Source organism: Dermacentor albipictus, chromosome 3 (genome assembly GCF_038994185.2).
Source record: "Dermacentor albipictus isolate Rhodes 1998 colony chromosome 3, USDA_Dalb.pri_finalv2, whole genome shotgun sequence".
In the NCBI taxonomy this organism is placed as follows: Eukaryota; Metazoa; Arthropoda; class Arachnida; order Ixodida; family Ixodidae; genus Dermacentor; species Dermacentor albipictus.
The window spans coordinates 159,334,393-159,405,244 of NC_091823.1; the positions used below are offsets into that span (position 1 = coordinate 159,334,393).

The 70,852-nt window shown below is 46.3% G+C and overlaps 2 protein-coding genes across 2 annotated transcripts; both read right to left on the minus strand.

Moving 5' to 3' along the window:
• Positions 1–509: 509 nt before the first annotated feature.
• Positions 510–8,391, minus strand: LOC135908695 (prolyl 4-hydroxylase subunit alpha-2-like). The gene is made up of 2 exons (XM_065440553.1): positions 7,350–8,391; positions 510–1,044 (listed from the first exon to the last, which is right to left on the minus strand). The coding sequence occupies exons 1-2, from the start codon at positions 8,355–8,357 to the stop codon at positions 550–552; spliced, it is 1,503 nt and encodes a 500-aa protein (XP_065296625.1). The 5' UTR covers positions 8,358–8,391; the 3' UTR covers positions 510–549.
• A 35,140-nt stretch (positions 8,392–43,531) lies between these two features.
• Positions 43,532–47,596, minus strand: LOC135908696 (prolyl 4-hydroxylase subunit alpha-2-like). The gene is made up of 2 exons (XM_065440554.1): positions 46,562–47,596; positions 43,532–44,065 (listed from the first exon to the last, which is right to left on the minus strand). The coding sequence occupies exons 1-2, from the start codon at positions 47,567–47,569 to the stop codon at positions 43,571–43,573; spliced, it is 1,503 nt and encodes a 500-aa protein (XP_065296626.1). The 5' UTR covers positions 47,570–47,596; the 3' UTR covers positions 43,532–43,570.
• Positions 47,597–70,852: the final 23,256 nt, after the last annotated feature.

The window sequence follows — 70,852 nt, forward strand, 5'->3', positions numbered from 1 at the left end:
GCGGCGATGGGCCGCTCGAGCGTAAATCGGCCCTTCACTTTTATTGCGGTCGCGCGCAACGTTTCGTAGGGGTAATCTGAGGTGGACAGGGAATTCGTTCACTGATGCGGCCACCCATGACGTCAGCGTTCTGACAGCGAGCGTCCGCATTAATCGAGTGTGATGCGTTCACATTTCCATGTGCTCAGCGCTTGTAAATTTAGTAAGCAAATGTTTGCAGCAGTTTATACAGCTGATAAAACTACTAACCTTATGCGTATAGCTCTCTAATAATTAACTATCTGAATCAATGTTTCGCCATTCAGGAAACCGAGTCACTTTCTTCTCTCCCTTACCGCCTACACAGTGTGTTGCATCAAGCAAAGAGCGGATCTGCTCGGCTCATTTCTCTCTTTAAGAAAATGATTTGGCACTCTATTCAATTCGGCGAGGCGGGGCCTTTCACGTACGTTGAAATCGTAATTTCGAAAAGGATGAAATGTGTATAAATTGATCGAGTCAGACCCAAAGCGAGGTTCTCGATTTTCTTAGGCGCACGTGGCCATGGCGTCAGCCGGGCGTGTTGTAGTGCACGACGAGGTTGTTTCGCTCGTGAATCCACTTGGTCACGATCCACTTGGAGCCCGACAGGACGGGACAGCCAACGTGCGTCGTGAGCTCGTCAGCCCTCCTTTTCTGGTGCCAGAAAGAAAGCTCAGCGGGGAACTCGCTCCCATCATACGGTTCCACGTCGTACCAGAAGAGGGCGTCGCCGACGCGTGGTTTCACCGCGACGCCCAGCTTGACGAACGCTGTTGCACCTCCCGCGGCGACGTCTGTGAGGTACATGAGCATGGTGGCCAGTCGGTTGCCGTTCTTACTGTCCACGTGGTCGGCCACCTTGTCGAACCTGTGGGCGTCCATGTGGGGCGTGTAGTGTCCGCCGAGGCCGTAGTTTGCCACCTGATACGCCTCGGCCGTTTCCAGCGACACACCAGTACTGACCTCAATGCGCCGAGAGAGGTGCTGCAGAAAGTTGTGCTCGGAGTCCCAGAGCCAGGACACCTGCAGGTGTGTAAAATAATGAGGAAGAATGAAATAAAGTTCCAGTTATTAGGGTATTATCATTTTTTTGTTTTGTATTTGTTAACTTGTTCTCAATAAGCCTGTGCGCCAAAGCACGTATAGGGTCTGTTAAAGCATAATTCGTGTTCCTAGCATATAACATTTAGTTAAATTACTCGTAGTTTCGAGGCCGTGTATATATCTTTTGGCCTGAAATATAGGATTTTCTCGTTTCTTGTTTAGCCAGGGCACAAGTAAGAGGTTGGATTCCGGTTTCATGACAACGGTTATTCATCTCTATTTGTTTGATCTGTTGTACAAATGATGTAGATGAATGTTTACGTTGTTATTGATGTTTTAAATATCGCACTAGTAATTTGGAATGTAACTGTAGCTTTCGATATTTGTTCCTTGTCTCAGAGCAGAAACTGATATAAAACGAGCCATGCTGGCGAGGCTTAAAAAGAATTGCGGCCGAACCCACTTCACCATGACTGTAAACGTTAATACGATTAACATTCAAGCAATGTAGCCACACTTGGCATTGCTGAAGGCGCCTTTATTTGCAATCTGTGGAGGTCAGTCTGTGAGTACCATTGCTGCGGCTGTGGGACACACACTGCCCGGGATCCGCCCACTCTGCTAAGATACTGGCTCGCCAGGGTTGTCCGTCACCGTGACGGCATCATCACGACCGCATGATGGCAGGGCAGCGACGACGATGGAACCATGAAGGCGGTATGACGACAATGGGATGAAGGACGATTCTAAAATGAGGGACGATGGTACAACGACGATAGCGGGACGACGACCGCATGAGCACGATTGGACGAAGACGGCTGTGTGACGGTAATGTCGAGAGGACTACGGGGTGGTGGCGACGGTGAGAGAATATACAGATCGGAAAGCTGGAAGGATGGAACATTCCGCGACGGCATAACAAAGACGATATGACAACGAGTGTACGAAGAGGAGGGAATGACGCCAATAGCACGATAAAGGCGACGTAATCCCATGGCGACAGTATGAATGCGAAAAAGAACGGCGCCGATGAAACGACGAATGCAGTATGACGGCCACGGCATGGCGACAGTGCGGTGACGACCATGACCCGACAATGAATTAGGAACAGCGCCAACTAAGACGATGGCGAGAGGGAGAACGACACAGAACAAGCGCCATCCTGTATGCACCATCTAGCCCAAATAAATGTTGTCCTGGGCCTGACAATGGCAGCACGATCACGATTGAATGACGGCTGCATAATTACGGCGACGTTCTGACGCGGGATGGCACAAGCTAGTAGAAAACTTGGACCATTATGTCGGCGCATGAGACTGCAGGGAAATAGCTACTAAAATTGTGTAAAATAGGCAAAGAATAAGATAAGAAAGGTAACTAAGGGAAGTGATTTGTTGTTCACTACAACGATATAATCCAATAGATAATGAAGCAAAGGAAAGCATTTGTTGCCTTTAGTTCATGTGTAGAAATTATAAACTTAAGGGAATTGAAAGTCGACGATGGAACAGTTTGCCGCTGGTGGTAGAACAACCTAATGAGGATCCGACCTTCATCGGCGGCAGGTTGTTGCTTGGTTCTCATTGATTTTCCTTTGGCTTGTCAATTCCACGAATAACTTAGGTAATTTCCCTTATGTTTTCCTTGGTATCATTATCTGTTGGCTTCACATGGTTGTGGCTAAAGCTTGATACAGAATGCTGTTCACATTAAAATTTAAAGCTGCGTTAACCATCGATGATTAACTTTGAGATCACTTCTTTGTCACGTGTTTGGCCATGTCTGAACCCATTTGTTCTGAAACCTTTAGCTCCATCTATTGCTTGTGGGACAGACGACTTACAAAGAAAAGTTATAGGATTTCAAAGATAATCAAGTTAAGAAAATGGAACTTCAATTTTGTATCACTTATTGCCACATGACAAACTTGGACTGCAGACACTCTTATATTCCTTCTTTGTTTTCCTCATGCACGATGCGAAGTAGAGGCTGGTGATGTTCAAGCTTCCTTTCTTCCCAGCATCTCCTCCTCCTTCGTTTTTATCTGGTTTGCTTTCTGATGACGTCAGTGCCTATTCACACCCTTTGGCTACATGTTTCAAATTCTACACTATCCTGTTCGCACTCCTTCATTTATAGGTGCGAGGCAACGAGATTTTGTCCAGAAGGTATACCCGAAGAAATGCTAGTGAATTTCATGCTATGAATTCTAAGAAAAGAAAATACAACGGATGATAGTTGGGATCTATGTATAGCGAAGCTTTGTGAGAGCGCACAAAGAATCGATATGCGAGTAGACGCACGCACGCCACACACGCGCACGCAAGCACGCGCTAACACAAATTTCACCGAGCCTTTTATTCAGCGGCGCTGTTGACAAGCGGACGCCTTGAACGCATCGTGGTTTCAGTGGCAGCATGCGCATTCATACGTAGCGTAATTGCAATCCTTTTTATCTGCAATAAGGGTTTACTTCCTCATTACGTACAGCTGCGGATGCGCGAAGGCGAAGCGTTCAGCTTCATTTTCTCTTCATTTCTCCGCACGACCGGCGCCATCGCTGGCGCGAATGCTTACGATGGATGGAAGATGTTATGAGGGTCCCCTTTGGAACGGGGCTGTCGGTTGCGCCACCAAGCTCTTGCTATTATACTGCCTAATGTCCTACCTAGGTTAAAAAAGAAAGAAAAAACCGCACAATGAATTCCCATCACCACATTTTCTGACCCCCTAGTATGAAGGTTTTTTGCCTTTTCCCTACTTTTCTTCCACCAATTCTCCAATCGTCCCTTACTAATCTCTATTGTGGACATGTTTACTTTCCCCCTGCTCTCGCTAAACCCAAGAAAGTCCATAGGGGGCTAAATAAACCGCTGGGAAGATATCTTCACATTCTATTAAAACATGCTCCATCGTTTCCCTAGATTTACCGCAGCAAGCACATGCTTCTTCTTCCTTCTTATATCTCGCTTTCTAGGTGCGTGTTCTGAGGCATCCTGATCTCGCTTCGAAAAATAATGAGCTTCCTTTCGAGTGATCATCAATTGTTTCTTTCGTGATTTCGTTTTCTTCTTCTTAAGTAGTTACTCCTGGCAGGTTTCTTTTCCATTGCCGCCACTCACGAGATTATTTCAGCCTCTCCGACTTTGCGGTTGACGTCATTTGTTGCTGTGTTGCTCACCTAGAGGCGGCATACTTGCTGGTAAGCTTCCTAGTTCTTTTCCCTCACTGTGAAGCAATGTCTTTTTCTGTATAGATACCTCAGCACCCAACCAGCCCATTTACTTTCTTGCAGATTCCCCAATCGTTCTTGATAATCGATTTTAATGTGAGCTTCCCTCACTTTAAAACCTGTCCAGCCCATATGATCCTGCACAGCTTCCTTTGTAGTCTTCCCGTGAGCGCCCAATGCGACGCGTCCCACTGACTTTTGGTTTCCATCGAGTCCTGATTGTACCCCTGATTTCAAGCAAACAACCACATTTCCAAAAGTAAGTCCTGGAGTCATTACACCTTTCCACATACCCCGGATCACCTCGCACCTATTGTATCCCAATTGCGTTCCGCGCTTCGTTTCTCTTCCTCTTAACTGTTATTGTTTTTTCCTGCGTTTACATATATCTATTGCGTTTGTTTATCCATATACCAAGATATTTATATTCTTTTACTCGTGGTATTTCTTGGCCCTGTATTGCCACTGTCTGTTCGCTGTTTTCCTTGAATAACCTAACTGATTTTCTAACGCCAAATTTCAAACCTTAATTCTCGCCTTCCAGTCCATTGATATTAGCCAGAAGTTGCAAATCACATTGCTTGTTAGCTAGCAACACAATGCCGTCCGGATAAAATAAACCTGGAAGCCGCTGCTCTAGTACTGTACTCTCCTGTTTGTATGAGTGATTAAACCAGATATTACTTCCTTCTGGCGCTATCTCCATCCTCACCACGTACATCATAAACAGCAGTGGGGATAAAGGGCACCCATGCCTCAATGCCTTGTTGATATGAACTTTCTCCTCGCTCCTCATCCCTTCCTGTTCAACGCAAACGGTATTCTCTAGGTAAAGCTCTTTCAAGCTGTAGGTAATCGTCGCCTAAATAATCCTTCCCCTTCTAGAATATCGCACAACATGTTGCGGTCTACGTTGTCATACGCTCCTGTAATGTCGAGAAAGGAAGCATATAACGGCCTGCCTTCTACTCTTGATATTTCAGTACGCTGAGTAAGAACAAATCGGTTATCATCCAAGCGCCTACCTGTTGTGAGGCCATTCTGAAGTTCTCCCAAAACGCCATTATTCTCTGCCCATGCTTGCAGCTTTATTTCGATTGCCGGCATGGTTAACTTGTATATTACCCATGTAATGGTGAACGGTCTATACGAGTGAATTCTATCTTTCTACCCCTTAACTTTATTAATTACATTAATTATGCTTTGTCGCCAACTGTCCGGTATTCTCCTGCCTTTTTCCAGTGCTTTCACCAGAGCTTCCTTACTTTTTGGTCCCAGTTCATTATTCAGCCTAACGAAACTTCGTCTAGCCCTGTGGCTGTGCGCTTAGGGATTTTCTCTTCCACTTTCTTCCAGTTGAAGTTTGTCAGCACCAGCTCCTTTTCCATCTGGTTGTCTTTCAAGCTCTTTTTTCTTCAAATAAAACCTCGTCATTGCATTGGAAAGATTCGGCTGTTACTTTTTAGATGTAATTTATTGCCGCTTCCCCTTCCAGTTTGTTTCCATCTTCGTCTAGGATATGCTGCTGTATTGTTGTTGACTTCTTGCCTAATAATTTTATGTGGTTCAAAAATATTCTAGGTGCGGCCTTCTTCCTCTCACGCATTTCTGAGCACTAACGTTCACTTTCGCCTTTTATCTTTGCTTGCACCAGTATTTGAACTATAGACATTTTGTCCCGGTATATTTCCCATTTACCGGTTACTGCATCTTGCGGCAACTGCACTTTCTTTGCCTGCCTGTGCTGTCGGGATGCTTTATGTCGTTCGGTGATCGCTTCTCGTATCTCACTGTTCCACCAGCTTTTCGGTTTCTTTCTTTCTTTTCCAACGAACACATTGGTTCTCTTTCCGTGGTCCTGTCGTTATTACACGTAGAATCTCATTATATTCCCACTCTTCATTTGGCCATTAGCCAAGTTCTTCCTCGACTCTTCACGACTATATTTGTTATTTGGTCAGCGTTCAAATTTGGACTGGCCATTTTGCACTCCTTGCTCTCTTTCTCAACTAGTTAAGCCATTTTCAAAATGATGCGTTTATGGTCACTCCTTATGCTGCTTATGCTGCCCTTCCTCGTCAATGACCATTTCTCTAAACTCATCATGAATTCATTCTGTCATCAGACAGTAATCAATGGCCGATTGCCGGTTTCTCACTTCCCACGTGATCTGCCCTTCACACTTAGGCCGTGTATTCACGATAACGAGGTTATGTTGCTCACAGAGTTCCAGCATTGCCTTCTTCTTGTTTTCTATATAGCCACCTAGATCCTCTATGTGGGCATTCATGTCACCTAATAGGATAATTTCGGCATCATTCCAGAAACCCTTAATATCAGCGTTTATTCATTCCACTAACTCTTGATTCTTCTCTGTGTAATTATTTGCTGTCCGCAAATGCGTTACGCGCAGCCAAGTTTTCTTCCCACTCATTGTACCTGATAACGAAAGATGCTCTTGACATTTTGAATTTACTCTTTTTTCCATTTGGCTCCCTGATGGATGAGCATTCCGACTCCCCCGCCGTATATTTCCGACTTAGTTCTGTTGCGCCCTTCCTAAACATTATTCTCCATCACTGGCTACCCTTCGGAGTCTCTAAGGTGCGTTTCTGTAACAGCATACAGCCCTATTTGTTCTCTGTTTAACTGCTCCTCAATCTGTGCCCGCTTTTCTTTTCTTGCGCCACCCTGCATATTGATGTAGCCTATTTCATGGCGAGCTCGCTTTCTTCTTTTCCTCCTTTTTGTTATTGACGCCGATGCTTTTCTGAGGTTCTCTTAGGGAACCTTCTTCATTGATACCTACTCTGCCCTCCTGAGTGCCCGTGGGCCTCCTTAAAAATATGAATGCTTGGAGGTGAGCGCCATCTGGCGCTGCTGCAAGGAATCCAGCGGAGAGCGCCACACTCGCGCTCTGGCGTAATTGTGTAGCCTATTCGGCGACTGAACAGGTGCGCAGCTCCCACGGCCAGGAAACTCGACGAGGTTCGCGAAGACAAGCTTCGCTTTAAACCACGGCCATATGGTCGCAAAATCAATGCGCTCTTACCTTGCCGATCCGTTTCCAGCTTGGCATTCCCTTAACGTCCTTCGGGGAATAAATTCCTGCACGCTTGAATCCCTTCTGAGCCGCTGATCGGATGAAGTGCACTTCCGATGGGGAGAGGAAGTCGCTGATGACCACCACTCGTGGCTTGAGCGACAGCACCTCTAACTTGAGCGGCTGAAGAATCAAGCGTGGGTCTCCAAAGTTCGTGGACATCTTGCACACGAGTCTGCTTCCAGACGGCCTCAAGAATCCTTGTTGGACACAGACATTCTTGTACTCGTTGATATCCGACTCCGGCGAGGAAGGGTAGCTTCTGCCCGCCTTTGTATAAGTAGACTCTGCCCATCGCTGCAACCGAGGCCAGCGCTCGTCGTTTGCCTGTAACCAACCGAGGCCCAATCGAAGGATCCGGAAAGAACCTCTCGTTGGGGACGACGACGTCTCTGAAAGCGCTGCTCGAACCCAGGCGGAGGTGTTTCCATACTCTGCTTCAATCGAACAGCCCCTGGCCACGCAAGTGAAGTCTTCGGGTGAAGCAGCTGGCAGCAGGCGGGACTTCATGGTTGCCATCTTAGTCGCGGGGATTTCGTACAGGTGCTGCAACTTACAGATTCCAATAGCGGCTCCTGCGACATCACTGTCCGTCGGCCACCACTCCCTGAAGGAAGGCGAAAGGAAAGCGGTGGGAAGGCTTCTTGGAGACGGATGCGCGGCCCTCAGGTTCGCGTACGAGTTCAAACTGGTGAGCTCGCTCAGGAAGAGGAACGTTCCCAAGGCGCCCTGACCGGTTCGCAGCGACTTGGCGTTCCTCAATGTTTCGTAGCGGCTTATGGCAGCGGCCAGCTTACGCTCTTGCAACAGGATGTAGAAGTGGCCGTCTTCGAGAGCGACGTGTTCGGTGCCCACGGACTTCTGCATGTCTTCCGTTGCCGTGAACAGGTCGGAGGCGCACGAGGCGACGTGGAACGTGAACGCGATGGAAACGAGGCTTCGAAACGCAGGCGGCATTCTTGTGTATTTGTTTGCCGCCCTGTCACCGGCTCATACCCACTATGCGGGATTGGCCAAGATGCGCGTGGAATTAGAAGTTGATTGGTGATTCCACGAAAACAACTGAGACAGTTGGGAAACAATCAAAATAAGTGAAAATAACTACTAACTATAAGTTTATTGACGAAAACTTTTTGAAAACATTATGAACTCTTTAGCGGCTCAGAAAGCATCCTTATGACATTGCCTAAAATAGGTGGCTCTGAGAGGGAGAATTTCAGTAATTGAAAAAATTCATTCAAAATTTTTCAAATGGTGTTTTTAAAATCCCTTTCCTTCCATGTGTAAATGTTCTGCGCAATAAGTAAAGAAAACGATCGATTCTGTCATCTTTACCTTAGAACGGACACGGTGGGGAGGGAGAAAAGCCATGCTTTGTGCTGATACAACATTAAGGTAGGCATACGACAACGTCAGCGAGTGAATGTTACCTTAGTTTCATGAGTTCGAAACAAGTTTCTGCGTCAAGGTAATAGTAGGTGTCGACACTCAGCAAAATTTGCCATGGCTGGGAATACAATGTCATTTCATGATAGCTTATGACCTGAATCTAACTGTACTAATTATGTTGACACTGAAATTACCAACAGAATTGGGCCACTGACGCCCGCTCTTGCCAGGCTATCTGCCATTTTAATTGATAAATAATACTTTATGCCTTGGCACCCAGAGAAGCCTTGTAATGTTTATTGGGCAGGCGCAAGACAATGGAATGCATGCATCATGTGAGATACTATGAGGGCAGTGAGTGGTGAACGTAAAGATAACGAATCTGTTACTTTGATGACTAGTGAAGGTGGTGAACTATGTTTTCTGAGCGCTAATACCACCAGGATCTTTAAAGGAGAAAGGTCAATCCAGAGCAGGGAAGAAAATGCCAATATCCCAATTTTTCTCACATTTTTATGCATCTGTAGCAAAGATAGTATCTATAGCAAGATCCGTTAAATGATTCTGTAGGAACCTATTCAAGATGCTGTAGGAAATATGTTTAGTGTTACGTGGATAGATATCATGAAAAATTGTGGCGCACTGCTAGTAATTAATATGTCACTGATGCGTACATTTAAAGGTTCAACTAAGTTTTGTACGAAGACTACCTGTGCAGTACAAAATCTCTGCCAAAAAATAAAAAAAATGTTTCGTTTTCTTTTCCTTTTATGGTGGCGCATGCCCACTGAAGTTGATTGACCAAGATTCGGATGGTATTTGAAAATCACGGTCATGACAAAGTTAGCAAAAAATTTGCAGGAAGAAATGAATAAAATAACGCATGAAAAGCTTGACAAAATGTACCTAAATATAAAAATATAAATAATCTCTATGGCAGTTTCTAAGAGAGGGGGCTTCTGGAGAAAAAATATGGAGAATGGAAAAATGTATAACCGAGTTGTCTAAACTTTGTTTCTATAAACGTTCCTTAAGAAATGGCACCAGAATAAAAAAATGATATATGGTTGTGTCGGCAGCGGCAGGCGGCGGAGGCCCGGCGTCCGGAGAGCGCGCGGCGAGCGCCCGGCGACACCGACGCGAGAGAGGGAGGCGAGGAGGCGACCGCTCTCGACGAAACCAGACAAAGGATTCGGCCGGCAGGCAGCCGTTTATTGCACGAAGACTTCACTTGCCAGATGTCACTTCCTGATTGGTCAATGCCCGACACATGACTGAAGGGGGTGCGCCATCTAGCTAGACTAGGCCAGAACATGAATGAATGGTAAACAGGAGATCTCTCAGAGGGAGATATACCACATCATGCCCCCCCCCCCCCCCCCCCCCCCCTGGAAATCAGAGTAACCATTCAGTGAAACGCGCACACAAGGCACACGCACTTAAGTCCAAGAATAATTTCCGTCCGTCCCCCCAAGTTCACACACGCGCGCACCAGTCTTGGGGCACCATAACACAGGCAGTCATTGAGGAACATCCGGTGCGTTTAGCGCTTCACAAAAAGAATATGCAGGTGTCACACTGCACTGCAGACAAACCAATACAAAATCCGACACGAAACACAGGGCACGAGTCTTACTGCACCGCACCGCAGTCGAGGACCGACGATGACGTCGCAGTCCTCGAGACGTCGACGTTCGTGTGTGACCTGGTCACGGCGAGCCAGGGGTAGGCTGCGCAACTTTGAAGATACTGGTTTCACACCTTGCCGCCGATGAATTCGGTGCACAAAGTTTTTGACGAGACCCGACTCGCCTCTGAAGGGGTGATCGAAATCCGGAGGTACACCTGTGGGGCTCTGTACTGAAGGAAGCGATGCCAGACGACATGTAAGCGACGTACCGTCGATCTGTATACCCAGCCGTCGGATGGCGTCTAGTCCAATCAGCGATGTTCCTGTAGACGTGACGTGGAACGTGACGGAGCATGACCTTTGGAAAAAGTGGACAGTGTCTTGAAACAGACCTTGAATGTCGATGCGTTGCTTGGAGAAATTTCTCAAGTCCACTGTTGTTTTTGACAGCGTGTGTTGTCCGCCAAAGTGATTTCTAAAATCTTTGGCAGTCATCAATGACACAGATGCTCCTGTGTCCACAAGCAGTCGCATGGAGACGCCGCTAACTACGACCGGAACTTCCAAATCTTTTTTAGTTTCAAAAGCGCTTACCGTCAAGACAGACGCGGAAGGCTGCTCTGCGGAAGTTGACGAAAACAGCGTCTCTGCGGAAGAGACGTGTTGCACAGATGTTTGTGTCTTTCGGCATAGTGAAGCGAAATGGCCCAACGTGTGGCAGGCGTTGCATCGCCGATTTCTTGCTCGACAATTCCTGTAAGACGCGATATGGTTCCTTCTGCCACACCGATCGCATGCACCACGGTTCCCGGAAGAGCCTCGTGCGAAATGTCGACCATCTTGGCGGCTTCTCGGAAGAAGTCGGCCATCTTGGCGGCCTCCCGGACGAAGTCGGCCATCTTGGGGGCTTCTCCGAAGAAGTCGGCCATGTTCGTGACCTCCCGGACTAAGTCGGCCATCTTGGCGGCTTCCCGGAAGAAGTCTGCCGTCTCGGCCCATCGACGGAACGCCACCGCTACTAGATACTGTTCAGTTGTAAAACTCCGCCTGGTAGCGGCGCGAGAATGTGACCCTCTGCCGTCTCCTCTCGCGAGGTGGCGCTGCCGCCACGGTTGGCCCGGTTGGCTAGGGAAGCTTCCCAAGGCAGCAGCGTGCCGCCGACTCAATGCCAGTTTTTTTTTTAAGTTTCATTCTCTTTTGCTGCTTTTCGTGGCGCTATATAATCAAAGAATAGCCTTTTTAAATTGTGCACTCTGTAAAAAGCAGCTAATAGGTGAATGAAGAGGAGAGTGAAGCCTTTCGTTTGTGGCATGTTGTTTTATGTACGCACGAAAAAAGAATAGGACTGGTACAACGCCGGATTGATGAATCTAAGCATGCTGCATCGATATTCACAAAAGATGCGCTTTCTTGGTTGCTACAGCTACTGCTTTCTAGTTGACAGTTTGTATCCCTGGAGTAAAAATCGATCCCCATAACAATGAAGAAATTCAGTACTTCGAACGTGAACGCGTACATATGCTCTGCACAACCAAGAAGAGGGAGGCAGCACCCCTCTAGATCATCTAAAACCTTCCAAAATATCTCTCCGTAAATGCCTGCCTCATCCAGGGAAGCTGACACACTTCTGTTAGCTGTCTTCATAAAGCCCAGCATCTTCGGCGTCGGGTGCTTTAAGGAACCTTGCTTGAGACTTCTGTACTCAATTAAGTAACTGTCGCAGCCAACTGCTGGGATTTCAGAGCTTATGTCCGCTATGCATAGATCACATGGTGTGCCCTTTCTGACTTTATGAATGACATATCCACACAGATAATAACCAGCATTGTCCTCTATGTTTTTCTCGAGCATAAGTGTGCTCATTGCGAGCACGTTCTGGTGAGCTGCTTGGCTCCACGCAACTTATCAACGTCGCCTCAATGGCATTGCGAAGACTATGTTTTGACTTGCAGGCTTCTCTGGTCTGTTTGAATGTGTCGTTGACGCCGACTAGCACAGAGCCTGGCACACCTTCCACACTCCCACGTAGCGCCAAGTGTATACAAGCTTTTAACAGGTGTATACAGGCTTAGAAGGCGGAATATCTGCGTGAAGTTGTTTATTGTGGGATCTGGCTCACCTCCACCGAAGGAATGCACTAGTCCAAAGTGTCGCTGAAAAAACATGAGTGGGTGAATTTCCTAGCAAACATCAATGTGAATGCAGTCACAACAAATGTGAACAGTGTACCTCCAATGGATCTTGATTTAACTTGGCTGTCATAACATAGAGCGCACCTTGACGCAGCAGATTATCGACAATGTTTAAACTCGACATCAGAGTTACTCGCAGCGGCTCTGTCGTTTCTTATGATGCAAACAGCTTCAGGTTCTTTTGAACTGCGTTCTGTTCTGTCAAGTTTAGCAGTTCCAAAAAATCTTTGATGACCTGAAATGATTAGTTTAACAAGTTTATAGCCCTCTGGAAATGCGCACGAAGTTGAAAGGCGGTGGTCTGGTACACTATTTCGTCGTAGAATGCTTGCAAGCTTTTATTAACACAAACAAAAAAACAGGAGTAAAAACATACAAAGGGATAGTTAAGAATTAAGGGCGCTGCACCCTCCCTAGCTATCACTTTATTTCTCGTGGTTTTCTTGGTTTCATTGCCGTTTCATTGTTTCATTGCAGGCATGTTTGCTCACAAGACAAGCAGCATTTTCCTGGCACATAAAAAAAAAACACGAGCAAAACGTGCCACGCTGCTGCACGCATCAGCGTCTCTGTCCGCCCGCACAAACGTTGCTCGCACCGCCCGCCTTCGGGCCGACAGTGCCGCGCGCGCCGCCCCGCGGGCGCGACAGAAAGGGGCCAGGTGCCGGCACGGAGTTTGACAACTGAAAACAATCTAGTAACGTTGCGGAACGCCATGTTGGGATGCCTCGATCCTTCGTACCTTTTCAGAGCCGAACGCGCGGTTCGCTCGATGCAGAGTTTCTAATGAGCGTCCAGTTTCTTCCGCCTTGTCCAGGGAAAGGTTTTCGCCATGGGCTATTAATTTTTCGCGAACGCTGGCGTTCGCTACTCCGTGTATTATCTGATCTCGGACGCGCTCATTGTAGGTGGTGCCGAAATTGCACTGGACTGCCTTTTCCTTTAGTGCGGTCATGAATTCAAGAAATCCTTCTCCCTCAAACTGCTTTCTGCTCGTAAATTCGTGCCTTTCCGCCAATACATTTGTTGACGCGGCGAACAGCCGGTCAAGACGTTGCAAGAGCTTCTGGAACTCCGATGCGGCCGGGACGTATCGGGTGACGCTGACGCTACTTCAGCCGACTGCCTCGCTGCTTCCTCATCCTCATCTGCGAAATACTTGCGTTGTCCTTCTCGCCCGAGAACGCTTACGAGCGCGGACGCTCGCCGCGCGTCCGTCCAGTCGCCACCGCCGGCCGCTTCAAGGTGGGCGTGGAAATTTTTTTTCCATCTGTACCATGAAATAGATGGCGGGCCAGGCAACTCAAGAAAAACGGGCAGGTTCACTATAAAAGAAGCCATGCCAGGTATGGTGCTGGAGGCAAGCCGGAGCTCGAAGCAGAAATAGAGCAGGCAAGAACAAAGTGCTCGAGGAAGGCTTAGGCTCTAGAGCCTCGCGACACCAAGTGGGTCGGCGGCGGTTGCATGCCGTGCAGTCACGGGAAAGAAACGCTTCACTCACGAAGTTCGTTGATCCCCCGGGGCTTCACTCGGAAGTGGAGCGGGGATCCCATCCTCGTCGCCAAAAGAGGTTGTGTCGGAAGCGGCAGGCGGCGGAGGCCCGGCGTCACCGACGCGAGAGAGGGAGGCGAGGAGGCGACCGGTCTCGATGAAACCAGGCAAAGGACTCGGCCGGCAAGCGGCCGTTTATTGCACGAAGACTTCACTTGCCAGATGTCACCTCCTGATTGGTCAATGCCCGACACATGACCGAAGAGGGTGCGCCATCTAGCTAGACTAGGCGAGAACATGAATGAATGGTTAACAGATCTCTCAGAGGGAGACCCTATACCACAATGGTCTTAGCGTATCCACAGATTTGGCATAAAGGGTAGCGGGACACCAACCCTGCACAATTGGCTCAGAGCGGAGCGAGACAAGCTCAACGCTCTCATCCGCAAAGTAGTCAAGAGGACTCTCGGGCTACCCATCAGGACCCATACCGAGGGTCTCCTCAAGCTGGGGGTGCATAATACCGCCGAAGAGATTGCCGAAGCCCAAGACCGCGCGCAACTCATTCGCCCGAGCAGCACAGCGGCAGGTAAACGCGTGCTCGAAGAGCTGGGTTACCACCCTGCGGGATTCCCCATGATCAGTACCTCGATCTGGAGGTGCATTCGAGACAAGTTCAAAGTCGCCCTTGTGTCCCGAAACGTTCATCCCATCCACAACGAGGGCAGATGCAAGGACAGAGCGGCAGCCATCCTCAAAGAGATCAAGCAACGAGACATTAGAGCCAGCTTCGTCGACGCCGCGGAGTACAGTGATGGGACGACCTTTGCCGTCGTTGTGGTCGACTCCAGCGGCAAGATTTCCAATAGTGCCTCCATTGGCATTTCAGACCACGGAGTCACCGAGCAAGTCACGATCGCCCTCGCCCTGCTAGATGGTCGTGGGTGTGAGATTTATAGCGATTTGAAAACCGCAGTTAGGGCTTTTCAAAAGGATTGCATCGCCAAGCAAGCTGCTCGTATTCTTAGCAGCTCGAGTCCATATGCTCTCACGCATCATTCAATCCACTGGTTTCCCGCTCATGTAGGGTCGGTCGAGGGTGCTCCCCCGAACCTCAATAAGTCTGCTCACGAGGCTGCGCGTGACCTCACCGACCGCGCCTCCTCTGTCAGGAGCGCCGACTCCCCTCCTCCCTACGGCTACAGGGACGCTCCCGCTACTCACAACGAGGTTATTAAATTCTTCTACATGTCTAAAAGGGTCTTTCCACCCCCTCACCCCAAGTTGAATAGGGCGCAAGCTGTTTCGCTTAGACTTCTAGAGACCAGCACATATCCGTGTCTGTCCGTTCTCCACGAGGCTTACACCGACGTGTATCGAGATGACGCCTGCTCGTTCTGCGGGGAGACCTCCACTCTAGCGCACATGGTACGAGAGTGCGGGTCGACATTCCCTAAGTTCATCAAGGAGGAGTGGGACTCGCTTCTGCATAGCCCCGCTCTAGAAAAGCAAATCCTGGCTGTACAGCGTGCCCCACGACCGGGCCTGTGGGCTAGACCTGCCGGTCCCGACTTGGGAATAGCCGGTTGCGCGACGAGTTCACGTCCTCGCCGGACCTGCAATAAGGTTTCCTCACTCACTCACTCACTCACTCACTCACTCACTCACTCACTCACTCACTCACTCACTCACTCACTCACTCACTCACTCACTCACTCACTCACTCACTCACTCACTCACTCACTCGCTCACTCACTCGCTCACTCACTCACTCACTCACTCACTCACTCACTCACTCACTCACTCACTCACTCACTCACTCACTCACTCACTCACTCACTCACTCACTCACTCACTCACTCACTCACTCACTCACTCACTACTCACTCACCAGCCCTGCGACGATATTTTTATTGTTGATTCGTCTGCTTTATCGCCGTCCTAAAATCTAGACTATACCCACAGACTAGGATACTTCCTACAGTATAATGCATACAGATAAAATATTGTAATTTTTAGGAAGGTTACAATATTAAAGAATTTCGAATAAGCGCATGGATGCAGTAATTTGCTTAGTCGATTTGGATCAGTGATGCTTGAAACAGTGGCAATGCAAATGAATATAAGCACACTGTGCTTGTAGCCTTTAAATGATGTGCAGTGCTTACCCTTGAGGGGGGATTCACCGATTGAGCCATGAGACATGAATCATTTCTTTGTTCTAGAACCACAAAAATATGTTTCTGTTCTGCCTACCAAATGTTTCTAATGAACGAAAAAAAAACAAGGGACGCCGCATGTTGTTGAAGTAATTCAACAATCCAGTTCTTTCACATTGCGTGGCTCTTATAACATTCTAGTTCATACCGTCCCATCACAAGCACGGGCGAGGTAGCCGGCCAGAAAGGCGGTTGGAGCAATTTAAGCTCATCTTGCGCCTGTGAACAGTAAGTCACGTACTCGAGGTGGCTTGAAAGCTCTCTGGCAGCAGATTCGATTGCAAATGGGCAATCAGGAACATATCATTGCCTTGCACTGGAAGGCTGACGATAGCTTTGGACTCAGAGCTGGACGATGCGTTGTCTGTCTTTGTGGCACCCAGGATCCCGACCTACAGAAGGAAGCACGAACAAAATTATGGTTTCCTAATATTTATTTATAACATTTTCGCACCTTTAGAAACTTTTAAACACACACACAACCACACACACACACACACACACAAACACACACACACACACACACACACACACACACAAACACACACACACACACACACACAGACGCACAAACTAAAGGTGGTGAGGCAGTTCTGAAATTCTCAAGCGCCAGGTTTTTCTTGGAGGAATTTTACCGTGGGTGTTAGATCTTCCGTAAGAGCTCGGAACAAGAGGCACTTTCTTGGTTTGACTCAATTTGTGCACGGGTGGGGAATTTTACTGGCTTCGCGAGCAGGTGAGACTGCATTTCGAACACCTTTTTCATGCAGACTCTTCGGTTAACTGATATAGTCTAACGGTGCTTTTTCGAGAAAATTGTCACGGAAATTTCATATCATTTCATTTCATTCTATTACCTTAAAGGCTCCAATAAATGGAGCGTTACATAAGGGGTGGCAAGAATAAAAATACATAGTCACAATAACAGGAAGTTTTTTACATTTTCGATGAACTTGGATGGGCACATAATGACAGCAACGTCGTTAGGAAGGCCATTCCAGTCTGCAGCTGTGCGAAGAAAAAAAGAAATTGAAAACGTGACAGTGCGTGAGCGTGGATGGGCAACCCGTAGCTGATGGCTGGTGCGGTGAGATATGCGTGTAGGAGGAAGGATATAAGGGGCGATGCGCCTAGGGCTATGAAAGAATTTGTTAAATAAAGATAGGCTGGCAATGCGACGATGGAGCGATAAGGGGGATAATGCGGATGCAGTTTTTAAGGAGGAAACGCTGATGTCAAAGGAATATGACGAGTGGATGAAACGAGCGGCGCGATTTTGTACAGATTCAAAATAATTAATTAGGTATGCCTGATGAGGATTCCCAATAGGCGATGCAAATTCTAGTTTTGACCGGACAAATGATTTGTAGGCTAACAATTTTACATGTTGAGGACCATGATGTAGATGGCGTTTTAGAAATCCTAACGTCCTGTTCGCGGATGATATTAGGTTAGTAACACGAGGATTCCAGGAAAGATCGCTCGAAAGTGTTACTCCTAAATACTTGTATGAATGAACTAGTTCTACCAGAACTTCGGATATTACGTAAGGAAATAGGAGAGAATTACGGCCATGGTGAATGGACAAATATTTACACCTACGCGGGTTAAGTTCCATTAGCCACTCGTTACACCAGTCCTGGACTGCATTGAGATCACTTTGAAGAGAAGATTGGTCAGCGGTGGAAGTAATAGCCCGATATATCACACAGGCATCCGCGAACATTCGTATGCTAGATGTTACGTTTAATGGTAAATCATTTATGCATATTAGGAAAAGTAGCGGGCCGAGCACGGATCCTTGTGGGACGCCTGAAGTTACAGAGACTGAATTAGAATTCCTATTATTAATGGTGACGAATTGTGAACGATTAGTCAAGAATTCTTCAATCCACTTCAGTATATTAGGGTCAAAATTTAAGTGGCAAAGCTTTATAAGAAGGCGTTTATGGGGCACGTTATCAAAGGCTTTAGCAAAATCTAAAAATATTACGTCAGACTGAAGATTACAATCAAGGTTAGAGTGCAGATCGTGTAAGAAGGCGGCAAGCTGAGTCTCGCTGGAGTAACCACGGCGAAACCCCTGCTGGGCAATTGAAAAAGTTATTCGAGTCGAGAAATGCCATGATGTGAGTATAGATGACGTGTTCCAAGATTTTGCAGAGAATACTAGTTAGAGAAATAGGACGGTAATTTAGAGGCGAGTTCTTGTTACCTGATTTGTCGACTGGAACGGTCTTCCCTTGTTTCCATTCTTTGGGCAGTTGGCCAGTGAGGAGTGACTGAGTGAATAACATGCACAACAGAGATGAACATGTATCTTTGGTGTTCTGCAGAATCTTAGTGTTGATGTTGTCAATGCCAGCAGAGGATGAAAGCTTTAAGTTTTCTATTAGGGACAAAATCCCTTCTGAAGAAAATAGAAGTGAAGGCATTGTCTCTTGAATAATTGCGGGGTTTGGAGAAACAACCGGATCGGTTTCATTAGTAAACGCGGATGAAAAAGCTGCGTTAAAAATGTTGGCGCATTCGGATTCACAGATAGTTTCACCTGATGCATCGGTGAGGGAAATTGTGCGTGTATTCTGGGGATTAATGACTGGCCAGAACCTACGGGGGTTAGTAGACAACATGTTTGGCAGGTCATAATGAAAGAAAGAGTGCTTGGCTTCTCGCACCTTTTGTAGGTAAATTTTTTCAGCTGCATAATACTTGTCCCAAGCGTTCTGACTAGGCCGCAACTTGGCTGAACGAAAAAGATGCTTTCTTTTGTTTTCAAGGCGTTTGAGTGTGTTTGTGAACCAAGGGTTTAGGGGGTTAGTTCTTATATTTATGCTCGGAATAAACCTGTCAACCAAACCTTCAATTTTTGTCTTAAATAAGTACCAGTTATCGTGGATAGTTCTTTGATTAAAGTCACACTGAAAACGGGGTAAGAATGTGCGAAGTTCATTATTTATGGCAGTAGTTTCCTTTATCATAAAGCCGGATGGTACGTTTGCTAGTTGTCCGTGAAAATGGTTTAATCGTAAAATGGTTTAATTGCAGTATTGATAAATAAATAAATAAAAATAAATAAATAAATCGTGAAGTCGGCTTGTACGACTTGGTGATCGCTGACGCCTGGTAGATGCGTGATGGAATGAACGTATTCCGGATTATCCGTTAATATTAGGTCGAGAATGTTAGCGCAGTCGTCAGTCACACGGTTTGGCTCCGATATAATTTGAACAAGATTAAAATTAAGGCAAACATCAAGAAATTCGTTAGCATCTCTGTTACCTGTGGTAGTTAGATTATGTCAATCAATACTCGGGAAATTGAAGTCTCCAAATAAAAAAGTACAGGTGTTTGGATGCTTCGTTTTAATTTCATTTATTGCATTATTCAGTTTTGTGGGGAAATCTGGACTGTTAGGAGGCCTGTAGCAAACGCCAATCAAAACGGACTGAGGTGAAGCGTGACATAAGACCCATAACATTTCTATGTCTGATGAAATATTAATGGTTGTACATGATAGTTCATGTCTGGTTGCAATCAGTACTCCCCCTTCCCTCCTATCTGGGCGATCCTTGCGGAAGACACGGAAATTAGGCAAGTCGGCAAGGACTTCACTATCACAGATGTCGCTGTTTAGCCACGTTTCCGGCAAGATTAGTAGGTTGCTGGCGGAAGTTGAGACGATATTTGAAATAATGTCGCGTTTTGAAATGAAGCTGCGCACGTTAGAAAATATAGCTGACAATGAAAGTGCTTGTTGTTGAACATGCTTAGAATGGCCTGCCGATTGACGGTGAGATGATTGCTATTTCACTTCTTTTCATCGAATGTCATCGAGCTTCATCGAATGTGTAGCGTTTCGGACCAATGTGCAAAGTTTTGAAGCGCAGGGAGAACTTATCGGATACCGATCTGGCATAGGCTACAAGATTTTTGCGAGTGTTACGGACAGAAGCGAAAACGTCTTCGCCAATGCTGTAGTTCGTGCCTTTAAGTTTATAACCACATGATAGAATGCATTCTTTAGTTTTGGACGATGTGAATCATGACGACGTACCAGGCCTATCATAGTAAAACTATGATAGGCCTGGTACGATTAGGTGAGTGACGCCCGAGACGGTGAGCACGCTCTATTAAATGAGGGTCCATGTGAAAGCCTAGTTGTTGAGAGCAATGGCGAATGACAGTTTGTTCTGAGTCTGCAAAGGTTTCAGCGGGGTTAGTGTCCGGAAAATTGTAAAAAATAAGATTGTTACGACGGGAGCGATTTTCTGCGTCGTCCACTCGTGCTTCCAGTTTGTCGCCCTTGCAGGTAAGTTCGTTTGTTAATGTTTTCAGGCTGTCTATTTCAGAGTGTAGGGCAGAAAAGGTAGTGTAGTGGGATTCCAGAGCGTCCATGCGTTTGTTTAGGTCGACAAATGTTGTGTCAGTAGTTTTCAGCTGTTGTTTAATGTCTTGTAAATCAGACAATAACGCTGTTTGCCCGGCAGTTAGTTTCTGGAGCTCGGCAAGTACGGTGTCGAAACGGTCGGGGCCTGGGTTAGTTTCTACGTCACCCGACAATAGCAAGAGAATACGAATAACATGCGAACATTGGGCAACAATACAGGCACAGCACTGAGGGCTCGGTAGCTGCATCAGGAAAAGGTTACTACTTTCATTAGCAAACAGAGAAAATTTATTACCAACCTGCATTATGAAAAGCAGCGGATTAGTAGACTGCACTGTCGCGCAGCTACCGGGCCCACCGAAAGAAAGAAAGAGCGGATGGCCTCCACGAAAGCGTGCCGTCATCAGAAAGGCTCTTAAACGGCGAGATATTGGCTTGGTGGTTGTCGGTCACAACCCACACAACACGGAATCCCGAGAGAGACAAGCGTCGCTTGATGGGCAACGTATCGTGTCAACAAACGCATACAAATCGCAGAACCGAATCTGACCCAAGAGTTTTTAGCTGCCGTGCTCGGGTGTCGGGGCTGGTGGTACGTACCCCTTGCGCATTCCACGCTCCACTCAATTTGAAGTATCTGTAAACGTTGTGTTCTGCGGCCAGCGTCGTTTTGCAAAACAATATGCGCAATAGTTTACGGGCGTAATTTCGACGAAAAAATCGTCACTATATGTGCCGCGTATGGTGCGGCGTGGCGATTGCATCCGCGCGAAACAGGCTGTAGGCGGCGCGGCGAACGCTCACAGCAGTTACTAAGGTGCGCCACGGCGTCGCGCGCATAGAGTCGTAACTCTAGAGGAAAAGCTGGGCCGAAACAGGGGGAACCGCTAGGGCGCCGCACTGTTGCTGCTCATCAATGTGGCCAGTGCCATTGCTACTGAAAGAGCTGAAAACAAGTACAGGTCGCCTTATGCGTTGTCTTTAAAAACGCATGCCTGATGGCTTTATGAAGGCCATGTGTATATATTAAGTTTACAGAAGGCGCTGACTAAGTGCGTGACTTGTACGCATTCATTCAACAAAGCATGGCGCGGATTTCTGTTTCGAATCTCTGTGTTTTTGGATGCGTAGTAGTTTCGTAAAGTTTAGATTTGACATGTGATCGCGCGAAGACATCGGACGCTATGGCACCTTCGTGGCTTTTGTGCCACACCCAAGCCCCGTAGGGCTTTGAATGAATGTGTGCTTTTTATTGGCGCAAGGGCCAGGTATGGCCAAAATGCGCCACGCCAATGTTGGTGATTTCGCAGAGGATTGATGGATTCTATGAAGTTGATGTGACGGGGCTGTAAAGGGGCCTAAAAAGGGGCCTGCGTAAAATCTACGTGTAATGACTAATGACATGTACTATGAACCTTAAAGTACATAGCGAAAATATATGATGTACAAAACATGTCAGAATCAAAGATTGGTCAGAACACCACGGCCTCACCAGAGCCCTTGAGACACAAGGGCCTGGAGGTATGTGCTATACAATACTGCTATCGCAGCCGCATCCTCTGAAGAGAGGAAATGCTACGAATGTATGGGACTAATAGCATATAGGACAACATCATTCAAGAAACCGAGGAATGCTTTGGCGTTAAAAAGCGGTTCTTTGCCAAGAAACAGCCGGGTGAAGTGGGTTACTATAGCGGTATGCCATAGGAAAATGTTTCATTCTCTGAGCTTTGGCTTCCCGACACTCCAGTAGGACGTGGAACACGGGCAGTCTCACCCCGCATCTACCACGGTTTGGAGGTTAATTTCTAGAAAGTAGAAAATTATGGGTCCCGAATGTGTGTCCTATTCTTAGACGACAGAATAGGACATCTGTTCGCCGTGATTTTGTTACGGAGGGCCAAAAACCTAACTGTGGCTTTATCACGTGCAGCTTATTATTTATTTCCGCGTCCCACAAGCATTGCCAGTGGGTTCGCAGTTTCTTTCGCGAGAAAGGCCTCATATCTGTGGTAGGGACAGCAACGGTAGGTTTAATAGCTTGCAATGCAGTTGACGAGGTCATCTCGTCCGCCAGAACATTATCGTCGATACCGCATGGCCAGGCACCCAGCATATAATGAGATGCTGGTTCGATATATAAGCTTTACACAGGATGGAATATAGTTCATTGAGTACTGGATTGTTGTGATTACAGAATGACATCAAGGCCTTCACGACACTCAGAGAGTCTGTACATATATAACTGCTTTATGGAGTTTTGATTTCCTTATATGCTTCAAAGCCGACAGCAGTGCGTAGGCCTCGGCCGTAAATATACGTGTTTCCGGATGAAGTACATCAGATTCCGCGAAGGATGGACTGACGGCTGCATAGGGCACCCCGGCATGTGACTTAGAAGCGTCTTTGTAGAACTCTGTGCATGAGTGCTTGTACTGTAGTTCGCGGAAGTGCATCCGGATTTCGACATCTGGTGCGTTTTTTGTAACTTCTAGAAAGGATTTGTCACATTCAACCACCTGCCACTTCCAAGGAGGTAAAAGTTTAGTTGAATTCATTAAGGGATGCTCAAGGAGTGGGACATCTATTTCATCGCTAAGCTCCCTCACACACAGCGGGAAAGGGTGTCTTACAGAGGGGCGATTACGGTAAAGTGTAGCACACGTCGCATCGTTAACGGTGTGAAAACATGGATGTTGGTGATTGGAGCGTATTTTCAGGAAATCTGTGAGGCTGATGTAAGTTATTTGCAGATTGAGTGACCATTCATTTGATTCTTCATGTAAGTTTTCAGTACGGCTTGTCCTGAAAGCGCCAGTGGCTAAGCGGATACCTAGATGGTGGACAGGGTCTAGCGTCGTTAGTGCGCTGGGAGCGGGCGAGTTATATACGACGGCACCATAGTCCGATCGCCATCGAACTGGGCTCTTATAAAGATTCATCAAACCCTTCCTGTCGCTACCCCATGTTGTATGGAATAGAATCTTAAGCAAGTTCATTGTGTTTAGATATTTTGCTTTAAGATGTTTAATGTGTGGAATGAAAGTGAGCCTGCAGTCAAGTATAATACCTGGAAATTTATGTTTTTGTTGACAGGAATTTGTTGTCCACACAGTTCTACGCAAGGATCTGGAACCAGACCTCTCTTTCTTGTAAAAAGGACACAAGAACTTCTGTGGGGTTGATGTTAAATATATTTCTGTCTGCCCTCTTCGACACCTTGTTCAAGCCCCGCTGTACCTGTCTCTCGCATACTGCGAGGTTACAGGATTTGAAGCCTATTTGAAAGTCGTCTACGTAGACGGAACAAAGATTGGCTGGTGGTAAGGAAGCACGAAGCGTGTTCAACTTCACGATAAAGAGCGTGCAGCTAGGCACGCCTCCCTGTGGAACACCACTTTCTTGCATAAAAGTTCGCGACAATACGTTGCTGATTTTCACGCGGAAGATACGATTCGATTCTATTATGGTTAGCATATTTCCACGAATGCCCATTCCCGACAAGTCTCGCAAGATCACGTAACGTCATGATGTGTCATGCGCCTTCTCCATGTCGAGGAATATCGATAAGAAAAACTGTTTATGTACAAATGCAACACGAATATATCCTTCAATGAGCAAATATGATCATTTGTGGACCGCCGTTCTCTGAAGCCACAGTGGCAAGGATCACGGATATTGCTGAGTTCAAGGAAATGTATGTGTCTAGCTTACACAGGCAACTTGTAAGTGCTATCGGGCGATAACTTGCCGGCAAAAAAAGGTCGTTATCTTGCTTCAAAACAGGGACCACAATCGCTTCTTTCCATGCGGATGGAGGGTATCCGGCAGCCCTTACAGTGTTGAAAACTGCGTGTAGTGTAACTTGTGTCTTAGTGTGTAAGTTTTTGACCATGTCATACATGACTCTGTTAGGTTCCGGTGCAGTGCTTTTGCATGTGTTCAAGGCAGCTCTCAACTCGGCAATACTGAAAGGCCGGTGGTACGGTTCGTTCTGTCTGAATTTACGTAAGACTGGTTTAAGTTATTCTATTTGTTTGTATTTAAAGAAAGGTTCAGAATAATTGATTGAGTTCGACAGACACTCAAAGTGCTCCCCAAGAGAGTCTGCCTGGTCTTGCAGGGTATTCCCTTGGTCGTTCACCAGAGGCAACGGATGGATTTGTTGCCCTTTTAGCGTTCTTAGGCCATTCCACGCTTTCGCCTCCTGCTTGTAAAAATTGGTACCTGAGAGGAACCTCGCCCAGCTTTCTCTTTTTGCCTGGCGTCGTGTCCGCCTTCCCTGCGATTTAATTTGCTTAAACTAAACTAGATGTTTGGCATTTGGTGATCTGCGCAATGCGCCGCATGCCTTGTTCTGTCTCTTTCGCGCCTCTCTACAGTTTTCGTCCCACCAGGGAACACGTCTTTTAAGTGAACCACCATTCGTTTGCGGGATAAACTTTTCTTCAGCATCAATAACAAAAGCGGTAAAATATGCAACAGCATCATCTATAATAAAGTTCTTTATAAAATTGGGTGTCAAATGAGTTGATCCATTAAAATGCTCCCAGTCAGCGATGCTAAATTCGAAATGGGAACACGGGGAGGGTTGTCATGCTGCATTATTAGGTTTAAAGTTATAGGGAAGTGGTCACTTCCAAAAACATCATTCATCACATTCCATTCCAGATGAGGCAGAAGAGAAGCAGAGCATATTGCTAGGTCTATGGATGAATATGAATTGTGTCGGATGCTGTAATATGTTTGTTCCTGCTTATTAAACAGGCAGGCACCCGATGTAAGCAGGAAATTTTCAATAAGTGGACCTCTTGCATTGCATCGCGCGTCTCCCAATAACGTGTTGTGGGTGTTTAAACTACCCACAAATATGTAGGGTTCCGGGAGCTGATTTATGAGGTTACAGAAATCTGTTCTTTTAGGTGATAGTTTGGGCGTATATATATGGAATGGACAGCTTACCAACTTATTGGATGGAACACCTCTAACTGACACTGCTCCAAGGGGTGTCTTTAAGGCAACGTCGCGTCAAGCTACAGACTTGTTTGCAAGGATTGCTACACCACTGCACGAGGTGTTAGCGTTGTCACGGTCCTTTCGGAAGATGGCGTACTGACGAAGAAATTTTGTTTGTGTGCGTTTTAGATCTCTCTTGAACGCACAGCAACTTGGGATTATGTATGTGTACGAGTTTTTTAATATCGTCAAAGTTATGAAGAAGACTTGGAAGATTCCATTGTAGTATTTGTGTATCCATTATGATACATGTATTTAGTGCTGTGTGTTTAAGAGACGAAGATTATCTCACGGGACCTTTCCAGGCGCCATGACGTGATTTCTGCCTTTTTAGAAGCGATCGAGAGAGGCTCGTTCCTCCTTAGGCGCTGGTGGCGCCGTCTGGCTGGTGTTAGTGTCCATTGCCTCTTGCGATGCGCTGGACACGCGCTCTTCCGAGCGCTATGTTCGACGTGAAGGCCTCGGAACGTCGGTCGAAACCTTTGAGGCCACCAGCCCGGAGGTTGATGGTCCCTTGTTCTGGTGTGGCGCAACAGCACAGGCTGTAGCCGCCGGGGGGTCGGATGGCGTCACCGCCCGCTCACTGCGTGTGGGCCGGACGGCCGCCGGAAGCCGTTGTGTCGCCGACCCCTGACAGGTCACTTCGGCAAATGTGTTCTTAGGCAGGTAGGATACCCACCTGCGTGCCTTCTTGAAACTTATGTTTTCGTTTGCTTTTATGGTCACAATTTCTTTTTTCTTTTTTCCAGGATGGGCACGACCGCGAGTATGCGGCATGCTCCCCATCACAGTTTACACAGTGGAGAGTGTTCTCGCAGCTTCAGAGGTATGTTCATGGGCACTGCATTTCGCACAGGTTTGACGGTCTCGGCAGCTCTGCGAACTGTAGCCAAAACGTTGGCAATTGAAACATCTGAGGGGACTGGGTACGTATGGTATAACACGAAGCTTTATGAACCCTGCCTTGATTGACTTGATGTACCCTGCAGGACACTTAAACCGAAGGTGATTATCAAGTGCTTGGTTAGGATTTCCTTGCCATCCCACCTTATCTTAATTCCATTGACATTGATAACATTCTGTTCGCTCAAGCCCTCCAAGAGTTCAGCCTCAGTGAGCTTCAGCTAATCATCGTCCGAGACAATGCCGTGGGTGGTGTTCATAGTGCGGTGCGGGGTTACTACTAGTTGAGTCCCCCAAATGTTACTTGTTTAGGCAGTTTCTCAAATTGCTTCTGATCGCTGACTTCCAAGAGGAAGTCGCCGCTTGTCATCCTCGACGCCTTATAACCTGGACGAAAAGCTTCGGTAAGAGACTTCGAAACAAGGAATGGTGAGATTGTTAGCACTGGTTTATCTGGTTTTTCAGAACGAATGACGTGGATACGAGGGAAAGATTCTTTTTGTCGACCAAAAAACTGGAATACTTCATTTGTGCGCCCTCTTTTCTGAGGGCGATAGGGGAGAGGGGGAAGGAACTAGCCATAAGGATATTAGGAGATTTCGGCAGCAACGCCAGCCACCCCTCATGGAGTCCCACAAGGAGACGATGCAGGAGATGTGAAACAGGTCCTGCAAACGCCAGTGGTACGTTACCACTTTAACAGAATATGACCTAGCCTTGGTAGACTAACCACGCAGGGTTAACCTTTGCTGGCAGGAAACTTGGAAGTAAGGGCACATTCACACCGGCGACTTGAGGAGGTCGCGCGACCAAGTTGGTCGCTTTGCGACCAGTCGCAAATGGTCGCAAACGGTCGCCTTTCTCGAAAAGCGACCATTTTGGGCGAGTCGCTCTCTGCGCGATTTTTCAGTCGCGCGACCGTGGTCGCAAAACTGATAAACCAATCAGCGGCGCACTGGAAGTGATCTTTCGTGTGTCTACATCCGGCCTCCTCCGGCGTCACATTCAAATTCCGCGTAGATTCCGAGAGTTCTCGCTGAGAACGATAATCTCCGGGATTGGGACTTGCGGGTCGCGCTCAGCCGGGCTTGCCGGTGTGAACATAAGTCGCCTTCGGTCGCTTTTTGATTGCGAGTCGCAAATGGTCGCGCGACCTCCACAAGTCGCCGGTGTGAATGTGCCCTAAGAAGTGGAAAGAAGAGAGGAAAGATGTAAAGGCTAGAGGGAAAGACGAAGAGTGGAGAGGAGGATAGGAAAAGGCAACTGCCGATTTACCCCGGGTGGGTAAGTCCGGGGTTGCCGTCTACGTGAAGCCCAGGCCAACAGGGTGTGTTGCCGCCGCCGAGGGGCCGTAAAGGTCCAAACACCCGGCACTGGCTCAGCCCCCGGGACCCCCTTTTCCCCGGACACGGCTAAGCCTCGCACGGTTAGACGTGGGAGGGTCCCACCCTCGTGTGCTAGGGTACGTGGTGGCGCAACACACCAAACGGCTGCTGACGCAGACGCCCCTGCGGGGCCCGTAGGGCTCCGACATTTACCTTCGCATGTATGTAAATGCATGTATCTTCTTGTTCAGGAGAACACGCGACTAGACAGCTCTCGTGATGCATCGCAATCGATTGAGAAGCGTCACAGTAGATCATATTTTTACATGAGAAGCGGTGTTTTTGTTTGCAGGTTTCCCTTCAGTAATAGAAAATTGCTGGACAGGTGGATCAGCGCAACAGGAATTGTAGTGGTAAATCTACGAGCAAGTCATCAAATCTGTTTAATTGTTTTACTTTGAGCAATCAAGCACAAAGAGAGCCTGATGGTGTACCGAGTATTTTTGTGCCAGGAAACAAGAGGCGAGTCCCTAATAAGGACGAAATCGAGTGCATGAACCCAGATATTAATAGGGTCTTATTAACTGCGGAATATTTTCAACACTGCCTTGGATGCCATTTCATGTGACATATATCTTCTGGTCACAAATGTGTGCAGGGAATCTATTTGCATGGTCGACTCAGGGCCTGTGGGACCGTTCACTTGCACTTGATGGTGTCTTCTACATGTATCGATAAACTGCAGATGTGCACATCAGATCCCTACGAGCATTTCCAAAAATAAATTGTTTTAGACAGCACGCACATATGCTATACTTATATTATCTCAACTACCACTAACCAGGTGGGACGCACATTTTTGTTGAGTATATTCGCAGGTAAAATAACCAGATCATGTGGACATCTCAAGCTCCTTTTTCATAAATAAGTGTCCACAAGGAGCATGCAAATATAATTTTTTTCGCGTACCGATTATATTGCTGTATAACCAAGAGAACCAACCACATGAGTGTAACTAATATTTGCTTTAAGTTATGAATGAATGAATGTTTATCTTGGCAAAAAAATACAAAGAATCTCTGTCAAAGAGGCGGACAAAAAGGCAAGAATGCCTTACTAAGTGTCAGTCCCCTTCCTCGACCCGTTCCCAGTGCACAAAACACTCAAGCACACAGTGTAAGAGCATGGTAAACAAAGTGGATGCATATACAGAAAATGAAAAGTACATGAAATACGCAACAGAAATATTGAATGCGATTTGTGTACAAAAGAATGAACAATCATAACTGAAGCGACAGCAAATACATGTTCACTTTTTTTTTAAAGTGCTTAGGGACGGTGGTTCATTTATTATAGTGAGTATGCTAGGGTGATGATTAAGAAAATCTGTAACTATGAATGCCTGGTTTTGCATGCCTTAATTTGTATGGTTCTTGCCCTCGTTGTAAGTTAATTGTCTTTTGTTGTATTTATGTTCATTCGGGAGGTATGCTTTAAAAAGGCGCTTTCATTGAGTCTTACCTCTTTATATTGGAATAGTAGTTTTTTCGTTAATAAGGATTTTGATTGTTAAAATACAATTCTTGAAAAGCCGAGCGGAGTGGCTTCTATAGGACGCATTCTCAATTACCCGAATCATGTATTTCTGCAAGGTTAGTAAACTATGGATGTTGATTTTCGTCATTGTACATCAGACAGATAAACAATATTGGAGGCGTGAATGCACTAGGCTATAGTATAATTGTTTTTTTTAATCTAGAAGGTACTAGACGCTTTAATTTATTAGTAACACAGATGGATCTTGCAATGCTGGTTTTAATGTTGTCGACATGACTGGGCCAGTTTAAATTGTCTTCAAACGTAACACCACGGAACCTCTGGGACGTAGAACGCATAATGACTTCTTCACGGTATTCTAATGCTGAGCTATCATCAATACTCTTGTTACAAGGCCGAAAATTAATGTATTTTGTCTTTTTAGTGTTTCATTACAACTTATTTGCTCTAAGCCAGTGTGAAAGATTACTGAGCCAAATATTTGCTTCTTGCTCGAGAGTAAGCAAGTTTCCACCAGAAAAGAAGATATTAGTGTCATCAGCATACATGATTATGTAAGGTGTTAGAGGCATGTTTGTTGTGCCGTTATTCTATAATAAAAAAAGAAGTGGCCCTAGGGTGGACCCCTGTGGAACACCGTATTTGACTTCACCTATTGCTGATTTGGAACGACAAAGGTATGTGTACTGTAGTCGGTGGGTTAAATTTTTTTAATTAGTTTAAGAGCATTTCCTCTAATGCTGTATTCATTTAATTTTTGTAACAAGATATCGTGTTTAATGGAATCAAATGCCTTTTTAAAGTCAAGAAATATTCCCATTGTGTACAGCTCGTCCTCAAAGTTACTTATTATTTTTTCTTTATCATTCTCCTCGCCATTTCAGTACATTGGTGTTTTCGGAAAGCGTATTGCTTTTCTGTTATAATATTATTTTGGGTACAGAAATTTATAGTTCTGTCGTTACTGACCTGCTCTACTATTTTGGAAAAGATTGGGGGAACCGAAATTGGTCTGGTAGTTGTTCACGTCATTCCTGTCTCCCCCTATAAAAGCTACCAATACCCGTGCAATTTTTAATTAATCGCGGAATGCGCCAGTCCAAAAAAATAAATTGCATATGAGTGACATTGCTTTACAAATATGCAGCGGGACAGCTTTTATTGGTCCTGCCTTTATGCCATCCACACCATATGCTGTGGAATTCTTTAACTTTAGAAATAAGTCACTCATTTCAGCCTCAACTGTTGGTGCGAGAAATAGCCACCAGCTCATAACACATGGAGTATGAGATCTGTAAGTTGGGCTATCAGTATCAAACACATCAGACGCACCACATTGTAAAAAAATGCTGATTAAACTTATCAGCCAGTGCAATCCCTGTGAGATACGCCTTTATCCATAACCTCAAAAACAGAATTTCGGTCACTATTCGGAAGCAGTTCATTCAATGTTTTCCAAACTTTTTTTTTCGATAATTAAGAATATGAGTGAACTAATTCTCATGATACCTCTCCCTTGCCAGCTTTATACCATGGCCTAATTTATTCCTTACCTTTTCGTATCTCATTAAGTACCCTGGTTGCCTTGTCTTTATAAAAGTAGCGAAAAGTCTATCGCGTTCCTTTATTCGTTTTAGAAGTGCGGTGTCAACCCACTGTTTCCTGCATTTGTTGCTTCTAGCTTCTCTTAGAGGGAAAGCTTTGTGATAAAGGTCTTTGATTACGCCGAGAAAGCGATGGAATGCCTTGATAGGATCCGTCAATGCGCGTATTTGGGACCATTGCGCTTTGCTGACTGACGCTTTAAAATCAGCAGTCGTGTTCTTGGTTATCAATCTGTAGTGTAAGCGATTGTCACTTTTGCGCTGTCGGCACACTTTCGTCTCACATGTAAAGAACAGGAAAATAGGCACGTGATCACTTACACCAGAGATGAGGACGACCGACTCTAATCCACTTAATCGCGTTGTCAAATACAAGTCAGGTAGGCTTTCAGAATTGTTCGTCACCCTGGTTGGAACATTAATATCACTTTTGTAGCCAGACAAAAAGAAAACATCCTGAAACGCTTAATTGGATCGGTCTACTGAAAGCAGGTTAATAATAATATCGCCCGTTACAACGAGGGCAGTGCCAAGCTGTGTACAAAAATCCAACATACACTCAATGAAATCTAATAACATGGATACAACACCAGATGGATGCTTGTAAATAACCACAAATATAGTATTCGCACTATTGATCATGAGGGATTCATAGCGTTCGTGCATTATGAAAAACTAAGAAATTACATCAAAGCATAGATCGTGTTTTGCAAAATAGCTACACCACCCTCTTATGTTTTCGGGACAGTGAAAAATGCTTATAGCCTGAGAAGTGTACAGCATCGTACCCCAAGTGAGATGAGTTGTTTGTTGTGGTTAATTCAGTAAAATCGCATTGCAAGGTGCATTCATCAATTTTTCGTTGAATTTTGCAAATGTTCGATGAAACATGGTTCCCTGTTACGCAGATATGCAGTGGCAAGCCCTTCTGTGCATCATAAATCTAAAATTTAAGCTCTAAATTAAAGAAGAAATTTCTAGTCAGAAACAACAACCAAAAATAGTGAATGTATAGTATCAGAAGCAAAAGGTACAGAAGTTAAGAAATGTCAAATGAGTTTGGGGAAAAAATGGAATATATAAAATGCGAGACTCTTTAGTGGAGTTCAAGCAAGTCAATTACGTAGACTACTCTGCAAAAATATGCGAGTAATGGGATAGCAAACAATGGGCCAAAAATTTGTTGTTTTTCTGCAAAAGGAAAGCTGATGATTGTCATTACATGAGTCACTTTAGCATCGTGAGTCTGTTGCTTAATAAATTCATAAACAAACCAAGAAACAAGCCACGCCAAAAAAACAAACAATGTAATGATGGGCTCACCACACTGGAGTCAATAAAAAATGGATCACGTCTAATGTGTACATATCCGACACCTCGTGAAACAATAAAGGAAAAATTCAATTTAGAGCCATGGCATTTGCCGTATAGATGTGGAGGGCCTTGCATCAATAGTAATAGTTATCACTGCCTTTAGAAATTGAAAGTGTCCATGCAGACAGGGATGATTCTTAATATTTTTGGCTACCCATTCAAATGCCTGCCCCAAGTGTTGCAATGCTGCACGCAGTCATACCAAGTATATCAGAGCAACATCTGCAGGTTAAAGAAAGGTAAATTATGAAAAAAAAATTATCGGGTTTTACGTGCCAAAGCCACTTTCTGATTATGAGGCACGCCGTAGTGGAGGACTCCGGAAATTTTGACTACTTGGGGTTCTTGAACGTGCACCGAAATCTAAGTATACGGGTGTTTTCGCATTTCGCCCCCATCGAAATGCGGCCGCCGTGGCCGGGATTCGATCCCGTGACCTCGTGCTCAGCAGCACATCATAGCCACTGAGCAAACACGGCGGGTATGCAGGTAAAAAACAAAAGCAGTCAAAGTGTTGGTGCATTCATGACACTAAGTTTGAAAACTTTTAGGCGAGAACAGTGCAAGAAGGAGACATAGGAACTGCATTTATTTCAATAATTCCTCATTTCAATGGTCTTTTTTTCTCGCTTAGACAATGCCTACGCCTAGCCGCAGCAGCTTTCTCACGAAGGCTTCACCAGCCAACACGCCGTGGAGGCACATGCAGGTAAGAAGCAAGAAGCAATGGCACTGGAATCAAATCTACAACCACAGAAATTGAAGGCTGGCAAATCTTCCAGCCAAAACCAAACGCTTACTCACTGATGCAGCTCCATATCACCAATCCTTCTCCGCCGTATCCAGTGAGTTGCAAAAGGTGGTCAATCCCAAGTCGCCTCGAACTTGATCAGGATACCGGTCGGTCACCATGTGCCAAAGTCTGTGAGCTGCCGTTGCTGTCTCCGAGTCGTAGGCCGATCTCGGAGTCGTAGGCCGATCTCAGTGCTGCCATCCAGATGTAAGATTTGTTGGACGATCCCACCGCTGTTACCAGTTGTAGGAGTTGTCGGACGATCTCGCCGCTGCCACCATTTGTAAGGGTTGAAGGTCGTAGAGAGGAACTGGGGAGGAACTAGGCGTGCAGGGTTTATTTACAGTATTTACAGTTTAAACAAGAAATACATTCGACAGTATAGCGTGGCTCCCGAATTGAGCACGCCAGATGAACATACAGCATACGAGCACGAAGCTCCAAACACTGACGAGCATGCAGCTCACGAGCACGACCACGAGCACACACTAGCAGCCGACAACAGCTGCTTATAAACACTCCGTTTGACGTCATCGTTCGACGTCATCGTAGAGGACCCGCCTTTTTGGAGGAGGAGGGCTCACACACACACGTACGCACTTTCACTGCCGCCCTCCGAGGGCAGACGACCTTCGCATCACTCGGAGCTGACCTTCGCAACGCGGCCGTCGTGGTGTCCATTGTCTTGCGTCCCCGTAGCCAGATGGCCACGTCCGACCCCAGCCGGCGCCTCTAAATTCCAGAGCTGTTTTTCTTCTGTAGTCGCCACGTGTGTCAGCAGACAGTGACGAATCCTGGGGCCCCCGTACCGCAAAGCACCCTTCTGGGGGGGAAGCTCTTCTTGCTGCCGAGAGAGACCGTGAAGACCCGGCAAATCAACCAACAATACGTTGGATGCCAAACGCGGCCCGCCCTGCGGCCGTCACCGATTCTCCGAACGAGGCGCCTGGTGGATTGATGCTGCCATAGTCCGAAGTTCTCTGAAGTAAGTTCATGGTTGGTTAGCGCTGTCCTCGCTGGTTCTCTGTAGGGCGCCCCCACCGCGGGTCGATCGAAGCCCGTGCAGCGGGCTGAAACAGCTTTGCCGAGTAGTACCCCTGCAGGCCGATCCTAACAACGCCACTAAAGGGACTGCTCCCATTGGTGTCCGTTGATCGCGGCTCGCCTCTTTATTCGTCTGACGCTCCACGTTCGCTCTTTCATTCTTCGCTGTTGTGCTCGTTCGCTCGGTTACGCCAAGACCGATGCCGACACTTGCCGCAGGAACGGGCGCATAAGAGCTGCGCTCTAAAAACAAATATGGCTATAAGACGAGTAAAGATGAAAAGTCGTTAGTGGTAACCGAAGGTTTTAATTTCGAAGTCTTTCGAACTCTTACGAATGTGTCTTTTTTCATATTTAACTGCGACTCAAGCAAGATAGGCTTGAATTTTGTAAGCGCGACACCATAGTGTGATTGTGTATTAATTATTCAGCGTTCATCTAGTCACTGATGATTGAGTTATCTTTAGATAAATAAAAAGAAATGGTGAAGATATTATTACAGCCTTCTCTGACCTTGATTCCGTAACTAATTGGTGTACCCAATGATTCATGGAAATAAACGCCAACCAATGTAAATTTATGTGCATGTTACATATTACTTGAGAGAGGGATAGAGAGAAATAATTTATTGTTTACCCGAAATGGGTTCAAGGGAAGGGGAAGAGGTGGAAGATCCTCTTCTGTCTTCTTCCCCCTTTCGGCGGCAGCCAGGAGCCCTTGGGCACCGGTAGCGTTTGCAGCCATCCGGACGAGACGGACTTGCACTTCCGGATCGGCGCTGAGCGGCACGGTCTCCCACTGCTCCACAGACCTGATTTCTAAATAACAATCATCTTTCTGCTGGATGTGACTACATTTGAGGGGGCACGAGCAAACCATGTGCTGAAGGTCGGTCCTGACTTTGCAGATTTTGCATTCGGCTGCATACAGTCCTCGGTAACAGCGGCTGTAAGCTAGAGGGTTAGGGAAGGTGTTAGTCTGGAGCAAACGTCATACCACCAATTGCCACTTAGCAACACACCATACGCCTGCTGACGCAGACGCCCCTGCGGGGTGCAGTTGTATTTGACTTGGTCTCAGGGGCAGTGCCAATCTCTGATTTGGTTACTCATGATTGCGAAGGCTCCAGCGTTTCTGAGAGAGTAACCTCCGATGACGTGGAGTTACCTGCTTCTATCCAAAGCATAAATGGGAGCGGGACACTGCTCGCGGTTAGCGTAGAGCCCTTATCCCGTGTCACCGAATAATTAAAGGCCCTAACGGGTTAGTGCGATGATAATGTGACCACATCAAGCCCAGCGCTTTGACACACCGCATAGAAGATTCGGCGACACAGGATAAGGGCTCCACGCTTATGAGCCACGATCCGTGGCCTAGCGTTTCGAAAATGGTTTTCTCCACCCACTTCGTGTTCCCTCCGTAGTTTCGAAAGAAAACTGCTTGTCCGACAGCGAGTGCTGTCGACACTGTGTCCCTGTTGCAGTTGGTATGGGTTTTGTTTGCCTTTGCTTGGGGCTGAATGCGCGTGAAAGCTGTATCCAGCTCGCGCCCGAACATGAGTGCAGCTGGCGTTTTGCCCGTTGAGATGGAGATGGGGGGTTGTAGGTTTCGCGAGAACCGGGCCAGCTTATACGCGAATGTTCCGTCTTTTTTTGGCTAATGCTTCTCTCACTTCAAAAACCATCCTTTCTGCTTGATCATTCGTTGTAGGATGATACAGTGGCACCCTTCCTGTGCTGAAAGCTCTCTCTCCAGTTTACGGTACGATGAAATCTGTTCTTTTGTCAGTTTATTAACTTCGCCGTTAGAGGCAGCCTCCAGCACTTGGGAAAAAGTGAGTTCTCTTGAGTCACTCGCGCGAGTGGATGCGCTGAAAGCTCGAAGCTGGGCGTGGTAGCCAACATGAGCACATCTAGGGGGGCATAAGGCTCATTCACTTGTGCCGGTAGCGGATGTCTGCCGAGAGCGCCCGCATTTTGGTGCAAACGGCCAGGCCTGTACACCAACTTGCAATCGTATTTTGCTAGTTTAAGGCAACATTACGTCATCCTTGGTAAAAGGAACCGGGGTACTTGCTTTGTTTCACCCATGATTCCAGTGAACGGCTGGTAACCTGTTATTATGGTCACATACCAGCCAGCGATGTACTTGTGAAAATGACTTCTACACTTTTACATGCTGATTACTTCTACACATTCATTGTTGAGCTAGGAGTACGTAGTTCTTTTCGACGCTTCGCAGTGTTCACGAAGCGAATGCAACGGGCGCTTCTCGGAGAATAGCGTCTTCCTGAGCGAGGACGGCACCGACGCCGCACGGCGATGCGTGCACGGACAAAAGAAGGGGCTTCGCCGCGTCGTAGTAAGCGAACACTGTAGATGCGCGGATCATCTCTTTAAGCGCCTCGAAAGCGGCTTGATGCTTGCTCTCCCTCTTCCAGGGCTTGATTTTCTCTAGGAGCCTATACGATTCCACTGCAACCACCGCTCCGTTCTGTTCTCCAAAAAGCGGTCGTCAAACGAAATAAGACCCAGAAAACCCCGTAGATATGTCTTGTCAGATGGTTTGGGTACTTGAAGGACAGCCTCAACCTTTTTCCCGGTGGTGCCAAGACGACTGGCGATAATTCTATGTCCCAGACACTCAACTGACGTAATTTCGAACCTACACTTTTCTTTCCCGAAGCGTAGGTCTTTCTTACTTAGCCTCGACAGTACCTGATTTAGACGCTATGCGGGCTCATTTGCACAATTCCTGTTGACAATGATTTCGTTAAAGTAAACACTCACCCCCGGAATTCCAGCCAACTCTCTCCATCATGCACCGGAAGATAGCTGGTGCAGCGGAAATATAGAACGGGAGGCGTTCCACCTTCAATAGTCATTTTGTTGTGTTCACTGTGAGCAGTGCTGCTGTTTCTTCGTCAACTTTCAGTTGTTGATATGCTTGATAAAGATCTAATATTGAGTGAAGGGTTCCAACATGTAGGTTTGCGAACACTTCATCTGCAGTTGGATACGATGCCTTCTTCGCTGCTCCATTAACAGTACTCCTTTAGTCGCCATAGACACCGAATGTACCGTCGTTCTTCCGAACAAATACCAATGGGGCTGCCATTTGGTATGCTGCGTTGGTTTTAGAATACCTTGGTGCTGTAGAGCCTGCAGCGCCATTGGAACCGCACAAGTCTTGCAAAGCTTTGCGCTTGCGCCATCTTCAAGTTTCAGGCGAACTAAAGGACCCATATAGCTGCCAATGTCTTCCTTGAAGACCTGAGGGTGTCATCCCAGGATCTCTGTAATCTCTGGTGCTGGCTCTCCAACGTGGTTGATGCCCTTCACCTGAATGTCAAGTGCCGGAAACCAATCTCTTCCTACGAGGTTGCACCCCGTGTCCTTCATAACCAACAACGGCAGTAGATAGTCATTTGATGTCAACGTCACACGAACTTGTGCGGAGCAAATCGAGTGGCTCGCTTGAAATCCACGGAGTGTTTTTCTTCCTCGTTCTGTAGTCCGTGTCCTCGCTTAGCAGGGAGCATGGCGCACCTGTGTCCACTTCAAACTGGAGTGGTTTTCCGTCCACTCTCAAGTCCACGAGGAGGAGGAGGAGGACGTAAACTTTATTGCCCTAGAAAGAGTAATTCATCGGTTGGGCCGGATGTCTTCATCTTCTATTGGTTGATGCCGATCTCCGGCCTGCATGGTTGGCGCCCCTATTCCAGGGCACCACTGAGCGACCTTGGGGCAGTGCGTTCGTACACTTACTGTGTGCAGCTCGCAGCAGGATTCACTGACAGGTAGTGGGTTAACACTGTGTGCCCGTTGCTGTTGTTGTTGCCTGTGACATGTATGGCTCCTACCCACGATGGGGGACTGGCCAAGAAATGGGCGGATTATTCCAAATTAATATGGAGCATAAATTTCCTAATATCTATGGGAACAGCACTGAATAGTGTAGAATTACCTGTTCAAATAAAATCAGGAAGGTCATATTGAATGAGTAATAAATATTGTAAAAGTAAAATAAAAAAGAATTTAGCAGGGCGTTCGTTTAGATTCTGTAAGGAATGTTTGGACAGCGAAGCATGCATCCCTGCGGCTGAATCCCAAAATGGACGCCCCGAACGAAAGAATTGCAGGTTCTGTCAAGTCCAGGCCAATTCTTCGAAAATGTATCTCCAACAATCTTTTTCTTAACGCAGTAAAGTGGTGACAAGATAGAAGAAAGTGCTGTATCGTCTCCTCCTCATCACTAAAAGAACAGAGGGGGGAGGGAACCAAACCCGACCTGTGTAAATAGAAATTTAGGGAGTGAGTGCGGCAGCGTAATTTGGTGAGGCAGATCTCAAGAATCTTTGTGAAACAGGATTCGCTATGCCAGGGAAATGCCAGGTGCCCATACTCAAATGTATAGGCACTGTGGGTTTGAATGTCAAATGTGGGTTTGATAAGGCTAATCTAATTGATCGCATCGGAAATCTTGCCGCCGTGATCTGTGCTGTCACTGGTAGAATAGGAAGAACAGGGCGGGAAAGTGATGTCTTTGCCAGTCAATCGGCAGCTTCATTAAAATACAAACCTTTAAGACCAGGCACTCAAATCAAATGAACACAATGCACATGGGCAGGAACTAGTAAGGGGAAGAGTTTTCTCATAGGTGACTCTTAAGTAGCGGTAAGGCAAGAGTATACAGGAAGGGAGTCAGTAAGAATAGCAGCCGTTGTAATCATTTGGTCTTATTTACGTAAAGGTAGAATTACTGCTAACAACTCGGCCAGAAAAATAGGCACAAAATCAGGCAATCTTAAAGAAAAAGACCAGTCGAGTGCAGGACAAAATATTCCAATGCCAGCTTTTTCCTCGCACTTTGATGCATCTGTTGCAATGATAATGTTTGTTTCTAGAGTGCTTAGGTGGTCTTGCAACATGGCGTTTAAGATGCCGTAAGGGAGTATTTTCGCGTGGTTTGGGAAAATGTCATCTAACCCGATCTCTGGGTAATTTGAATGCATATTATTAGGAAGCCCATCGCGAATTCGCACATTTAGTGGTTCAAGTAATGTTTGCACAAATATAATCTGTGGTCTATGAAACCTGGGCTAATGAACAGGAAAAAATAATTCTGGATCAGAGATGAAAATAATTTGAGGACGGTTTAATGGTGATTCACATAGCTTTAAGAAGGTCTGAACGGTCAGAAGGTGAAATCGGCATAATAGGGACGGGATTCTTGCTTTCAGGTTTGATACGGCATTTGCAAAGTATTTTGGAAGGCCTAAGCACAGACGTAGTGCCTCTCGTTCTAACAAAACTAGCGGCCGAAGCTTGTATGATGGAACACCTGAGAATAAAACACATCAGAATTCTAAGACCGGACGAACGTACATTTTATATACCATCAAGAAGGATTTTCTTCGCATACCTGTTCTTCGGTTGCTCAACTTGCGCAAAATGCTTTTGTACGAGCTCCTTTTGTCGCAATATATTAAATATTCGGCCGCCAGTTTCCGTTGTAACTACATATTCGGCCGACATTTCCGTTGTAAATAGCTCCAAGGTACTTTAGCGACTCTACTTGTGGGGTATCTTCGAGTTGATAGTTAAGTGATATGAATACTGGGTTTTTCACGGAAAAAACAAGCATAGCACACTTATTTGCATTCAGGCTTAAGTGTAAGCTATCCAGCCAGCGTTCCAGTTCCCTTAGATACGAATGCAAAATTTCGTAAATTGAGTATATGTCACTAGCCATACCAAAAAAGGCAATGTCATCAGCATAAACGTAGGTACTGACACCTGGGTGCACGGGATTCTCTAAAGTAAAATGTTACATAATACTGGTGAGAGAACTGATCCCTGAGACACCCCTCTTGTTTGCTTATGTTTACTAGAAGACTAGCCGCTTCAAAAACAATAGAATTCCCTGTCTTTTAAAGATTCATGCACCCATGCTACAATATAGCCTGGAAAACAATGGCTCTGTAACCGATTTGTTAAAATTGTATGTTCAATGCTGTCATAAGCTTTACATATACCTATGGTAACTAAGTCCGCGTATTGTTTTTTCTGTCTGGCGATGTTAATGCGTCTTTCAAGGTCTACCATGCGCGTGCCATATTGAATAGCCAGATCGAAATCCGATTTGGCAAGGTCTTGACAATTGATTTTCGTCAATAATCTTTATTATATGTCCGAGAAGCGCTCTTTCAATAGGTGTCGCTATGTTTGATGTCAACGCAATTGGTCTGATGTTGTCGATAGTGTACCCTGCCCCTTGCTTTTTAAGTAATGGAATAATTTTGGCGATCTTCCATTCTTGTGGAATCCATGCATTACTAACAGAGTAGTTTAGCAACTTCAGAAGCTCACGTGGAGCTTCTTGAAAGAAAATCTTTAACCATTGCATTTGTTATTCCGTCCGGGACAGGCGCTGTAGTTGGCAACCGAAACATAACTTGTGCTACTTCCGAATAGGATATCTCTTTGTAGTCCGAGAATGCAGGAGTAAAAACAGAAGTTTGAAGGCGTGTTGCGAACCGGCTCTCTAATCCTTCAGCCAATAGCTCTAAGGACTCCTGCGTTTCCTATGAGATATAGACGATTGAGTCTTCATTATCGCTCATTAGGAGTCTGTTTCTAAAACGAAGGTAATTAAGTAAAGCGCGTTTGTTTTGGGATTTCGATAGATAATCGAAATGGTTTTTATCGTACTCATATTTTGCGTGTTTAATAGCACGTTTGAAGGTTGCAGAAATAAATTGATAATCTTTCCTATTTCTTGGGCTCTGATTATGTAGAAGTTTTTTCCAAGCAGCTTTCCTTCGATAAACTCGTGTGCACTCACTGTTCCACCAAGGACTAGATAGGGAACGCTTAGCTGTCTCAATTAAAAATTCAGACTTTTGTCGGGACATCTGTAACACTGAACAAATATTCAAGCCAATTTCTTCGTCATTACTATTAGTTAATGATGCAATGGTGGAGCGTAAGCAGTTGAATTTTTTTCAATTCACAAATATTCTGCCTTGTCGTTCAACTGATGGTAAGGGCATGCAATTGCAAAGTATACCGGAAGGTGATCACTGTTTGTACCGAAATCAATCGTAGTCCAAGATGTCACGGCGACACTTGTGCTAGAAAACGTTGCTGCTTGATGTCGGAGTATGGTTCCGCGTTATCCCTTTTCTTCTAGATGCAGACAAGCTCGATGTGGCCTTTCATGGAGCAGAAACGATACTCGGCTGTCTTTAATTTGGATGTTTTAGCGTCGTGAAAGCCGTAGCTTCGAGAGCAATGTCATGCTGACGATGCTTGCCTCCTGTCTTGATTTGCGACGACCTGTTAATTTCCCCTAAGTTTGATACTCCCTTGATTCTTCGCTGATGCCTTGACGCACTTTCCAATGACAGGGCTATGTCCAAAGCGCGTTGGAATGTCGGCTTTTTTTTTTCTGCAAGCAGTCTCTGCTGAACATGTTCATCCCAGACGTCACAGACGAACCTATCTCAGATCATCACATCTTAGGGCAGCTTAGTTGGGTTCGCTGCTAAAGCGGTCGTTTGGGTGTCAGGTGACGACGTCGATACTGCAGCCGAAGGCAGCACTCCAAAGTTGCAGTCGGCTGCCAAGGTTCTGAGGGCCGCAGCGTTGCTGCTGACCGACTTGTCTGGCCATTGGTCGCGTCTTTGAAACCCGTACCGGGTGTAAAGTTCGCAGGTCCTAGTGTCGAAGTTCCGCCTGAGAAGTGTCACTAAATCATTGAACTTGACTTCTCGCGGGATTTCGGCGCTATCAGCGCGCACACAGTCTCGAAAATGTCGGCTCCACAAAGCGTGAGGAGAAGTGCTGGTTTCTTCGCTTCGTCTCTGACGTCGTGGTTTTCGCACGACTTTCAATAGTCGTGCGATAACAGTCGAAGTGCAGGTTGATATGGGCAGGACAAATTTTGAAGTGAGGGAAGCTCACATTAACATTGATTATGAAGAACGACTAACGTCAAGCGGAAAGTCAGAGAGGCTGAAATAATCTCATAGGTGGTGGCAATAGAAAAGAAACCTGCCATGAGTAACTACTTAAGAGGAAAAAACAAAATCAGGAAAAAATAATTTATGATAACTCAAAGGGAAGCTCATTACTTTTTGAAGCGAGATTGGGATGCCTTAGAACACGCACCTATAAAGCGAGATATAAGAAGGAAGAAGAAGCATGTGCTTGGCTGCGGTAAAGCTAGGGAAACTTTGGAGCATGTTTTATTAGAATGTAAAGACGTCTGCCAGCGGTCGATTTAGGCACCACTAGCATCCTTGAAACACTTGGGTTCAGCGAGAGCACTGGAAAAGTATGTCCGCAATTGGGATTCGTAAGAGGCAATAGGAGGATTGATGGAAGAAAAGTAGGGAAGCAACAAAAAACGGAGATGTACAAAAGCAAAGTTCGCAATAGGGTATCAGAAAATTTGATGGTGGGAGTTCATAGTGTTTTTTTATACTTTTTTTCTTGTTTAACCTAAGTAGGCCATTAGAAAACATAATAGCAAGAGCTTGGTGGCGCAAACCCACCACCCCGTCCGAAAGGGGACGCTCTTAACATACATCCATCGATCCATATATCCTGCACCATGCGGTTTCAGCATAAATGCAATTTTGTGACCGATCGCGACGACCACACGCTTTTTACGTTCGGTGCAGCTTGCAGCGATGGGCCGCTCGAACGTAAATCGGCCCTTCACTTTTACTGCGGTCGCGCGCAACGGTTCATCGGGGTAATCTGAGGTGGACAGGGAATTCGTTCACTGATGCGGCCACTCATGACGTCAGCGTTCTGACAGCGACCGTCCGCATTCATCGAGCGACATGCATTCATATTTCCATGTGCTCAGCGCTTGTTAATTTAGTTAGTAAGCAAATGTTTGCAGCAGTTTATACAGCTAATAAAACTACTAACCTTATGCGTATAGCTCTATAATTAACTATCTGAATCAATGTTTCGCCATTCAGGAAACCCAGTCACTTTCTTCTCTCCCTTACCGGTTACTCAGTGTGCTGCATCAAGCAAAGAGCGGATCTGCTCGGCTCATTTCTGTCTTTACAGAAAATCATTTGGCACTCTATTCAATTCGGCGAGGCGGGGCCTTTCACGTACGTTGAAATCGCAATTTCGAAAAGGATGAAATGTGTATAAATTGATCGAGTCAGAGCCAAAGCGAGGTTCTCGATTTTGTTAGGCGCACGTGACCATGGCGTCAGCCGGGCGTGTTGTAGTGCACAACGAGGTTGTTTCGCTCGTGCATCCACTTGGTCACGATCCACTTGGAGCCCGACAGAACGGGACAGCCAACGTGCGTCGTGAGCTCGTCCGCCCTCCTTTTCTGGTGCCAGAAAGAAAGCTCAGCGGGGAACTCGCTCCCATCATACGGTTCCACGTCGTACCAGAAGAGGGCGTCGCCGACGCGTGGTTTCACCGCGACGCCCAGCTTGACGAACGCTGTTGCACCTCCCGCGGCGACGTCTGTGAGGTACATGAGCATGGTGGCCAGTCGGTTGCCGTCGCTAATATCCACGTCATCGGCCACCTTGTCGAACATGTGGGCGTCCATGTGGGGCGTGTAGTGTCCGCCGATGCCGTAGTTTGCCACCTGATACGCCTCGGCAGATTCCAGCGACACACCAGTAGTGACCTCAATGCGCCGAGAGAGGCGCTGCAGAAAGTTGTGCTCGGAGTCCCAGAGCCAGGACACCTGCAGGTGTGTAAAATAATGAGGAAGAATGAAATAAAGTTCCAGTTATTAGGGTATTATCATTTTTTTGTTTTCTATTTGTTGACTTGTTCTCAATAAGCCTGTGCGCCAAAGCACGTATAGGGTCTGTTAAAGCATAATTCGTGTTCCTAGCATGTAATTTTTAGTTAAGTTACTCGTAGTTTCGAGGCCGTGTATATATCTTTTGGCCTGAAATATAGGATTTTCTCGTTTCTTGTTTAGCCGGGGCACACGTAAGAGGTTGGATTCCGGTTTCATGACAACGGTTATTCATCTCTAATTGTCTTATCTGTTGTACAAATAAAGTAGATTAACGGCTACGTTGTTATTGATGTTTTAAATATCGGACTACTAATTTGGAATGTACCTGTAGCTTTAGATATTGATTCCTTGTCTCAGAGTGGAAACTGATATAAAACGAGCCATGCTGGCGAGGCCTAAAAAGAATTGCGGCCGAACCCACTTCACCATGACTGTAAACGTTAATACGATCCGCATTCAAGCAATGTAGCGACACTTGGCATTGCTGAAGGCGCCTTTATTTGCAATCTGTGGAGGTCAATCTGGGAGTGCCATTGCTGCGGCTGCGCGACACACAGTGCCCGGGATCCGTCCAATTTGCTAAGACACTGGCTCGCCAGGGTTGTCCATCACCATGAAGGCATCATCACGACCGCATGATGGCAGGGCAGCGACGACGATGGAAGCATGAAGGCGGTATGACGACAATGGGATGAAGGACGATTCAAAAATGAGGGACGATGGTACAACGACGATAGCGGGACGACGACCACATGAGGACGATTGGACGAAGACGGCTGTGTGACGGTAATGTCGAGACGACTACGGGGTGGTGGCGACGGTGAGAGAATAAACAGATCGGAAAGCTGGAAGGATGGAACATTCCGCGACGGCATAACAAAGACAATATGACAACGAGTGTACGAAGAGGAGGGAATGACGATAATAGCATGATAAGGGCCACGTAATCACATGACGGCAGTATGAATGCGAAACGAACGGCGCCTATGAAACGGCGAATGCAGTATGACGGCCACAGCATGGCGACAGTGCGGTGACGACCATGACCCGACAATAAATCAGGAAGGAACAGCACCAGCTACGACGATCGTGAGAGGGAGAACGACACAGAACAAGCGTCATCCTGTATGCACCATCTAGCCCAAATGAATGTTGTCCTGGACCTGACAATGGCAGCACGATCACGATTGAATGACGGCTGTATAATTACGGCGACGTGATGACGTGGGATGGCACAAGCTAGCAGAAAATTTGGATCATTTGGTCGGCGTAAGAGACTTTAGGGAAATAGCTATTCAAATTGTGTAAAATAGGCAAAGAATAAGATAAGAAGGGTAACTAAGGCAAGTGATTTGTTGTTCACTACAACGATATAATCCAATAGATAATGAAGCAAAGGAAAGCATTTGTTGCCTTTAGTTCATGTGTGGAAATTATAAACTTAAGGGAATTGAAAGTGTACGATGGAACAGTTTGCCGCTGGTGGCAGGAGAACCTAACGAGGATTCGACTTTCATCGGCGGCAGGTTGTTGCTTGGTTCACGTTGATTTTGCTTTGGCTTGTCAATTCCACGAATAACTTAGGTAATTTCCCTCATGTTTTCCTTGGTATCATTATCTGTTGGCTTCACATGGTTGTGGCTAAAGCTTAATACAGAATGCTGTGCACATTAAAATTTAAAGCTGCATTAACCATCGATGATTAATTTGAGATCACTTCTTTGTCACGTGTTTGGCCATGTCTGAACCCATTTGTCCGAAACCGCAAATTTGTCCGCAAATACATTACGCGCAGCCAAGTTTTCTTACCACTCATTGTACCTGATAACCAAAGATGGTCTTGACATTTTGAATTTATTCTTTTTTTTCCATTTGGCTCCCTGATGGATGAGCATTCCGACTCCCCCGCCATATATTTCCGACTTAGTTCTGTTGCACCCTTCCCAAACATAATTCTCAAACACCGGCGACCCTTCGGATTCTCTAAGGTGCGTTTCTGTAACCGCATACAACCCTATTTGTTCTCTGTTTAACTGCTCCTCAATCTCTGCCCGCTTTTCTTGCGCTGCCCTGCATATTGATGTAGCCTATTTCATGGCGAGCCCACTTTCTTCTTTTCCTCGTTTTTCTGTTATTGACGGCGATGCTATTCTGATTTTATCCTAGGGAACCTTCTTCTTTGCTACCTACTCTGGCCTCCAGAGTACCCGTGGGCCTCCTCAAAAATATGAATGCTTGGAGGTGAGCGCCATCTGGCGCTGCTGCAAGGAATCCAGCGGAGAGCGCGACACTCGCGCTCTGGCGTAATTGTGTAGCCTATTCGGCGACTGAACAGGTGCGAAGCTCCCACGGTCGGGAAACTCGACGAGATTCGCAAAGACAAGCTTCGCTTTAAACCACGGCCATATGGTCGCAAAATCAATGCGCTCTTACCTTGCCGATCCGTTTCCAGCTTGGCATTCCCTCAACGGCAGTCGGGGAATAAATTCCTGCACGCTCGAATCCCTTCTGCGCCGCTGATCGGATGAAGTGCACTTCCGATGGGGAGAGGAAGTCGCTGATGACCACCACTCGTGGCTTGAGCGACAGCACCTCTAACTTGAGCGGCTGAAGAATCAAGCGTGGGTCTCCAAAGTTCGTGGACATCTTGCACACAAGTCTGCTTCCAGACGGCCTCAAGAATCCTTGTTGGACACAGACATTCTTGTACTCGTTGATATCCGACTCCGGCGAGGAAGGGTAGCTTCTGCCCGCCTTTGTATAAGTAGACTCTGCCCATCGCTGCAACCGAGGCCAGCGCTCGTCGTTTGCCTGTAACCAACCGAGGCCTAATCGAAGGATCCGGAAAGAACCTCTTGTTGGGGACGACGACGTCTCTGAAAGCGCTGCTCGAACCCAGGCGGAGGTGTTTCCATACTCTGCTTCAATCGAACAGCCCCTGGCCACGCAAGCGAAGTCTTCGGGTGAAGCGGCTGGCAGCAGGCGGGACTTCATGGCTGCCATCTTAGTCGCCGGGATATTGTACAGGTGCTGCAACTTACAGATTCCAATAGCGGCTCCTGCGACATCGCTGTCCGTCGGCCACCACTCCCTGAAGGAAGGCGAAAGGAAAGCGGCGGAAAGGCTTCTTAGAGACGGATGCGCGGCACTCAGGGTCGCGTACGAGTTCAAACTGGTGAGCTCGCTCAGGAAGAGGAACGTTCCCAAGGCGCCCTGACCGGTTCGCAGCGACTTGGCGTTCCTCAAGGTTTCGTAGCGGCCTATGGCAGCGGCCAGCTTACGCTCTTGCAACAGGATGTAGAAGTGGCCGTCTTCGAGAGCGACGTGTTCGGTGCCCACGGTCTTCTGCATGTCTTCCGTTGCTGTGAACAGGTCGGAGGCGCACGAGGCGACGTGGAACGTGAACGCGAAGGAAAGGAGGCTTCGAAACGCTGGCGGCATTCTTGTGCATTTGTTTGCCGCCCTGTCACTGGCTCATACCCACTATGCGGGATTGGCCAAGATGCGCGTGGAAATAGAAGTCGATTGGTGTTTCCACGAAAACAACTGAGATAGTTGGGAAACAATCAAAATGAGTGAAAGTAACTACTAACTGTAAGTTTATTGAAGAAAACTTTTTGAAAGTATTATGAACTCTTTAGCGGCTCAGAAAGCATCCTTATGACATTGCCTAAGAGAGGTGGCTGTAAAAGGGAGAATTTCAGTATTTGAAAAAATTCATTCAAAATTTTTGAAATCGTGTTTTTAAAGTCCTTTTCCTTCCATGTGTAAATGTTCTACGCAATAAAAAAAAGAATGATCGATTCTGTCATCCTTACCCTTCAACGGACACTGCGGGAAGGGAGAAATGCCAGCTTTGTGCTGATAAAACATTAAGGTAGGTATACGACAACGTCAGCGAGCAGGCACGTACCCAGGATTTTCTTTCGGGGGGGGGGGGGGCCCACCACCTCCACCACCACCACCACCACCATCACCACCACCACCACCACCACCACCACCACCACCACCACCACCATCATCATCATCATCATCATCATCATCCCGTTTTATGTCCACTGCAGGACGAAGGCCTCTCCCGGCGATCTCCAATTACCCCTGTCCTGCGCCAACCGATTCCAACTAGCGCCCCTACGAATTTCCTAATTTCATCGCTCTACCTAGTGTTTTGTCGTCCTCGATTGCGTTTCCCTTCTCTTGGTACCCATTCTGTAACCCTAATGCTCCAACGGTTATCTAACGAGCGCATTACATGACCTGCCCAGCCACATTTTTCCTCTTGATGTCAATTAGAATATCGTCTATACCCGTTCGCTCTCTGATCCAAACCGCTCTCTTTCTCTGTCCTAACATTTTGCCTAGCAATCTTCGTTCGATCGCTCATTGCGCGGTCCTTAACTTGCTCTCAAATCTCTGCCCCTTATGTCAGCACTGGCAAAATGCACTGATTGCACACCTTACTTTTCAATAATAATGGTAAGCTTCCAGTCAGGAGCTGGCAATGTCTGCCGTATGCGATGCAACCTATTTTTATTCTGTGAATTTCCTTCTCATGATCAGGGTTCCCTGTGATTAATTGACCTAGGTAAACGTATTCCTTCACAGTCTCTAGTGGCCGACTGGCGTTCCTGATTTCTTGTTTCTTTGCCCGGCTATTTATCATTATCTTCATCTTCTGCATATTAATATTCAACCCCACTCTTACACTCTCTCTGTAAGGTCTCCAATCATTTGTTGTAACTCGTCTGCATTGTTGTTGAATAGAACAATGTCATCGGCAAACCGAAGGTTGCTGAGATATCTGCCGTCGATCTTTACTCCTAAGCCTTTCCTGTTTAATAGCTTGAATTCTTCGAAGCACGCAGTGAATAGCTTTGGAGAAATTGTGTCTCCCTGTCTGACCCCTTTCTCTATAGGTATCTCCCTGCTTTTCTTGTGTAGAATTAAGGTAGCTGTAGAACCTCTGCAGATATTCTTACGCGAAGGACGAGTTAGTAAGACGAGAAACTATTTACAGAATATATTTACAACAACGGTTGCAGCGCTGACCGGTTAGATTCACAGCGCGAGCCCAGTTCGTTCTTCCTCCTCTTTTCTGGAGTGATGGCGCCTACGCGCCTCGTTCAAACAAACAAATACCACACGCATGTAGCAATATTTTCCAAGCTTTTTACGTAAGCGTTTTGTGCTCCATGGTTCCTTCCAGCTTTCCGAAATCCAGTGTTGCCCTTATTCTATTGGAGATTATTGTGGTAAATATTTTACATAATACTAGGAGCAAGCTAATGATCCCATATTTTTCAATTCTTTAACGTCTCCTCTTTTGTGGATTAGTATAATGTCTGCATTCTTCTAGTTTTCTGGGACCCTTGCAGATGATAGACACTTCGTATAAAGATCCGCCAGTTTTCCAAGCATTATGTCTTCTCCATCTTTGATTAAATCAACTGTTATTCCACCTTCTCCTCCCGCCCTTCATCGTTTCATGTCTTGGAGGGCCCTTCTGACCTCATCGCTAGTTATAGGAGAGTTTCTGTACCCTGTTCACTACTGTTTCTAAGTGAGGTATCGTGACTCCTCTAGGTACTGTATACAGGTCCGCTTAGAATTTTCCCCTGCTTTTACTATGTCGTCGAGATTGCTGATGATATTATCCTTCTTATCTTTTAGTGCATACATCATGGTTGGTCCTATGCCAGGTTTCTTTTTTACTGATTTCCGGCTGCGTTCATTTCTTACGGCTTCTTCAGTCTCTCTCATGTTATAGTTTCGAATAGCAGTTATTTTCGCCTCGTTGATCAGTTTTGACAGTTCCGCGAATTGCGTAATGCTGTGCGGCCACCAGTCCCATACAACCGCGTAGAGCGCAGGACTCTGCGATCCTAGATGTACTGCGCTCACCGCGAAAGGTTAGAAAAACACCCACATAAGCACAGCAGAGAAGTGGCTACGTGAGGCGGTTCCACCGATAACTGTAGAAGCGTCATTCAAAACAAGTAATGGTTCTCCACTTCCGGCGGCGTTTTCCCTACTTCCTTTTTAAATAAAAAGATGTCGATCCATAAAAATTCTCATAAACAATGGTTAACTTTTTTATTGTTCGCTTTTGCTTGCAGTTTGGTTGTTGCCTTGGCTCTCTCCCTTAGTAGATCGCTTAATTTCTCAACTCCTTACGATTTTTGTTTCCAGTTGCCAATTTTGCACGAAAAGTGATATAAAATTAGGGAAAAACAGATGAGGTAACGGGCGACAGTCATCTTGCTTATGGGTTTAAGGGTTATTGCAGGGTTTCATGATGGGCGCTCTTTCACATTATTTTATTTCCCACCTTATCTGACCCATATCACGTGTATATGGTTCCGGGTATCTGCTAGCGTCACGGCGAGCTGTAACTCAAGGAAATAATGAAGCAAAGGGATAAGTTAAACGGAATTGGCGTTTTCTCCGGCCGCAATGCGTTCCATGAGAGCACAGACCAGCTGAGTAACAGCCGCATCCCTCTCCTGGTCCCAGGATCAGCCTAAACAAAGAAGGTTGAACTAACAAAAGCAACAGTTATGCGCGTGACGGTTGAATAGATGGTGACAACCGAACGCATCTCGAGTTAATCGCGCGGGTGTGGAATCTATGAGAAAACTGTCCTTCAAATTACAAGAGATGCCGATAACTACCGCCAACTAAAAGGAGTGAAAAAGGCAGCATAATGCTGAGCGATGAACAGCTGCCAAGTCTCAACATTGATCTGGCGGCGCTTTAGGAATGTGTGGGGAGTGGTGGCGTGGGTGGGGAGGGGGGGGGGCCGGGCCCCACCGCCCCCCCCCCTCTGGGTACGTGGCTGTCAGCGAGTGAATGTTACCTTAATTTCACAAGTTCGAAACAAATTTCTGCGTGAAGGGAATACTAGGTATCGACACTCAGCAAAATTTGTCATGACTGGGAATACAACGTCATTTCATGATAGCTGATGACCTGAATCTAACTGTACTAATTGTGTTGACACTGAAAATACCAATAGAATTGGGCCACTAACGCCCGCTCTTGCCAGGATATCTGCCATTTTATTTATAAATAATCCTTTATGCCTAGGTACCCAGACAAGCCTTGTAATTTTTATTGGGCAGGCGCAAGAGGATGGAATGCATGCATCATGTGAGATACTATGTGGGCAGTGAGTGGTGAACGTAAAGATAACGAATATGTTATTTTGATGACTAGTGAAGGTGGTGAACTAAGTTTTATGAGTGTTAATACAACTAGGATCTTTAAAGGAGAAAGGTCAATCCAGAGCAGGGAAGAAAATGCCAATATCACACTTTTTCTCGCATTTTGATGCATCTTTAGCAACGATAGTATCTATAGCAAGATCTGTTGAAGGATTCTGTAGGAACCTATTCAAGATGCTGTAGGAAATATATTTAGTGTTACGTGGATAGATATCATGAAAAATTGTGGCGCACTGCTAGTAATTAATATGTCACTGATGCGTACATTTAAAGGTTCAACTAAGTTCTGTACGAAGACTACCTGTGCAGTACGAAATCTCTGCCAAAAAATAAAAATAAAGTTTCGTTTTCTTTCCCTTTTACGATGGCGCATGCCCAGTGAAGTTGATTGACCAAGATTCGGATGATATTAGAAAATCACGGTCATGACAAAGTTAGCAAAAATTTGCAGGAAGAGATGAATAAAACAACGTATGAAAAGCTTGACAAAATATACCTTAAACAAATATAAATTCCTCAATGGCTGAGCAAAAAATCTCTATGGCAGTTTCCAAGAGAGGAGGCTTCTGGAGAAAAAATATGGAGAATGGAAAAATGTATAACCGAGTTGTCTAAACTTTGTTTCTATAAACGTTCCTTAAGAAATGGCACCAGAATAAAAAAATGATATATGGTTGTGTCGGCAGCGGCAGGCGGCGGAGGCCCGGCGTCCGGAGAGCGCGCGGCGAGCGCCCGGCGACACCGACGCGAGAGAGGGAGGCGAGGAGGCGACCGCTCTCGACGAAACCAGACAAAGGATTCGGCCGGCAAGCAGCCGTTTATTGCACGAAGACTTCACTTGCCAGACGTCACTTCCTGATTGGCCAATGCCCGACACATGACCGAAGGGGGTGCGCCATCTAGCTAGACTAGGCGAGAACATGAATGAATGGTTAACAGATCTCTCAGAGGGAGACACTATACCACAATGGTCTTAGCATTTCCACAGATTTGGCATAAAGGGTAGTGGGACACCAGCCTTGCACAATTGGCCCAGAGCGGAGCGAGACAAGCTCAACGCTCCCAACCGCAAAGTAGTCAAGAGGACTCTCGGGTTACCCATCAGGACCCATAACGAGGATCTCCTCAAGCTGGGGCTGCATAACACCGCCGAAGAGATTGCTGAAGCCCAAGAACGCGCGCAACTCACTCGCCTGAGCACCACAGCGGCAGGTAAATGCATCCTCGAAGAGCTGGGTTACCACCCTGCGGGATTCGCGATGGTCAGTACCTCGATCCCTAGGTGCATTCGAGACAAGTTCGAAGTAGCCCCTGTGCCCCGAAACGTCCATCCCGTCCACAACGAGGGCAGACGCAAGGCCAGAGCAGCAGCCATCCTCAAAGAGATCAAGCAACGAGACATTAGAGCCAGCTTCGTCGACGACGCGGAGTACAGCGATGGGACGACCTTTGCCGTCGTTGTGGCGGACTCCAGCGGCAAGATTTCCAATACTGCCTCTATTCGCATTTCAGACCACGAAGTCGCCGAGCAAACCGCCATCGCCCTCGCCCTGCTAGAAGGTCGTGCGTCCGAGAGCTATAGCGGACGCACGAACTTGGCAGCAGCAGTCACGGCGATCGCACGCTTTGCTAAGCGCTTTGCTGTATATTCAGGTGCCGGCCAAGCTATATCTGCGAGCGGTTTGACTTCGGCTATCGCTGGACTTGACGACCATCATCGGACCACGTACTTCAAGGGCATTTCCAGGCCTAGTGTCCTGCGCCTTCGTCGATTCCTGGCGGAGAGCAGAAAAGCCGGCGAAGAACGCATCGACGCCTTACTTGGCTGCAGCAGTCACCGCGATCGCACACTTTGCTGTACATTCTCAGGTTGGTGAAATTTTGCCCTACTAGCCTGGGAGCTTTTTTTTTTCCGTTTGCCGTGACTGCTGCTGCTGCTGCTGCTGTTGCACACCAACTGTCGCTTGTACTTGCTCTTGTGTACTGTTGTTGTCATTGCGTTATTGCGTCATCCGAGCTGCAAGCTTATTTTCCCCTTTGTCCAGTGGCAATGTCAAAGGAACTTGTTAAACTTTTTGAGGAACTGAAACGAGAACTTAAACAAGAGTTTCGCGAACTACGGGAAAGTCTCGAACGGGACATAAGAAAGGACATCCGCGAGATAAAGAACAGTCGAGGCTTCATAAACGAGAGTTATGAAGAAATGAAAACGTCCGTGAACCGCGTTGAATTGGAAAATGGAGAGCTAAGAACATCCGTAGTAAAACTAGAAAAGGAACGAGACGCTTTGCATGCTCAAGTTCAAGAGCATGAAGTGAAACTTCTACAAAATGAACAGCACATTCGGTGTCACAACGTTGACGTGAAAGGTGTTCCGAAGACGAAAGACGAGAATGTCTTGGATATCACAAAAAAGATAGCGAAGGTTATTAAGATGCCCCTTGAAAGTGGAGACATCGAGGTCTGTCACCGCGTTCGAACTACGGGGAATACAGAAGCGCCAAATATAGTGGTTCAGTTTGTTCGCAGATCAGTTCCTGACCGCTTTCTTGAGAAAGCTCGAAAGCTGAGGATAACGTCAGAGGACATTGAACTTGAACCCAAAACCCCCCATCTTCATTAACGAGCACTTGAGCCCTTCCATGAAAAAGCTGTTCGGTGCGGCAAATGCAAAGAAAAATGAGTGCAAGTGGAAATATGCATCGACTCGGAATGGCAAAATATTTGTGCGCAGAACGGATACCTCAGCACTCATGGCGATCACCAAGTTTGATGATTTGCGTCAAATTGTGTAGTTATACTTGCAGACACCTAAAATTTGTTTCTCGACATGGGTTATCAGCCACACGAAATTAAGCATATAGTGAAACGAAAAAAATCGGTTTTCTCCGTTTTTCATTTAAGTGTCAGATCCTTAACAAACAAAGAAGATGAATTAGCTGTTCTACTCGATACTTTCGGAGTGTCACTTACAGCGATCATGTTAACTGAAACCTGGTACACATCAGCATCAATTGTATTTCACCCTCCTGGCTCTCAGTGCTTTTATCAAAACCGCGAAGATAAAAGGGGAGGCGGCGTCGCGCTTCTGCTTAGAAAAACATTATCGTGCGAAATATTCGTAGAATACACGACGACAACTGCTGATTACGAAGTGCTCACTCTACGACGTTCTAACAAACTTTTCTGTGTCATTTACAGGCCATCATCTGGTGCCATTAATCACTTTGAATTTCTTGAAACGATTTTTAGCTACGCATCTGGTCAGTCCATAGATATGGTTCTAGGTGGCGATAATAACATAAATATGCTTTCCTTGAGTCAATCCCAAAAAGAACTCCAGTATTTAATTGCTGCTAATGGTTTTTTAGCGTAATAACAAAGCCGACGCGAGTGACTTTAGAAAGTGAATCTTTATTGAAGTTTGAAGTTTGAAGTTTATTATTACACAATACAATACAATTACAAAGAAAATGTAATACAGAAGGAGGTCCCAAAGTAAAAACTGTCAGGGGGACCTCCTGTTACAACATGCATAAAATATGTAATATAGGATTAGCAACGAGGGTAAGAACAGCGTGAAAATACAATGAACATATTAGAAGTAATTACTGAAACATCGGGTAGTAGAAGATTATACAAAAATTAGCAAGTATAATTCCATATTGAAATACACTTGAAGGTACTATCATCACAGTAATTGAATAGAAATGATTATGAACAAAAGTGGGCAATCCAACAGTGTAACAAAATTAATTTACAAACGACTGATAATCTATCAACATAAATCGAGAAAAATAATGAAACATGGCTACACAGTAATAAATGTATACACACACGCACACATAGATACACACCTATATATAGACACACATATAAAAGTATGTACACTTGTCGAATAATCAGGTAAGGTATGTTGTTAATAAGAACTGTTTTAGAAGCCGCCGGAAACAGTGTAATGAAGAGCATGATTTAATATTTGATGGCAGTGAGTTCCAAAATGAAATTGCGGAAAAGAAGGCTGTCATTTTACCGTAGTTAGTGTTGACTTTAGGAAGCAAGAGATTATTATTTTCAGAAAACCGCGTGTTATTTGTATTGAAAAGTTGCGTTGAGGGAAGTAACTCAGCTGGAATGTCACTGTTTCTACTTCTATATAATATAAGACATAGTTTCAGTTGAAATGTGCAAGTTAATGGTAGAATCTCAAGAGTGCGAAAAATGGGCGCTGCTGATGTGATGTATGAACTGTGGGTAATTATTCGGACCGCCCGGTTCTGAAGGTGAATGAGGGTTGTCAGATGTGCAGGATATGTGTTGCCCCATGATGAAATGCAGTAAGTAAGGTGACTGTTCATGAAAGCGTAGTAAAGTGATTTTAGTATATATTGCTGAAAACAGTGTCTTGTTCGAATGAGCACGCGGATGCCGAAAGCAGTCTTCTTAGTGACAGAGTTTACGTGAATGTTATACTTAAGTTGGGGGTCTAATGTAGCACCAAGGAAAGTTACAAAATTAGATGGGGTAATGACGTAGTTATCAATGTATAGTTCAGGGGTTCTTGTAGGCGTTTTTTGGGACGAGTGAAATAACATAAACTTTGTTTTAACAGGGTTTACGTTTAGCAAGTTATTTTTACACCAAGACACAAGATTTGTGACATCGGTGTTTAACTTTCTGAGTAGACTGTTAATGTCTTTATCACTACTGAATATCGTTGTATCGTCAGCATAGAGGATGCACTCAGAACTGTTAAGCGATGATGGTAAGTCATTAATGTAAATGAGGAATAGCAGAGGACCCAAAATTGATCCTTGTGGAACGCCCTGGTTGTTATTGGGGTGGATAAAACGCTTCCATATCTAACAACCTGGGTTCTATTAGTAAGGTAGCTTTGCAAAAGAGCTAAAGCAGGTCCACAAATTCCAAATGATTCAAGTTTAGCGTACAAAATGGAGTGGTTAATAGTGTCAAAAGCTGTAGTTAAATCAACAAATACCGCTCCCGCCCATAGCCCATTGTCGATAAACTGCTTTAGGCTGTCAGTTAGTTTTATCAGTGCTAATTCAGTTGATAAGTTAGCACGAAAACCAAACTGCTTAGAAGTTAAAAGGTTAAATTTTGTTAGGTAGTTCGTTAGGCGATTAACAAGGAGCTTCTCAATTACTTTACTAAAAAATGGCAGTATCGTTATAGGGCGATAATTAGAAAAGATATTTCGATCACCTTTTTTAAATACTGGAGTGACTTTTCCTTGTTTGAGACTCGTTGGAAAAACGCCGGTACGAAATGCAGTGTTAATAATATCAGAGAGGACAAAAGATAACTCACGAGCAACAAGTTTGATTTTTGGTGGATGAATTGAATCTCGGCCACAGCCTGTTGTCTTGAGCCCTATTATAGTGCGATGAACTTCATTTGGCGATGTGGGTTTTAAGATGTATTCATTACAAATGTTGACAGTAATTTAGTAACTGCAGACGTAGTTTATACCGACATTAGTGATCATCTTGGAATCGTCATGGTAGCCAATAAGGTTGTACATGTTAATTTCAAAAGGGAAATTATTCATACACAATCTATAACGAAAAAAAATCTTGAATCCTTTCTTGCTGCGATTAGCCAACTGACCTGGAACGACGTTTTCGAGGAAGATAGTAGTGATACCGCTTACCCTAACTTCATCACTACATTCAAGGCTATATATGATGCACATTTTCCACTAAGAAAGACTGCCACGTCATCAAAAGCACGGAAACCCTGTATGACGTCCGCCTTGCTCCAAATGATCAAGCATAAGAACCGATTGTACGCACAGTTTGTACAATCAAAAGATGGAGAGTTGCTTCGGCAATTCAAAAAGTACAGAAATAATCTAACATCAAAACTAAGAATGGCGCGATACGCCTATTTCACATATATATTTTGGAGCCCTGACGAACAGCGATCGGATGTAATCTGGCGAAAACTGAATTGCTTATTGCAACAAAATACCCGTGATACACCCGAAAACTTTCAGCATGAAGGAAAACGAATTTATAGGACCTGTTTAGCTGATGCTTTCAACTATTTCTTTATTTTACAGGCATCTCAGAGTCAGGTAGAGTGCAGTCAAAATTACATTGAATTCATGAAGGGAAGCAGCTGTCCATCATCCCTTTTCGTTGCGCCCACGAACTGCACAGAAGTGTTCTCGTGCATAAGTAATATTAAAAATAGCAAGTCAGTAGATGCAACTGGTCTCCAAATAGCGCCCATTAAACATGTTGTTCACTTAATATGCCCCGCTGTTACTCACATTTACAATCTCATATTATCTACCGCTGTATTTCCAAAGGCACTACAAATGGCTCGAGTAATACCGGTTTTTAAAAGCGGCGACATGAATTTGATTCGTAACTATAGTCCAATTTCTATACTGCCAGTGTTCTCGAAGGGTATAGAAAAATTATTGCATGGTAGGGTACTGTCTTTCTTTGAAAAACATAACCTGCTCCTTGACTTTCAGCACGGGTTTCGAAAGAATCGATCCACTGAAACAGCATTACTGACTCATAAAGAAATTATTATAGATATGTTTCAAAATAAGGAAATAGGTGCAGGCATATATATAGATTTTACTAAGGCTTTTGACTTGATAAACCACAGAATTTTACTACATAAACTGGCAAGCTATGGTGTCCGAGGAAAAGCTCACGATCTTATGAAATCGTATTTGTCGAACAGAACACAATATGTTGACTTTAAAAATTCGTTGTCTTCAATACAAAATATTTATGCAGGAGTCCCCCAAGGAAGCATATTGGGACCGCTCCTATTTTTAATCTATATAAATGATGTTGTGCAATGTGTAACTGATGGAAAGATTGTATCCTACGCTGATGACACTTCGGTGTTCATAACCGGAAGATCAGAAAGTGACATTGAAAAAAAATCAATCAAAACACTGAGTGCAATAAATACGTGGGCAAAATCAAATTGTTTGAAGATTAATTCCAAAAAGACAAAAATAATATTGTACTTTCCAAAAGGAAAGATAATTTCTAGGCCGTTGAACGTGTTCTTAAGCTCTGATACTGTTGACATTGTAGATTCTGTTAAAATCCTTGGCGTTATATTTTCAAAGCATTTGACTTGGAATGATCATGTTGACTATATCAGATCAAAAGTGTTTTCAGCTGTCGGTATTCTTCCTGTGAAAGTTAGGCTATTGCTATACAACTCATTAGTTCTTTCTCTTTATTTATATATTTATTTCACGTACTTTCAAGGCCCTAAGGCGTTACAAAAAGGAGTGGAGTCAAAACAAGTAATGCAGTAAAAAATACAAACAAAAAAGTATTAACAAAAATATTAACAAAAGGCATTCTAAACGGCGGTCTTGAAGTTAGTAGGGTCGGTGATGAGTGCGATTGAGGCGGGAAGGCGATTCCAGTCCGTGCTTGTCCTGGGGATGAATCAGTCACTGTACCGCTTAGTACGGCACAATGGCACCCCGATTTTAAGGCTGTGGTCAGTGCGGGCAGAAATATAAGACGGAGGGGCAAGAAGGGTCTCTTTTAAAAGGGGGTTCAAGTGAAAAACTTTGTGCAAAAGGGAGAGACGAGAAGATTTGCGACGTGACGAAAGATCAGGTAAGTTAAGAGTTGGTTTCATTGAAGAAATTGTTCTGATTCCGTGGCACGCGTTGGGGCTGCGGCCACTCCTCAGATAGTTAACGAGTCACAAACACCAGGAAAATTAAAACTTTATCCTGTGCATTTACAAACTCGTAAAAACGCGGTGCTGCCACAGTCGTGCAGCGCGAAAGAACAAAAGAGGCGCAGGTCCCGTAAACAAGGCACTCCGAGAGGGAGAAAACGAGAGTGAGGGCGCACGGGGAGAGGGAAGAACAAGGGACGGGAGAGGAGTCCAATGTTCGCAGACGAGGGCAGCGCCCGGGCGGGAAAACTTGAAATGGACGCGAGTCAGCACACTCCCCGTCTGGTTATACATATAACCACTATATGATGTTTTCAGTCCTCACAAGGAATAAGCAGGACTGTCTCAGTCACAGGACGGAGAAACGTCTTGATCACTCCCCGTGTTGCCGTCTTGATTTCCACCTTTCGCACCTTGCCGTCCCCACTCGCAATAACGTTCACAATGAGTCCCATGGGCCACTCGTTACGGTGAACCTGGCTGTCTCTCAGGAGGACGAGGTCACCTGCTTTGAGACTCCGCGTTGGGCACTGCCACTTGCGACGACTCTGCAGGGTGGTAAGGAACTCGCGTCGCCAGCGGCAACAAAAGGCGTCGGCCAGCCACTGAACCTGCCGCCACTGCCGCCGATATATATCTTTGTCATTAAAGACTGGTGGCACTGTGTTGCCGCCGACCTTCTGGGTCAGAAGCGTTGCCGGAGTCAGCACTTCCCAGCACTCGGGGTCCGTTGAAACAGGAACGAGGGGTCGCGAATTTATAATCCCTGAGACTTCTGCCAAGAGGGTTACCAAGACCTCGTGAGTAAGGCGACGAGAGGTATTCTCAAGAAGCATGGAGTCCAAAATTCGCCGTGTGACTCCTATCATCCTTTCCCACACTCCTCCCATGTGAGAAGCATGAGGGGGATTGAACACCCAAGTGCATCCATGGTCTGACAGGAAAGTTCCTAGCTTCTCGTGGTCTGGGCCACTGGTGCTCACCTTTAGTTCGGTGCATGCTCCAACAAAATTTGTCCCGCAATCAGACCTCAGTTGCTTTGCCGGGCCTCTTATGGCAAAGAATCTGCGGAGCGCATTAATAAAACTTGAGGTATCCATGCTCTCGATTACTTCAATATGAACAGCACGGATACTCATGCAAGTGAAGAGCACGGCCCACCGTTTACTGTTGGCCTCACCGCCTCTGGTGCTACGGGCCGAATACATCTAGTCCGACATAAGTGAAAGGTGGCTCGGTGCTTAGTCTTTCTGCGGGCAGGTCTGCCATCATCTGCTGTAGCTGCCTTCCTCTGAGCTTGCGTCATGTAACACAACTGTGTATATATGAGGCGATGCTACGCTTAGCTCCGACGATCCAGAACCCAGCTGCCGTGACTGCTCCCTCAGTGAAGTGGCTTCCTTGATGTTTGGCCTCTTCGTGATAGTGCCGCACAACCAGGGTGGTGACGTGGTGTCGCCCTGGCATGATGATGGGCTTCTTCTCTTGCTGGTCGAAGTGGTTGGCCCTGCCTAGTCGGCTACCGATTCTCAAAAGACCGTCGGAATCAACCCATGGATCCAGTCTCCACAGAGGGCTTGACTTCGGTAGTCGCTTTCCTCGTTGCAAGCTTTTCAACTCCTCCGAAAAGGCTTCCTTCTGGACAGATAGAATGACGACTGCCTTTGCTCGGGCTAGGTGTTCTGCAGAAGGTCGGAGTTGGTGAGATGAGCTGTTATGCGGGCAGTCTGACACGTTTTCAGAAGTGCCCCGAATTTTGTCCACTAGCCGTACAAGCGTTGCAACTGCGCGAGTCAGCGTAATCCAACTTGAGAAGCGCTCGAACCGCTTGCTGCCGAGTTGTTTCATGCCCACACTGGTTGCGAGAACATTTGCCTGGGGCCGCACCTCCGTGTCGGAATCCGCATCGACCAAGTCGAACTTGCCCTTCAATACCTGCGAGCAGCGTTCTTGACGATGCAAAAAGTCCGGGCCTGTCAGCCAGGTCGATCCTGCCATTTGGGCTGCTGGCACAGACCTGGTTCCGAGATCCGCAGGGTTGATGTCAGAAGGAACATAGTGCCATTGGTCTGGCCGTGTAGAGCTCCTTATGCGTTCCACCCTGTTACTGACATACACAAAAAACCTTCGCGTCTCATTATGTATGTAGCCTAGGACGATCTTGCTGTCAGTATAGAAGTTTACAGCATCAAGTTCCATATCTATATCACGACTGATAAGCTCTGCTAGCTCCACTGCCAACACCGCGCCGCACAGTTCAAGCCTTGGGATGGTGTGTTCCGGATGCGGTGCTAGCTTAGCCTTTCCTATGACGAACCCGACATGACACGCACCATCTGGATATGTCACTCTGAGGTACGCCACTGCAGCCACAGCTTTGGTTGATGCGTCGGAGAATATGTGCAGTTCCTTCCTTTCTGCGGTAGTAAGTGAGGCAGGGGCATAGGTGCGAGGTATGTCCAGCTGCTCGAGTACTTGCAAGGAGTCCTTCCACGCCTTCCAGGCGGCTCTCTTTTTGTCAGGAAGTGGGCAGTCCCAGTCGCATGTCTCAGCAACTAGCTCTCGGAGGAGGGACTTTCCTTGAACGATGACTGGAGCAACTAACCCAAGTGGGTCATACAGGCTATTCACCACTGACAAGACACCGCGCCGAGTGAATGGCTTTTCTTGGTCTGGACTCGTAAATGTGAAGACATCCTTCTTCAGATTCCAAGAAACTCCCAGACTGCGTTGGATCGGCTGTGAGCCATTGCTCAAGTCAAGATCCTTCAAATCCTTGGCACGGTCTTCTTCTGGAAAGGCTTCCAACACTGTAGGGCAGTTAGAGGCTATCTTGTGGAGCTTGAGGTTTGATGCGGCCAACATCTGTTGCGTGCGACGTATTAGGCTGATGGCGTCCTTGACGTTGCAGAGAGACTTCAACCCATCGTCGACATAGAAATCCCTCTCGATGAACTGCCTGACGTCGCTGCCAAATTCTTCCTCTCCTTCTCGTGCTGTTCTCCGCAGCCCGTACGTTGCAACTGCTGGTGAAGGGCTGTTTCCAAACACGTGTACCTTCATTCGGTACTCCACCACGTCACTATAGATGTTGTTGTTGCGGAACCACAGAAATCTCAGATAATTTCGGTGGTCGTCTCGTACCAAGAAGCAGTAGAACATGTGCTTAATGTCCACAGTAATGGCTACGGGCTCTTTCCGGAATCGGATGAGCACTCCAAGCAGGCCGTTGATCATGTCTGGACCGGTAAGCAGCACACTGTTTAGAGACACGCCCTTAAACTGTGCACTGGAGTCGAACACGACTCCCGTTTCCCCGGGCTTTCATGGATGGCAAACACCAAAGATGGGGAGGTACCAACATTCTTCTCCTTCTCGAACCGGTGGAGCTTCCTCGGCGTGGCCGTTCTTGAACATCTTGTCCATGAAGCTCGCGAACTGTTCCCTCAGTTCTGGCTTTCTCTTCAAGGTCCGTTGGACAGCAGTGAGGCGTGACTCAGCCAAGCACTTGTTATTCGGAAGCCAAGGTCTTGGAGAACGAAAGGGAAGAGGCGCTACCCAACTGTTGGATTCGTCCCTTGAGAACTCCTCGTCCATCAGCTTCAAGAACTTCCTGTCCTCGACGGAAAGGGAAGGTCTGTTGTCATCCTTCGTTGTGTGGAACAGCGTTTCAGCGACCCCATCGTCACAGTGGTCATTCCTAGCAGCGTTCTGAGCTTGTTGGAAGCATTGTGTCGACCCTTGCGTGTCAGCGAGCTTCTCCTTGACCAGAAAATGATTCTGGCATGGCTCGAAAAGGGAGGGACGTCCATTTTCAAGGACGTTTGTTTTGAGGTTGCTCACAGAGTCCGGTGTGCGACTTCGACTTATGCAGACATTCCCCACGATGACCCATCCCAGATCCAGTCTCTGAGCAAATGGAGCATCAGCCGGTCCGTTGCGCTGTTGTCGAACCTTGTGTACTCTGAGGATGTCTCTCCCAAGGAGAAGTAGAATCTTGGCCTCTGGGTCCAAACGAGGAATGAATTTAGCTACAGCTCTGAGATGAGGGTGATGCGGTGCCACTTCCGGTGTTGTTGGAATCTCGTTCCTGTTGTTAGGCATCTCGTTGCACTCGATGAGTGTTGGCAAGGGTAGCTTCACGGAGCCATGAATGTCCTCAATGAGAAAGCCGGATGCTCTTCTTCCTATCGCCTCTGTAGTCCCAGCACAGGGGGAACTGTCACCATTGAGCCCGAAAATGTCGAACTCTGTTCTTGCAAGGGACCTGTTGCTCTGGTCGTCTAAGATGGCATACATTTTTTCAGTGTTGTGGGGCTGAGTCGGGTGACTAACTTTCACCAAGCAGATCTTAGAGCAGGATTTGCCACCGCCGCTTTGACCGCAGACCGCTCTACACTTAGATGACACCTCAAGTGCGGAATCTTGGTCTAGACTTACATCTTCAGAGTCGTGATGAGCCACAGTAGACATATGGTTGACATTGCCAGCATGAAGTGCTGTGGCATGCCTCTCGCTACCACAATCGTCGCATTTGAGAACTGTTTTGCAGTCTCTTGCAAAGTGGTCTGTTGAAGCGCAGCACCCGAAGCATATCCCATAATTTTTCAGCACAGATTTTCGTTGATCCAGCGGTTTTTCTCTGAAAGTACGACACTACCGGAGGGGGTGAGGCTTCCTGTGCAGAGGACAATACTTAGTTGTATATTGCCACTTTGGTGCGTTTGAGGGCAGATGGTCGGTGCTTGCCTCCACGTCCGTCAGTTGCACTGAGATGGGCGTTCTTCTCGTGCCATCATTCGCTGCCCATCTGTCTGCTCTTGGGAGCCTTGAAGGTGTGCCACTTGCGGTGCTGAGTTTGAAGCTAGGATCGTTTCTCGTTTTCGCTTGGTCCCTAATAAAGCTGGCAAAGAACGAAAAAGGGGGAAAGGCGACCCGATGATCTTGTTTGTACTTCGAGCCTTTCGCTATCCACGTGTCTTGCAAGCGCTGCGGCATTTTTTCTACAATGGGGTTTACTCCTCTTGCCGTGTCCAGATAGGAAAGCCCAGTCAGGTGAGGGTCACATTTTGCAGCCTCAACTTCAAGAAGCAGGTCTCCCAGCTCTCTCAGTTTCTCGGTGTCCTTGTCAAACAGTCTGGGGAAACTTGCGATTCTCCTGAAGATGGCCTCTTCTATATTTTCCGGACGACCATAGAATTCCTCAAGTCTTTCCCAAACTACCTCTAACCCGGCTTCGGGGCTGTCGACGTGCACGGAACGTAGCCGCTTTGCGTAGCTCGACGACTCGGTACCAAGCCATTTCACGAGAAGGTCAAGTTCTTCGCTTGCCGTGACCTCGAGAGTCTGTGTCATTCCCTTGAATGTAGATTTCCACGCCCGGTAGTTCTCAGGGCAGTCGTCAAACTTCGTAAGTGAGGTACTCAGAAGGTCGCGTCGAATCAGATATTTTGCCATGGCGGTCAGTTCTGGGGCGTTAGCTTCATCTCCTTGCTGACGAGCAATGTTCTGGGCGATTCCTTGGTTGTGAGCGCTAGGAGGGCGTGGAGCGTGGTCTTCGGGTGCTTCATCAACGTGCTGAAAGACGTAATGCTCTCCGCCGTCAAGCCGCTGCGATTGCTGACGCGGGCCAATGCGCACCTGAGCCTGGTCAAGCACGTAGTCAAAGGTGCGTTGAGCGCGGTCTTCGGATGCCTCCTCGACAGTCCGACAGATGTGATGCTCCCCGCCGTGCTGATCTACGGCAGCCTCCAGGATCTCTGCTTGTGCTTCCGCGGCGGCCGCTTCTCTATCCAACTGCAACACATGTAACTCGCTGTCTAGCTCGACTTTCTTGCGTTCGATCTCCGCGGCCGCATTTTTTTCTTGTTCTTCGAGTTTGGCCTTTTCCAATTTCACCGCGGCTTCTTTCTTCATAAGAGAAGCTTGCACTCGCGCCGCGACGGCCTCCGCTCTTGCTCTGGCGGCGAGCATGCTTGGCGTTGTCGAGGCGGTCGAACGCTCCGAACGGGCTGAGCGCGACGAATGCCGTGACTGCACAGAGCTTGCCATTTTCTCAGAGCATGCGAGACGAGATTGGTCCGGACTCATTTGAGCAGCGGGCGACTTGCGGTCTTGCGACGCCATGCCCTGTGTGGCTACGAGGCGAAAACGGAGCTTCGAAGCGCGGAGCCAGCGAGCCGAGCCGCCTAAGCCTAGGCGCTTTGGAGACGCGCGTGAGACGCCGACTCGGCGTTCATCGCGTTTTTACTGTTCTGAGGAGTGGCCGCAGCCCCAACGCGTGCCACGGAATCAGAACAGAAATACTTGCATAGCGAGAATGATTAGATAATACAAAGCGTGCACTGCGGTTTTGAATACTTTCAAGAGTAGAAACTAATGACGACTGAGTCGGATCCCAAATGGCTGAAGCATACTCCAATTTGGAGCGAACTAAAGTTTTATAAAGAGTTAGCTTCATGGAAGAAGGGGCAGAGCTAAAATTACGGCGTAAGTAACCAAGCATGCTATCAGCGTTTTTAGTAACATAGTCAATGTGCGAGTGCAAAGAAAGGTTATTTGATATGCGAAGGCCGAGATACTTGTAAGAGCTAACTGACGTCACAGGTGCACCATTAATAAAGTAGGTGTGCGTGGCAGTATTACGAGATATACGCATGGCCTTGCATTTATTTGAATTTAGTTGCATGCACCAATTAGAACACCACTCAATTACGCGGTTAAGGTCGTCCTGCAGCTCTCGGGAATCTGAAGGATTAGTAATTTTACGGTAAAGAACACAGTCATCCACGAAAAGCTTTATGAAAGAGGAATGAACGCAGTTCGGAAGATAGTTAATATAGATTAGAAAGAGAAGTGGGCCCAGGACTGACCCTTGAGGAACACCTACTGGTACGTTAGAAAACTGAGAATTACAGTTATTAGTGTTTACAAACTGCGTCCTGTTAGAAAGTTTTTTATCCACTCGAGTAAATTTGCGTCCAGGTTAAGTGGAGACAGCTTAAGCAGAAGTAAATCATGGGCCACAGAGTCCAAGGCTTTGGCAAAATCAAGAAATACGCAGTGAATGTTGGTACCTAGATCAGAAATTGCAAAGAGATCGTTAGTAAATGTTAAGAGCTGTGTTTCACAGAAAAAGAACTTACGGAAACCATGTCGACAGGGGTTGAAAAAGGAGTTTGATTCTAAAAACTCAGCCAAATGTAAATATATAATATGCTCAAGAATTTTACATGAAATGCTTGCTAGTGAGAGGCCTGTAATTGCTTGGTAAGTGTGTGTTACCTGATTTATGAACGGGAATCACCTTTCCCGCGCACCAGTCGTGTGGAAGAACAGACTGCTGTAATGAGTGAGTGAAAATGTGCGACAAAATAACAGCAGAAAATACATTAGTACACTTCAAAATTTTTGAGTTCAGGCAGTCTGGGCCAGCAGAGGAGGACGTTTTTTGATTGTTAATTAGGCAGCTAACACCAACGTAGTCAATAGAGATTGGATCCATGGGCGAAAAACCAGAATTGGATACAAGTGGTAATCCACGTGGCATTGTGGTAACATGTGAAGTGAACACATCATTAAATACATTACAGCATTCTTCAGGAGCAACAGGTTGATCATTTGGGTATGTTAATGGGATTATTTTGCTTGGAGTACCGTTAACTATGGTCCAGAATTTACGAGGATAAGTTTGCAAGATGGACGGAAGGGTAACAGAATAAAAATGCTGTTTCGGACTAGCGGCGGCTGTGTTGTAGTCACTTTCAGTGAGGTAGTAAGCGGACCAAGCAACGTCACTGCATGAAGCTTTTGCGCGACGAAACAACCGCTTTTTTTGTTACGTAGTCGCTTCAAAAAGGGGTTGAACCAAGGGGACTGTGGCTTGCAAGCGACTGTTCTTTGCGGTACGAAAAGTTCGATTAATGACAACAATTTATTTTTGAAAATGCTCCAGTTTTCTTCAACACAGCGCTGATCGCAATTAGCGATGTAAGAAGCTGCGAAATTTTCCATTTCAGCGGTATTGGAAGCCAAGTCGGCTTTGCTGTAATCGCGGATCACCTTCGTAGTTTTCTTAACAGGAGCCCGTGTGCTGATATGAAAAGTGAGCGCAAGGTGATCACTTAAGCCTTTTATGTAAAGAATTGGGGAAACTGTGTCAGGGTTCGTAGTGAGAATCAGATCTAGTATGTTAGATGAAGAGGCAGACACGCGCGTTGGTTTCAGTACAAGCTGGGTGAAGTGGAAATCGAAACAAGTGTTTATAAACTGGGTACTCCGAGAAGACTGGGACGTTGCCGTGTCGTTACGCCAAATGATATCGGGAAAGTTGAAGTCACCAAGAAGAAAAAGGGGAGCGTTAGGGTATGAGACAACTAATTTATTCAATGCGTCGTGAAGGTCATCGCAAAATGATGTCGAAGCAGTAGGAGGGCGATAGCATGTGCAAAATATAACATCTCTGTTGTCGAGTACAACGCGCACGCAAACAAGTTCAAGTGGTGTTTCTATGGAAACTGAGCTCGAAGTGAGCGTTTCAGTAACTGCAATCAAGACACCACCACCTGATCGCACACCACGATCGCAGCGATAACTTGAATACAGTTTTTCACAATCAAAAATTTCGCAATTTTTTATCCGAGCAGAGAGCCATGTTTCAGTGAGACATACTATGTCAGCAGCGCATGAGTCAATCAGCGAGGACACCGCAGCACGTTTGTTTAGTAGACTTCGCACGTTAGTGAAAAAAACAGATATGGTGTTATTAGATTGCGCATGTGCTAGCTATGTCGAACCATTTCCTTCGATAGCTTGACGCGACCGAACAGAAGAGCGTGCTGCACGTAGCATGTTGACTTCGCATACATTGTCAGTGGTAGAACAGTAAACGTAGCACTTCTTGTTCAAAAATAACTTATTTAGCCGTATTGAGTATGTCTGTCCTGATGCCTTAGCAAAATTAAGCAGCTTTTTCCTAGACTGGCGCGTTGCTCGGCAGAAATCTTCGCCCACAGATACCCCGGTGGATTTCAGATTAGCTTTTAGTGCCAGAATTTTATCCTTTAGTTTTGAGCAAGAAAATTTGATTATAATCGGGCGAGTCTTATTAGCAGTATACGAGCCAAGTCGGTGGGCTCTACATACCATATTCTCGGGGACCTCAAACTCAAGATGATGAGATAAAAATTCACACACCAATTTTTCGGACTGCGCCCATGTTTCGGACGGAGTGTCAGAAATACCATAAAATATTAAGTTATCCCGGCGGGAGCGATCTTCTAGATCATCGAGACGTGTCAGGAGGGGGGCATCTTCAGTTTTAACGGCGTGAGCTACAACTGCAGGTATGTCAGCTGACGGCGGGTTAAGCTCAAGTGATTCAACAAGCGATTCCACTGTCGTTAATCTAGTGGTTAAATCGGACACTTGACTAGTTAATTGAGCTTGCTTTTCCTTTAATTCGGCGAGACCACTCATTACCTCTGTGTGTCGTGAATCTATTTTTGCTGAAAGGGCTGAAATGGCTGCAAGAAGTTCTTTGTACTGCCCGTCAGTTGCGGTTCCCGGCTTAAGTTCAACGTCACCAGATAGGATGAGTAGCCTTGCAACAAACGCACATTCACACAGTGAGGCAAAAAATATACTTGGTCACGGGAAAAGCAGCAGACCGACGTTACTCGTACGTTTATAGTAAAGAGACGGAGCTTCACAGACCTGCATGAAGAAGCAAAAAGTGTTTAGCAGCGACTGCATGGTTGCCGCTATCACGTGCCCACTGAAAATGGCCGGACGAAGGCAGGTGCTCAAGTAGAGCCAGAAGGGAGATGTCGCTCCTGGCCGCTGTGAATCCGCGTGCAAAGGTATGAAGATAGCGCCCTGGATTACTTGCTGGCACCAAAGATCTTGCGTCAGATAGCAGGACTGGCAACGGTGTCGGTGAGTCATTATAGATGAGCACTGGTGAAACCGCACATGCGCAGGTCGAGGGATACAGCCATACTCCAAGGAGCACGATGAACTGCATGAAGAAGCAAAAAGGGTTTAGCGGTGACTGCAGGGTTGCCGCTATCCCGTGCCCACTGAAAGTGGCCGGACGAAGGCAGCTGCTTAAGCAGAGCCAGAAGGGAGATGTCGCTCCTGGCGGCTGCGAATTCGTGTGCAAAGGTATGAAGATGGCGCCCTGGATTACTTGCTGGCACCAAAAATTTTGACTTGCGTCGATAGCAGGACTGGCAACGGTGTCGGTGAGTCATTATAGATGAGCACTGGTGAAACCGCACATGCGCAGGTCGAGGGATACAGCCATACTTCAAGGAGCACGATGAACTGCATGAAGAAGCAAAAAGGGTGTAGCGGCGACTGCATGGTTGCCGCTATCCCGTGCCCACTCAATATTGCATTATTGCAATATTGTTGTACCGTTTGGGGCACTATGGGTGTCACAAATTTATTCAAGCTTCACCTTCTTCAAAAAAGAGCTGTAAGATGCATTGCTGGTGTTCCTTATTGTTCCCCCACACATGACTTGTTTTTAAAATATGAAATCCTGCCAATCTATAGTTTATACAATTATAAACTTTTAATGATATATAAACGCCCTTCACACAGTGGTGAACATTATATTAGTTATTTGGCAAAACTTGAGAAAACACGCATATCCTGCAGACTAGACATAAAGAAATTTGGTTAGTGCCGACGCCTAGGGCATATTATACCGAGCAGTCTCTTTCTTATACTGTTCCAGTATTATTAAACAAATTAAACAAAGAATTGTTTGACCCCTTTCAGCATTCAACTGATGTTATTAAGCGATTTATTCCTAACAAGATTACGTAATGTTGCACTCAGTTTAAACCTATACCTGTTATTTTTTTTTCGTTTCCCCATGACCAGTTATTTGTTTTTCTAATACCTATGTTTGTGCTGCAATGCATAGCGCTGCTTTTTACAAAGTGTTTTGTTATTTTGTTTCAGTGTTCATTTGGAAAATTGAAAATCTCTGCCTGTGTACTGTACTGCCAAGTTGATAAAGGGGGCAGGACCTCTGTCAAGCTTACGAGCTTTTAGTCCTGTCTCCTTCTCTAGATAATAAAGACTGAATTGAATTGAATTGAATTTGAAAACGGCAGTTAGGGCTTTTCAAAAGGGTTGCATCGCCAAGCATGCTGCTCGTCCTCTTAGCAGCTCGAGTCCCTATGCTCTCACGCGTAATCTAATCCACTGGTTTCCCGCTCACGTAGGGTCGGTCGAGGGTGCTCCCCGAACCTCAATGAGTGTGCTCACGAGGCTGCGCGTGACCTCACCGACCGCGCCTCCTCTGTAAGGAGCGCCGACTCCCCTCCTCCCTACGGCCACAGGGACGTTGCCACTACTTACAACGAGGTTATTAAATTCTTCTACATGTCTACAAGGGTCTTCTTACCCCCTCACCCCAAGTTGAATAGAGTGCAAGCCGTTTCGCTTAGACTTCTACAGACCAGCACATATCCGTGTCTGTCCGTTCTCCACGAGGCTTATCCCGACGTGTATCGCTACGACGCCTGCCCGTCCTGCGGGGAGACCACTCTAGCGCACATGCTCTGGTAGTGCGGGTCGACATACCCCAAGTTCATCAAGGAGGAGTGGGACTCACTTTTGCGTAGCCGCGCTCTAGAAAAGCAAATCCTGTTTGTCCGGCGTGCCCGCAACTGGGCCGTTAGGCTTGACCTGCCGGTCCCGACGTGGGACTAGCCGAGTTCGCGACGAGTTCGCGTCCTAGCCGCACCTTCAATAATGTTTCCTCACTCACTCACTCACTCAC

What these genes read in the sequence shown, in the direction of transcription:
- LOC135908695 (XM_065440553.1), bottom strand. Translation starts at nt 8,357, where the DNA reads ATGCCGCCTGCGTTTCGAAGCCTCGTTTCCATCGCGTTCACGTTCCAC. An exon ending in GCTGGAAACGGATCGGCAAG is followed by an intron (nt 1,045 to 7,349) that starts GTAAGAGCGCAT and finishes ACACACCTGCAG; the next exon opens with GTGTCCTGGCTCTGGGACTC.
- LOC135908696 (XM_065440554.1), bottom strand. Translation starts at nt 47,569, where the DNA reads ATGCCGCCAGCGTTTCGAAGCCTCCTTTCCTTCGCGTTCACGTTCCAC. An exon ending in GCTGGAAACGGATCGGCAAG is followed by an intron (nt 44,066 to 46,561) that starts GTAAGAGCGCAT and finishes ACACACCTGCAG; the next exon opens with GTGTCCTGGCTCTGGGACTC.